The 69,225-nt window shown below is 46.5% G+C and overlaps 7 protein-coding genes and 6 non-coding genes across 14 annotated transcripts; 10 read left to right on the top strand and 3 right to left on the bottom strand.

Moving 5' to 3' along the window:
- The first annotated feature begins 4,074 nt into the window (after positions 1–4,074).
- On the top strand, positions 4,075–7,377 carry LOC124707214 (putative aminoacrylate hydrolase RutD). Of its 2 annotated transcripts, none has more exons than XM_047238876.1 (10): positions 4,075–4,376; positions 4,472–4,706; positions 5,063–5,145; positions 5,294–5,394; positions 5,500–5,595; positions 5,692–5,745; positions 5,911–6,059; positions 6,146–6,263; positions 6,998–7,085; positions 7,293–7,377. In XM_047238876.1, exons 1-10 carry the CDS (start codon positions 4,268–4,270, stop codon positions 7,373–7,375), a joined length of 1,116 nt encoding a protein of 371 aa, XP_047094832.1. In that variant the 5' UTR covers positions 4,075–4,267; the 3' UTR covers positions 7,376–7,377. The 2 variants fall into 2 exon arrangements, with proteins under 2 accessions (XP_047094832.1, XP_047094831.1); XM_047238875.1 differs by having other exon boundaries at positions 4,078–4,376; positions 7,167–7,377.
- Positions 7,378–10,957: 3,580 nt separating this feature from the next.
- Positions 10,958–13,794, top strand: LOC124707216. The gene is made up of 3 exons (XM_047238878.1): positions 10,958–11,103; positions 13,028–13,110; positions 13,590–13,794. Exons 1-3 carry the CDS (start codon positions 11,025–11,027, stop codon positions 13,620–13,622), a joined length of 195 nt encoding a protein of 64 aa, XP_047094834.1. The 5' UTR covers positions 10,958–11,024; the 3' UTR covers positions 13,623–13,794.
- Positions 13,795–14,874: 1,080 nt separating this feature from the next.
- LOC124707215 (60S ribosomal protein L28-1-like) lies at positions 14,875–16,940 on the top strand. Its single transcript, XM_047238877.1, has 3 exons — positions 14,875–15,026; positions 15,137–15,303; positions 16,608–16,940. Exons 1-3 carry the CDS (start codon positions 14,879–14,881, stop codon positions 16,734–16,736), a joined length of 444 nt encoding a protein of 147 aa, XP_047094833.1. The 5' UTR covers positions 14,875–14,878; the 3' UTR covers positions 16,737–16,940.
- On the top strand, positions 15,438–15,525 carry LOC124650699. The gene has a single exon (XR_006987125.1). It is a non-coding gene; the product is annotated as a small nucleolar RNA R24 (small nucleolar RNA).
- LOC124650698 lies at positions 15,582–15,669 on the top strand. Its single transcript, XR_006987124.1, has one exon. It is a non-coding gene; the product is annotated as a small nucleolar RNA R24 (small nucleolar RNA).
- LOC124650695 lies at positions 15,725–15,813 on the top strand. Its single transcript, XR_006987121.1, has one exon. It is a non-coding gene; the product is annotated as a small nucleolar RNA R24 (small nucleolar RNA).
- On the top strand, positions 15,980–16,068 carry LOC124650697. The gene has a single exon (XR_006987123.1). It is a non-coding gene; the product is annotated as a small nucleolar RNA R24 (small nucleolar RNA).
- Positions 16,144–16,233, top strand: LOC124650694. Its single transcript, XR_006987120.1, has one exon. It is a non-coding gene; the product is annotated as a small nucleolar RNA R24 (small nucleolar RNA).
- On the top strand, positions 16,297–16,386 carry LOC124650700. The gene has a single exon (XR_006987126.1). It is a non-coding gene; the product is annotated as a small nucleolar RNA R24 (small nucleolar RNA).
- Positions 16,941–17,726: 786 nt separating the features above from the next.
- Positions 17,727–18,696, bottom strand: LOC124648360 (jacalin-related lectin 19-like). The gene is made up of 2 exons (XM_047188142.1): positions 18,418–18,696; positions 17,727–18,343 (listed from the first exon to the last, which is right to left on the bottom strand). Exons 1-2 carry the CDS (start codon positions 18,694–18,696, stop codon positions 17,918–17,920), a joined length of 705 nt encoding a protein of 234 aa, XP_047044098.1. The 3' UTR covers positions 17,727–17,917.
- A 6,916-nt stretch (positions 18,697–25,612) lies between these two features.
- On the bottom strand, positions 25,613–30,748 carry LOC124707217. Its single transcript, XM_047238879.1, has 5 exons — positions 30,682–30,748; positions 29,243–29,533; positions 27,316–27,616; positions 26,307–26,384; positions 25,613–26,202 (listed from the first exon to the last, which is right to left on the bottom strand). Exons 2-5 carry the CDS (start codon positions 29,512–29,514, stop codon positions 26,152–26,154), a joined length of 702 nt encoding a protein of 233 aa, XP_047094835.1. The 5' UTR covers positions 29,515–29,533; positions 30,682–30,748; the 3' UTR covers positions 25,613–26,151.
- A 4,404-nt stretch (positions 30,749–35,152) lies between these two features.
- LOC124649717 (vesicle transport v-SNARE 13-like) lies at positions 35,153–38,554 on the top strand. The gene is made up of 5 exons (XM_047189301.1): positions 35,153–35,356; positions 35,477–35,535; positions 35,701–35,889; positions 37,283–37,453; positions 38,243–38,554. Exons 1-5 carry the CDS (start codon positions 35,263–35,265, stop codon positions 38,393–38,395), a joined length of 666 nt encoding a protein of 221 aa, XP_047045257.1. The 5' UTR covers positions 35,153–35,262; the 3' UTR covers positions 38,396–38,554.
- Positions 38,555–45,772: 7,218 nt separating this feature from the next.
- On the bottom strand, positions 45,773–46,975 carry LOC124706163 (transcription factor LATE FLOWERING-like). The gene has a single exon (XM_047237813.1). The coding sequence runs from the start codon at positions 46,973–46,975 to the stop codon at positions 45,872–45,874; it is 1,104 nt and encodes a 367-aa protein (XP_047093769.1). The 3' UTR covers positions 45,773–45,871.
- Positions 46,976–69,225: the final 22,250 nt, after the last annotated feature.

Here is a 69,225-nt window from a genome sequence, read left to right on the forward strand (position 1 = left end):
GTTTTGAATATTCTGTTGCGGACAAGCGATCTCTTTTAGTTAAGAAGAAGATAGTAGTGCTGCGGCTAAGTTGCTCATGAAAAGCAGTCGCACTCGTGGTGGTGACCGGTGAGCCAACCCTGTATAGGTACAACAAATAAATCGATAAATCAGGCGCAGCTGAGGTTGCAGTTTTCTTGTTCCCCGTTTGTCCTTGCAGTGCCGTAGTACTCTCCGTTGGATTCCTTGCTCGGCCGGTCGGTGATGCCCTGGGGCGAGGAGAAGCCGACGTGCGGCCATGCTCGCAGCCATGCACGGAGAAGAAACGGCGACGGTGGCATGGCTCGCACGCCAAACCCGGCCGGCGGCGACGCGCGCGTCTTAGAGCATCTCCAGTCGCGTCCCCCAAACCGTCCCCTAAAGGGATTTGGGGCGCGCCGGACAAAAAAACGTTCCCAGCCGCGCGCCCCAAAGCCCTTTTTTGTCCGGCGCGCCCCGATACGGTGTCCGGCGTCCCGAGCCCGTCCCCGTCCCACGGGGACGCACCGGGCACGCCGGACACAACGAAATGAGAGGCGAGGAGGCGCGGGGCCGACCCGTCGGCGGCTCGGACGCTCAACCGCCACATACGTAGCGACGGTGCGGTTGACGAGAAGCGGAACCGTCGCATTGGCAACCGCGTCGACGACGCGCCAACCCCGCCGGAATGGAGCGCCGACTCCTCGGAAGAGCAACCGCTGCTCTCTTCGACTTCGCGCCGCCGTTCATCCGCGCTCAATAAGACCCGTACGTACGCCGTCATTCATCCAAGCCTCCATCCGACACCTCCGGCCGACGATGAGCTACATCTCCCGGCTCCCGTCCGACACCTCCGGCGAGGGAAGCTCGTCGGCCGGCGCCATTGGTGGGACAAAGCCAGGACGCCGAGCGGCGGCGACGATTCCCCGCCGCCGATTGACGGCGAGGAGGAATGGCCGGGCCGGGAGGAGGAGGAAGAAGAGAGCGAGGCCGCGGCGGCGGCGGTGGCCCGTGCGAAGGCGAAGGCGGCCAAGGCGAAGGCGGCCAAGGCGAAGGCTTCCAAGGCGAAGGCCGCCAAGGCCAAGGCCGCCAAGGCCAAGGCCAAGGCCAAGGCCAAGGCGCAGCCGACGAGCACCGGCGACGACGACGCGTCGAGCGCCGACACCGCCTCTTCGGAAGAGGTGATGAGCGGGAAGCGCCACCGCGATGACGACGACGAGGCGGGGCCATCAGCGAAGAAGAAGTAGATAGTTTATATGTATTTAATTATATTTTTTCGAAGTTTTATATATAATTTGTTTATGTTCAACCGATTTGAATATTATTAAATAGTTTCTTTCTAGCCAAAAAAAATACTTTTAATGTTTGGGGACGGCGTTTGGGGACGCGGCCGGGAGCGACGTCCCCAACGCGCTGACGAACAAACAGCGTCCCCAAACGATCGATCCGGCGCGATTTGGGGGACGGTTTGGGGGACGCGACTGGAGATGCTCTTAACAAGACGAGACAGGCACCGGCCGGCGCGGCGGCACCGCCCGGTCCCATGTGATGCTCTGCATCGGAGCGGTGACAGGGATAGGGGACGGACGGTGAGTGGACGGCCACGTACCATCACCTCCCACTGTGCACGCGGCCCGTTCGTTACGATTTTAATTCCCTCGCACCATGGCGCACGCGGTTCACGTGACTGTTGAGTGTTGCCGTGCGCCGCGACAGCGATTACCGCGTCCATGACCGTCGGCTCGACTGGGTCCGTATGAAGGACTGAATCACATCTCTCCGGTCTCCGCTGCTGATTGGTACTCCTACTAGCAAATCGTACCGTCTCATTTCGGCGGCTGAATGCATACTAAATTTAACTCTCGGACAGAGAAACTGTTTCCTCGATTTACTTTCGGACACGAGGGAAGCCCTTTCCTCGTTGAACTCAACTTGAGCTTCGGCGCGGGCATGTACAACGGACGGACCAGATGCAAGTGAGATCCCACTTAAGTTAGACTACTTGTACTGTACTTCATTTTGTGCTTCCAAATTTTGAACTACAAAATGCAAAGAATGAACTTTAGGTGTGATCCCACCCTTAACAATGGTTACATCTTACAACTGCCACATACCTGAGGTGGGGACAACTAAAGTTGAAACAAAGAATTGCCCCCTCTTAGTTACGATATGAGCACTTAGTGGCACTCTGTCATCACAATTTTAGGATGAATAACTCGAGGTACATCATGTTGCGTTGTTATATCTAGATTAAATGACATTAAAAACAAGATGATCTTAATAATCCATTGTACACACATTGATAATCGGGTGCAACACTTTACACAAAACAAAGACATGACTGCTTGGGTTTGCAAATCTAGTTTCACTGCTTGGCAATTCGCTAAAACCTGGTCCAATTCAGATTTACTCCGGACTAGTGTTTACTCTGTCACAAGTAATTTGGTTACCGTGTGATATTCTGTGGTTACCGTCCCAATAACCCTATTTGCGGTGTCCTCCAAAAAAGTTTACTCGTCAGACTTAATACACCCATGTTTGTTCAAACTAACATAAGTAATTTATGGGCAAGCCACTGCTCCCCTTCTACTAGGACAAGGTACCTATTCCTCTATTAAGTTGGTTTTGCCACCATCGACCCTCAAAAATCTGAAAATCATTCCATTTGTACTTTATTCAGTCACCACAAATCCCAACCCCCGCCCCTGCCTCACCCATGGGGGTAATTTTTAACATGCTAGACAAAGCCTTACTCTGAAATGTTATACGATGAATGTGGCGAAAAGTGTCTTTGACTCCTGCCCAGTGCTCCTGCTGTTGAAAAAAATTAAAAATCATACATAGTTATTTCAAAAAAACTCTAAAAATAAATCTAGACATAGTAAATGACGTAACCTAGAAGCGTGTAAAATTTTGATATGAAATTCTTTATATCTTAGGCTACACAAAAAAGAAAAAATCTGTTGAAATTTGGAGATTTGAAATATGCATCCCTAGATTCACACGTTTGTCATTTTTGTGTAGCTTAGAATATTTTGTATTTGAAATTGAAATTTTGCACGTTTATGGGATAATTCATTGCCTACACCATGATCTTTTTTCGAAACTTTTTGAAACACATAAATGTCATTTTAAAAAAATGGCAGAAGCACTGATGCCAAGGAGCGAAAAATCTATGTCCATGAATGTGGGCCTTTCTTTTACATCGTACTAACCGGTGCTGTAGTGTCTCATCTCTTAATTCTCAATAAAGAGATGCGAACACCTGCCTCATCTTCGCTGTTACAACCCTCCCTACTACTTTTCTTCACCTATCTCCTACGAGCCATGTTGGCCCTTAAGCTATCATCAAGGTGAGGTGACAATACTCGGGTAACACACCCCCTACCCATAAAGAGTGCCGTTAGTACACCATTCTCCGAACGATGTCTTTGCCGACCGGTTAGCCTCTACCTTCTTTCGTCTCCTCCGTCCATCCAAGCGTGCTTTCTCTCCTCCCCGTCCAAATCAAAGTTGGGCAAACGTTCTCTCCCTAAGTCCATGTAGCAACCGACCGCCCCGATACATTTCATTATCTTTTTGTTGCGAAATACGTTTCATTATCTTACTTTTCTTTTGGACCACACAACATAACCTGACAAGATGCACCGCCATTTAATCATCACCACACTACTATATCCACCATTCCACCCAACCTACTCCACTTTACAAGACCAAATCCTGCACACCTCTCCAATCTCTATCTACGAGCTACACACCCAAAAAAAAATCGGCAAAATAAATTACGAGCAACAAAGAACTAATATCGCAGCACGATCACAAAACAAAAAGCGGCCAAAAATCATGGACCTCAATCTCGTCTCGTTCCCATCCGCCCGGCGCGCGAGCGCATCCGCTTTGACTCAGCAGACGTCGACCCGCCCGGCGGACGTGTCCCCGCCGGCTCGCGGCGGTCGTATCCATCCATCCACGTGTTCCCGGGCTTCCATCTTCCATCTTCCTCCTACCCTCCTTCCCGCCTGCCCGTACGACTCCGACTCCGGCTCTCGCTCTGCCTCGGCCGGCTATATATTGCCCGCCCTCCCTCCGAAGCTCCGCTCCACAGCCCGATTTTTTTTCTCCCCGTGTTCAATTCGTGCGCAGCCCCAATTCGGCAGCTCCTCCAATCCAGCTCAGAATCGGTAACGAGGAGCCTAATCCGGCGACGTAAAAGCCGATCGCGGCGGAGGCCAGGCGAGGCGAGGAGAGACCGACCACCGCCGGCGTAGCAATGCCTTACTGCGAGGTGGACCGGTACCAGAGCGGCGACAAGTGGGAGGGCGTGCGCCTCTTCTACCGCCGCTACGGCCGCGGCGCCACCAAGGTGCTCCTCGTCGTCGGTACGCACCAACTCCCTCCGGTCGCTCCTTCGTTCCCGCCCGGCGACGAGTTCTTCTCTGAGAAATGGTTCCCTTTTCTTTCTTTGGTCTATCAGGATTGGCGGGGACGCACGACTCGTGGGGCCTGCAGATAAAGGGGCTGACCGGGTCCGTCGAGCCCACCGACGAGGATTCCTCCGCCGCCGGCGCCGCCCCGCGGACGGACGAGGAGGCCGGCACCGGCGCCGCCGCCGCGGACGACGACGGGGAGGGCCCGGGCATCGAGGTCTGCGCCTTCGACAACCGCGGCGTCGGCCGCAGCTCCATCCTCCCGCACAAGTCCTCCTACTCGTAAGCTCCTCCCTCCCCCTCCAACCAAACCCCTCCCGTCGCCGGCCGGCCGCGTAGCACTGTAGATCCGAATCTCCGTCGGTTTCGACGATCGGAGGGGGCGAGTTAGGTAGACGACATTGGATGTACAGCTCGACCGCGGGGCCGTCGACGGAGATCTGGGAGAAAGATTGTAGCTTTCGGCGCGAGTGACGCACGTTTTACCCGATTTCCTCCTCCCGCCGCGATTGCTTTCATCAGAATTAAATTTAATTGTTTGACGCTTCCATGAAACGGTGCCGACGCGATGAATTGAAAAGTCAAACCGCCGGTGGTTCTGCGTACTGACCGAGTGAACGCCCTCCTCTGGCTTGCAGGACGGCGATCATGGCGAGGGACGCGCTGGCTGTGATGGACCATCTGGGGTGGAAGAAAGCGCATGTCTTTGGCCACTCCATGGGTGAGTTACTTTGATGCTATAAACACATCAAATTCTGAACCTTTAAGGGAGGAATAGTATGGGATTCGTTTTCATTGCCACACCCACAAGTGTGCGGCCTATACTCTTCCATATGCAAGCATTTGACCCTGTCGCTCTCTGCAATCAGGTGCGATGATTTCCTGCAAGCTCGCGGCGATTGCGCCTCACAGGATCTGCTCCCTGGGATTGCTCAATGTCACCGGGGGCGGGTTGGAGTGTTTACCGAAGGTACTACTGGGATGCTGAAACCTAATTTGTTCACAGTATTCTTGGAAAATGGTGAATCATGCTTCCAATCTTCTTCTGTAGTAGTAACTTTGTCTATTTCTTCAGGTCGACGGGCAGATGCTCTCTCTTGCATTCCGTTTCTTAAGGGCAAAAACTCCGGAGGAAAGAGCTCATGTAGATTTGGAAACCCACTATACAAAGGTGAGGAACTGTGGATGCACCTGCTGCCGTTTCCTGAGTAGTAAACACTACTTCTTTCCTTATACATTTGTCCTCACATGTGTTACTCAAATGCAGGAATACCTTGACGAGAAACTCGAGTCCTGCACAAGGAGAGCAATCCTCTACAAAGTGAGTGATATTCCTATCATCCTATGCTTTTGCATCCCCTAGAATCACTGCATGATCGGATGTTGTGATTGGCCGGAATAAAACTTTGTTTGTGAACATTTGGAGTATTGTCTTGGCACTTTTTGTTACGGGAATTTCATTTGCATTGTATGTTGTACTTTTCAGGAATATGTGAAGAACATATCAGCTTCAGGGATGCAATCTAGTTGTGGGTTTGAAGGTCAAGTTAATGCATGTTGGACTCACAAACTGACGACTAAAGAACTAGATACAATACGTGGTGCCGGTTTTCTGGTTTCAGTTATTCACGGAAGGTCAGTTGTTGATATCCAGAACCTTTCTCATGGTTTGCAGGCATAATGTGCATCCTTTTTAATGCCTTGCTCTACGAAAAATGCAGGTCCGACATTATTGCGCAACTGTGCCATGCGAAACGGCTCGCAGATAGGCTTCTTCCTGCTGCTAGAATGGTAGACCTTCAGGGTGCACATCTAGTGAGCCATGAAAGACCGGAGGAGGTAAGCATGAACTTTGCTAAAATAGTGCGTTTTAATTATTTTATTTAATGCTCACTTAAACTATAAGTACTTCTCTACATCAGTAATAATATACCCAAACGTACATAGTGAGGCATCCCCTCAGACACCAGCACATATTTGAGAAAAAATATTTAGACTTTGACCCTAGGTTGTTATGCAATCTTTGTTGTCTCTCAATTACAAACCCTATTACCCAGATGTGTATCATTTTCTATTTGTACAAAACATCAAAATGATGTCAAAGGTGCAGCCAAACCGCACACAAAAGAATGAAATGCAGGAAATCATCAAACACAAAAAAGACAAACAAGAATAAAAATTCAGCCTCAGGATTACAGTTGTACAGTCCTGCTGTTCAAACAACTAGTATATGAATCTAAATTGCTTGGTGAGTTGACAGCAATAGAACTTGTTAAAAACATGATGTTTGGACATAATTGGAGTACATACAAGTCCTAGAGTTGAACATGTTAGCTTACAGACATGGACTGTTTATAAGTACATAACATACTGACCAGTCTACTTCACCATGGAGATTTTTATCTTCTCAGGATTATTTCACCTCTAAGATTGCCACTTTGCTGTTCCAGTGAAAACAAGAAACAAAAATGAGAAAATGAATGTTGATTTGGTTTCTCCTTGTTGTTCTACATATCATCCTTAGTGTTACAGTAAAGAATAAGAAACTGATATAATATATTGATCTACTACAGGTCAACAACGCAATGATGGATCTGATAAAGGCCACCAAATCTGCGATGAAACCTCACGAGTGGTCGTCGCAACCAGAGAACACATCAGGTATGCGTAGACGGCTGCATGTCGCGAAATTTATTCGAAGGCTATGTTGGAAGGCACACTGCTTACTTTGACCTTTACCAGAAACCGGGGCACTTATTTCTGCGAGATCTGTAACCCTCACAATACGAAAAGATGAAGCTGGCAATGCTGCTGTAGCAGTGTATAACTTTCTTGCAAAGTTCCAACTGAGCTTTCTTTATCTGATAGGACTGATAGTGATGGGGTTTGAGCATATGAGGAACATTGTGAGAGTAATGAAGCCTGTGAGGGTTGCAGCCATTGAGTCATGAAGGTAAAATTAAAATTCTCAAGTACATTCTATATCTGCTACATTGATGGTGTTGTTTCGTAATAATACTAACTTCAGTGTGTTTGGTTACTGCAGAAACAAAGACATGTACATTACTCCGAAAACCGTCGAGGAGATCATATTTCAACTGTCTCCTCCATATACCGTGGAGATGATTTTAGAGTAGCATCTCCAAAAAGGCTGAAGTTATTTTTCCCCTCGAGAAAGCCTCTGCCCTTAGCAGAAGACCAGTACCGAGATGAGGAGCTACGTACAGTGTGCATTCACCTGGACATAAGTGTCACAGGGTGTAATTGAGATGTACTGCCTGTATTAGTAGCTCGGAGAGAGCAAATCGATGTACCTTGTATGAGTGTGATGTAAGCTGTAACCATGTATATCACGGCCACATGTTGCGCTGGCGACTGTCCCCAAAATTCTTGTGTACCATACTGTGATGATCCCTTGAAATAAATCGATTTGATATGTTGCTGTTGCATCAGCTTATACTTCTGTGTTGCGTCGGCTAAGCTTCTGGTTTCCTGTACAATTGCAGTTGCAAATGTGTAGTCCCACTTAATATATTTGTATGCTAATTTAAACGAAAAAATAATACCTAGCTATGTAAAGCCATTATAGATTTTTTTTTTTAAGATCAAGCCATTGCAGATCTGAAGCTCACTTTGGAGCATCTCCACCGGCACTGCCGTACGGAGGTCGTCACGGCCACATGTTGCGCTGGCGACTGTCCCCAAAATTCTTGTGTACCATACTGTGATGATCCCTTGAAATAAATCGATTTGATATGTTGCTGTTGCATCAGCTTATACTTCTGTGTTGCGTCGGCTAAGCTTCTGGTTTCCTGTACAATTGCAGTTGCAAATGTGTAGTCCCACTTAATATATTTGTATGCTAATTTAAACGAAAAAAAATACCTAGCTATGTAAAGCCATTATAGATTTTTTTTTTAAAGATCAAGCCATTGCAGATCTGAAGCTCACTTTGGAGCATCTCCACCGGCACTGCCGTACGGAGGTCGCCGGCAGAGCATCCTCTATTTGGGATAGGTCGCCGGCAGAGCATCCTCTATTTGGGATACTGCTCACACACCGGGCGCCCCCTGTAGTGTAGCTCCATTAGAAATTTAAATTTAAAATGACATTTAAAAACTGAAATTCATACGAAATATATCCAAAAGTAACTTGAATTTAAACATAAATAAAACTTAAACATAATCCTAATCTATTTGCCGTCGGTTGGGGCGTGCGATAGGCTGCTTCGTCGTTGTTCTTTGCCTTCACCGCCTGCGTCCGTGCCCGCCTCTCGTCCCTTGCTTCGCGCATCTGCAGTGGAGCATGGCGGCTGGCATCGCAGGAGCTTGCCGGCGACGCTGTCCCTGCGCTTCCAGCCTTTGCCGAGAAGTCTCGTTCTCGGCGCGCCTCGCTTGCTCACCGACGAACGCCTCGTAATGGCGATGAGCGTTGAGCTTGTAGAGCTTTTGTCGCTCCGCCTCCATGAGGAGGCGTCCCGCCTCCTCCGTGGCCGCTCGCTTGCGCGAGATCTCGAGGGCGTGCTCGAGGTTAGCGTCGTTGAAGAACTCCCGATGCTCCTCCTTCAGCTTTTGGAACCGCTGCGCGTTTAACGACACTAGGATCGCCGCCTGCTCCGGGTCGCCGGGGGCCTGTGGCTACTCGCCCCACTGCGCCGTCTCCTCCGCCGCCTCAGCTTCCGCGTCTACAACGTAGGCCTCGTGCGGCGTCCTCGGAGTTGTAGTCCGCGTTGGGCTGCGGCTCCGGCTCCGGCTGCGGTGGTGGTGAAGGCGCCGCAGGCAGCGCGTGGCCGTTGAGGCCAAGCATGGAGTACGTCATTTTAAGACGCGCAACATTTTTGAGGTGGAGAGAAGAGAATGGCACGACGGTGGTGGTAGAGATGAGAGGATAGCACCGCGGTGGTGGACGGCGTAGTACTAAATAGTGGTGGCAACTACCCGCATTTACGGCAGCGTAGGGCACTGGACACCGCGTGGCTAGTCGCTGCCCTCGTTGCCGCCTCGGTTTCACGCGAGAGACCATTAAACGCCGACGAACAACCTTCCTGAGCCGCGGCCTATGCGAACCGTCACGTCCTCTCGCTGACAAGCCGCCCTCACCCGCAAAAACCATCGTGCCGTGAGGCGCCGGTGCGTCCGATTCGCGCCCTACGCGAAGGGGCCAACCGGCGATTCTATTGGACTCAAAAACTACTCGGCCGTTTGAAACGCACCGATGCGAGCCCAAAACCACGCCGGCCTTCAAAACGATACCAGGGCCGCCGGTGGAGATGCTCTTACAGTGGCGGAAGTGGATTCCGTGGATAAAGCCCGTCACCGGTGCTCTTCCCGGCGAAGCAAATCCACTGTCATTGAAGTGCAGAATTCAGAGTGCAGCAGGGTCTGGCATCAATATTGCTCGTCTGCGCCTCTGCTCTTCATACTGTGGGGCTGTGCACCAGTGCACCGCCCTTGGCTTGCTCCGGCGAGCTTCGCCGTTGGCACTTGCTCTGCCTCAGCCAGAAACCAACCTCGGCCAATGTAGGTGGTTGTATCCAGAAGTGAGACAGAAAGGAAGCTGCTCTTCAGGTACTACCATTCTGCCAGGGCACGAAGTCTGCGTCATGGAGATCATTCACGTTTTAAGATCCGTCTTAACAACTGCCAAAAGGTCCCGAATCTGAACAATTACGCTCCAGACTTGGGAAGTAGGGTGAGATGTTGAGGCATGGCACCACGAATGATCAAACAGGTAAAGTAATATGGTTCGATCGATCACCTGCCATGCCACATAGGTACAGCATCCCGCCACCACGTATCCGCCGTGCCATGCCGACGGAGAGTGGATCGGAGGAAGAACATGGATGAAGGAAAGAATTCAGTGGACAAATCGAAGCCAGATCGAGAGTGGCTCATCAGGACGTGGGATGCACGTTGATCAGGACATCACTCGCCACTCGTACTGTCTAGCTGCTTCACTCACTCGCTGCTCTTTTCCAATCACAACCGTTTCTGCCAAGAACGCAACCTACCACGCTGGAGCTATACGCACTTGTTCGTCGAAACCGGACGTAGCATCGGACGGGAAAGAACTGATGCAAGAGTAGTACGAGGACAGACAGATGTGTTGGCTTACCTGGTCATTGCAGCGGTGATCTCCGGCGGCCGGCTGGCCATTGATTGACGAGCCGCCCGGGGACAGACGGCGGCTTTGGAAGAGATCGCCGACCGGATGAACAATGAACTCGGAGAGAGATGGAGGTAGGCGCACGCCAGGGGCGGAAGAGGAAAGAGTAAGGATGGGTGGCCGTGCGCAGGAAGAGAAGCAGGAAATGGGGCAAAGCGACGGTAGATTCGGTCTCCCCGCCAAAAATATTCCGAGTGTCCGGAGCATATTCGCCAGCGGCTATCCGAATATACAAACTACGTTTCCTTCCATACAAAGCGTAAATAGGACTGTAGTCCTCATACAAGTTGTTGGGCTTTGGGCCTCCCTTCAGACGGGCCTCCTAGTGTGTTTCGTCCTCACAGCCTCTTTACTGCTAGTCCACTGTCTGCTCGCGTCGTGTCCAGAGACGACGGCGACGAAGGAAGAAGGAAGGGGAATCGCAGAGCAGCAGCCATGGGCGTGATGGACAAGCTCAAGATCTTCGTCGTCAAGGAGCCCGTCGTCGCCGCCTCCTGCCTCATCGCCGGATTCGGTAACAACCCCACCTCCCACCCCAAACCCTAGCGCCCCCTGCCGACCCACCTACACGCATCGCTAGCCTCCGTTTCTCCCGGCGTGCCTTTGCTCCGCCTCGGTATTCCGCTTAGCTCGGTTCCCCGGCCTTCGGGAATCTGGGAATTCGCCCTCCAGGATGGTTGAATGGCCGGGGTTCCGGACGCTTCGATGTGATGTTCCCCGGCTACACTTTGCTGGATCTGGGGTCCTCGCTATTCCCCAGATGCGTGTCTCGCTGCAATTGACAAACCGGTAGCCCCGTTCCGTAACTCCCTCCATGATTCGTTGCAATTACATTTGCCCCCATCAAGACGAGGATTGTATCCAGCCAAAGAGTCAACTGCAAATGCGCTTATATACATGGACAACTAAGCGCTGCCTTTCGTATGTCTTATAGCCATTGCTGATTCTGTACGGATATGAGTTCTGCTGACCCATAAGTGGCGGGGGGTGATAAGGGTTGCTCCGGATCTCATGCCAAACTGTAGCCGTGCTGCTGATTCTTATTCCTTCCTCTGGAATTGCTTGCACCATTGAAATGGCGTGTATGGATTGATTACGCGGCATCGGGACTTGGTTTGACTTTGTTCGCATTCATCTCCCTGGAAACCGAATGAACCTATTTTTTTTTAAATAACCTGCATGCTGGACTTTCACATGCCTTTTACTGCTTAAGGAAACCAGATAGCGCCTATAATTCTTGTGACGCATTTCGACCAGTCTGCTACACAGGATTGGCTGAATGCCTTAATATCCAAGTTACCCTCTAGACCATGTTACTGTCAGTTTGTTCTATGATTTGACTTGCCACAGCTCCTTTGCAGCTTATTTAATTAATTATATGTATGTTCATACTTTTCATTACCGCTCTTGGGTTGTTTGTAGTGCCGTTCATTTGTGAAGGTTAGATGGTAGTGGGAGTTATATCGGTACTTTTTTTTGCCATGTCGTGACTTTGCTAGCCGTGTTTCTCAGTTGTTTTCACTAGAGCTTGTCCAGCAATCTGGGTGCTAAATTATTTGATGAATTATTCATTTCCTTCCAACGTATCTTCTCAACGTGTTTAATTAATTATATGTATCTTCCCAACATTGTTGATTAATTGTTTGAAAATTTATGCTTCTCATTGTCAGTAGTTGTTTCTGGTACTGCTGTGCACTCATGAAAGTTCGGAAATAGTCGGAGTTATCTCTGTATTTTTGCCATGCCATGCCTTCCCTACCTATGCTTGTCAGTTGCTTTTAGGAGAGTTTGTCCAGCAATCTGGGTGCTAAATTGAAACAGTAGCAGGCGTTTTACAAGAACTTAGTTGCATTTACAGGTTTACACTGTATTACTTGCATGTTTCTTCCAAGGGTCTGATTTAGTTCTCCTTCATTGAAGCGTTAAGGATTTTTGAACTGCCATGACTACTACGGGTGTGGAACAATTTGTCATTTTGCATTGTGGCAAGTGGATACATTTTTTTTTCGACAACCAGTGTCGTCAAAGCTTTGTTTACCGCATCACAGATACTGGGTAACAATTATTTTCTATTCTACCCTACAACAAAAAATGCAGTCATAAGTTGTGGAAACCAAAAGCACTTTGTGTGTTATGCCCCATTTTAGTGTTCAGTAATTTCTTTTTACTGAAATACTGTAGGGAAGCGTTTAGTCAAATTCTAGGCTTAGTTGGTTTAGTACAGCCCCAAGACGGACATCCCATTTTTAGTGGTGACCAGTTGTAGTGATCATCAACCAACAGTCTGTACGTTTCTCTTGACAGTGCAAGTTTATTGTATGGATCATATGATCTTCTAATTTGGATGTTTGATGTATTTATTGGCAGAAGACCTTGCTCTCTCCAGTCCCACCAGTCTGCCAAATATCGTCACCTGACCTTACCTTGTGCAATTTCAGGTTTGTTTCTTCCAGCAGTTGTTAGGCCAATCTTGGATTCTTGGGCAGTTGAGGAACAAGTCGCCCCAACCCCACTAAAGGATGTATGTGTTTCCCCCCAAAACCTTATTTGTTATCTGTGCTGCGACTTTATTAATATTTGTTTTTATGAGTACCCCTCTAGTTTTCCAACCGCACTATTAATAATTTTCCAATCTTATCATGTTCTTGTGTGCCAGCTGAGATATACACAAGTCAGTACCATCCTTGCAAATTAATTATAATTGATTACTCCTTGTTATTTTCCACAAAATCCTAGTTATACTAAGGGTTCTTTTGAAATAGAATTAAACTATTTATCTGTGAAATTCCTGCATCCCGGCTTGGTCTTAAATAAGGGGATTAGACTTAATCGCACATGTTATTTTTTGAAACTCGTCATCATCATGCTTCTGAATAATCATGCCGAGAATATATCAACCCATTGTTTCATCCATATTGCTGTTTTATGTACTGAGATTTTTCCATGTACATGGAGATGGTGTTCAAGTCTAATCCCCTTTTTCTTTCGGTACCTCTGCAGGTGATTGCAGGTGTCACCAACAAGACAAAGTAGTGACCTCACTGGTTCATGTTGCCGGCACATTTTTCTTTTCACTTGTTTTTGGTGCCCAGACGAGGAGGCTCTCTCCGCCCGCACGGTAGCTGGCTGAATGAAGTCTGAAATAATCATTGTACCTGAACTGGTTTTCACTGTAATGCAATGCGATGAATTTTAAGGAGTGATCGTTTGTTGACAAAAGTGGGTGAAATACTATTTTTGCCCTCTTGAATTTATTTCACAATCACCTCTTGTTCTTGATTTGGCGTTACCAGGCATGTCCTTATTCCCTCAGCAACGCGAAGTCGGATTTGATATCATCGGTGATCTTCCCTCTCCCACCCTGGCCATCCCGGCATGAATGCGTTGCGAATTGTGATGTTGTTTTTCGCTGCATTATCATCAAGCTCCTGCTAGTGCCAGTGAACACGGCGGAGCTGCTGTAATGCAGCGACACTCCAAATTGTCGCCGTCGGACGGAGGTTTTTTTTTCTCATTATGTTGAGCTACTACTAGAAGAGAGACGGGCGTGTTAGGCGGACCACTCGCGACGTGCGAAGGGTACGAATGGCTTCAAGTTAAGATGGGCTGACGGCCTACATATTCAGGCCCGGCCCAACCGATACCCGAAGCGATTACCAAACCTAGGGTTTACGAGCGCCGACTTGTATAAAGCGCCGAGCTCCGGGATGCTCCATCCTTCCGCAGCAGCCGCCATCACCACCACCCCAAAGAACCGGAGCAGTCCAAGGCGGCGCCGCGGCTTCCCCCTCTCCGGTAAGCACTGGATCCTACCGTCGTCTCATATGTCATGAGCTCTGTGAGGATCTCGCAACACGCATGCTTAGTTAGGATGCGTCAGCGTTTGCGCCCGTCAAGCATGTGATGGATCTATGTTCCACGGTCCTTTTCGATGCTGTTCTATTGATGTCGTCTGTTGTAATTATAGCTCCGTTCGGAATTATTTGTGCCGGCCGGTGATTTGTTCGTTGTTTCGTGTAGCCGATTTCTTCCTTAGCTAGGTTGCATCCCAAGCTAAAACTGCCCACTGCTATCAGTTAGATATACTCACAGTTGTAAAATTAAAAGCTTCACAACGCTTCTGTAGTGCTATGTACTACCATCTTGTTGTAGTCCAACTTACATTGGCAACAAACCACCCATTTCCACTGCAAATTGTGAAATGTTGCCTTGCTAATGTATGTTTCTTGTCTACTTACTACCCAGTTCCTAACTTTTTGTTTTTTGTCTTGGTGACGCAGGCTAAAGGAATGACTACCGTTCCGGGGTCTCTGGTCTGGGAGCTTGTCAAGAAGAACAACTGCTTCCTGATCAAGCAGTTCGGCAACAGCAACGCCAAGGTGCAGTTCAGCAAGGAGCCCAACAACCTCTACAATGTCCACTCCTACAAGTTCTCTGGTCCGTAGTTGCCTGTTCTGTTCAAACCCTATCATTACCTATAGACTCTGCCATCCTTACGTGTCTCTTTGCAGATCACTAACTAGCTGTGTATTGATGTGGTTTGCCAGGCTTGGCGAACAGCAAGACCGTGACGGTCCAGCCATTGGCCGGAGATGACAAGGCAGTTGTCCTGTCCACAACCAAGACCAAGAAGCAGAACGCCCCTGCCAAGCTCCAGCACAAGAATGTGATGCGCAAGGAGTTCCGCAAGATGGCCAAGGCTGTCAAGAACCAGGTATTGAAACATGAAAAATCCTTCAACTGGAATACCCTTGTTATGCTTGACTTCTAGGCTACAACTCATTTGTTTATCAATCTCATTAGTCAATCTGTTTTGTTTCTTTGTGGGTCCACTGCTGACCTGGGGTAACTGCTGTGATGAGCCGTAACAATAAGAATACCAACCGATCAATTGGTTATTCAATGAAATATTCTAAACGCTTGGCTTCTGAGCAGATCTTGCTAGTAGTTCTGTTTTGTTTTTGTGTTTAGGTTTTATTAGTTGCCACAAGTATTGCTATGATGAGCCGTAACAATAAGAATGCCAACCGATCAATTGGTTATTCAATGAAATACTCTTAACGCTTGGCTTCTGAGCAAATCTTGCTAGGTCACAATTTCGTTTTTCTATTTAGATTTTATTACTGGCCATAAGTATTGCTGTGATGAGCCGTAACAATAAGAAGGCCAACCGATCAATTGGTTCTTCAGTGAAATATTCCTTTACGCTTGGCTTCTGAGCTCAGTTTGTTTGAGAATTTGTTGTGTTTGTGTCTTTGTGCTTATTATGGTTGCTTACCAATGTATTATTGCTGCGATGAGCTGTAACACATGAGTAGCCCAACCAATTGATCAGTATGATTGATAGTATTTCATTTTGCATGTATGAATTATGTTTGTGATCATAGGTTGTTGCTGTGATGAGCCGTAAACATAAGAAGGCCAACCGATCAATTGGTTCTTCAGTGAAATTTTCCTGTACGCTTGGCTTCTGAGCTGAATATAACTGATCTGATCTAAACCTAACTGTGATTCTGCTGTGTTTCATATTTTTGTCTCCTTTGTTTATCAACATTTTGCTGTGATGAGCCGTAACTCATAAGAAGCCCAACCGATCAATTGGTTCTTCAGTGAAATATTATTTTACGCTTGGCTTCTGAGCTCAGTTTGTTTGAGAATTTGTTGTGTTTGTGTCTTTGTGCTTATTATGGTTGCTTACCAATGTATTATTGCTGCGATGAGCTGTAACACATGAGTAGCCCAACCAATTGATTTGTCCTTCTTCATAATATTCTTTTACGCTTGGTTTTTGAGCTGAACCTGCTATGTTTGCTATGTTTAATCACTGATATAAGATATTGTTATGGAAATGTTCTTTTTATGCTTGGCTTCTGTACTCAACGTTCAGACAACTTGTCCTCCTAGTCATTAGCATTCTTGTGTGCAGTATGGAAACAATAGGCACTTCCTTGTAACAACAATTTACTATGTTTATATCTAGTGATTGTTATGGTCATAACGGGTCCTTCCTCTACCCAGGTTTGCAACAACTATTACAGGCCAGATCTGACCAAGCCGGCTCTTGCAAGGCTGAGCTCTGTGTACCGCAGCCTCCAGGTGTCCAAGTCTGGCATCAAGAAGAAGAACAGGCAGCCAACTAAGCTGTAAAATGCATTAAGGTTGCTTCGACTGCTTGATCAGTTTTGAGTCTTATGTGGAGAAACCATGTTTACAAACCCGCCCTAGTTTGTGCTCTGACAGTGTTAGAATGCTTTGTGTCGACCTATAATTATTGTTTGTTTTGCACTGACGATGGCTCCTTTTGTCTTTAAACTTGTGCTCATGGTATTCTGCTGTTCGATTTGGACCCAATGTGCATCTTCTCATACCTTAACTAGAGCTCTGTTTTAACTCATGGTATTCCACCTCAAAATCTTTGTTGAATGGCTGTACTACTTGTGGTTATTTGTTCTGTCGGTGGTATAGCCCAGCTAGCGCCAGAAGCATGTCAAGCCTGTTATTATTTTGGAGTGAAGCTTCGTCGTATGAGCACTTTCTGGTTAAGCTTTGCTTTAGCGGAGTAATATTCACCCTTGTCTGTTAATTTGTAATGTTCAAGTAAATGTAGCAAGTTCAAATAATCTTTATTTGAATGAAATATTGCACGCTATTCTGTTAGTGTCCACATAGAGATCAGAAGAATAAGTTTCAATTACAGTCCCACAATAGATATCTCGAAAATGTTGAATGAGGTAGGAAAAAATCTTTGGACTCTTTGCAGGGTGTTGCTGGCTAACAATGGGTTGAAGGAGTGGCTAAGAGCATCTCTAACAATACTAAACGTGAGAAACTGCTGGTGCGGAAATGAGCCCGCAAACCAAATCCGTAAAACAAAATATAGCTGAACAAAGAAACAGAACCCGTAAACCGCAGAACATTCTGTCTCCAACAGTTGTAGAATGCTTTATACCTAAAAATGACGCTGTAAACTTAATATAGCCCCGCAAATCAAACCCGTAAAACAAAATTTAGATGAACAAAGAAAAAGAGCCTGTAAACCGCAGAACATTCTGTCTCCAACAGCTGTAGAATGCTCTATACCTAAAAAATGACGATGTAAACATATAATATAACGCTTCTTTGGAGATGCTGTTAGTATGATGAAAATTGATCTAACTCAATCACACGAATCTTGTCGACGGCTAATACATTCACGGGCCTCTGGAGAATCACCGCGTCGAGCACATGTTACGCGTATCGCTTTAGGTACACTAGCTTTGTATCAAGCTCATTCGAAAGTCGAAACCCAGCCATGAATTTGCGATTCTGGCTAGCGACCACCGACCAGACTAGTAAGTCTTGCGATTTGTCTGAACCACACTGCCGTTCTGGTGCTGCACCGTCCCCTGCTCCTCCAGCTCGTCCTGCTGGTGCTGCGCCGCCGGCGCCGGCCCAAGCCGCTGCATGAACGAGCGGTAGGCCATGATACCCATCTTCTGCACCTTGTCGTACACCCTCTCCGGCCGCAGAGCCGCCACGTACATCCCGACGGCGTCCAGCTGCCACCCGCTCCTCCCGCAGAACCCCACCACCACGCCGCCCTCCACGGCGAACTCGAACGGCATGCCCTCCCCGGCGGCGGCGCCGAACGGACCGTACGCCGCTCGCTCCGTCCTTAAGGCCAGCGACCGGATCACAGGCGAGCCGCCGGGCGCCACCGGGCCGTACCGGCCGCTCACGGCCGTCAGGTGTTCGTCCGGGAAGCTCAGCTTGATCTACGAACACAGTCTAGTCAAGAAAAGCCGCACCATGCCGTTCACGGCGCGATCGCATTGGCGTACGTACCAACCTGGGTGGTGAGGCTGCCGGTGGCGCCGCCGTGCCGCTCGCCGGGGACGGCGAGGCCGTTCCTGTCGTACTCCACGCTGATGGAGTCGACGCAGCGGCTGTCGTACGACAGGGTGATGCTGCGGATCCCCGTGTGCCCGCCGTCGTCCCACGGGTTCCCGCCGGCGCCGCCCCACGGCCCCACCTTCATGAGCTTCTTCGACGCTACCATCTTCCTCTGAGCCGGCGGCTGCTGCTGAAACCAACGGTGCAGCAATGTGTTTTCATCAATGTTGTGCATGATTTTGTTAAATAATGGTATAATTTTTTAAGACAAAGCAAAATCTTTTTGGAAATCTTTAAGCAGTTTATATATAAACATAAAAGTACAGACAAACATGAAAGGAGGATTAAGAATTGAGAGGTGATGAGAACCCTATTTGCTTGATTGAAAATGAAACTGAATACTAGTGAGATCACTTGTGTACCATGTTTGCCTCCAGATATGTGCAGGGCTACAACACCAGCTGGTATAAGATAAGCAGCTAATCTTTTAGAAAAACATGAACAAGCAAGTGTACTTAGAGTACTTATGGGTTAAAATAGCCGGTGAAACAAATGGCATGCCCCAACCAAAGAAAGTATCACTCAGCTAACTGGCAGCTGGCAAGATTGTACATGATGAGAAATATAGTGGACGCCAGAACTGGATGCTCTATGGGGATCAGTATATATACCGTAGCATAATCTACAAAGCTAAGATGTGTAAAGGAACATGCTGTTCTTCACCTACAAGTTACATCTCTGAAAGATTCTTGAACCATGATTTAAGGTTAGCATGTCCCAAAAGGACAAACCTACAAATATATTTTTTAGTTCATTGAGAAATTTCTTACAAAATATATATTGCAACATTTCTTCAATCTCCATGTCTTGTAAAGGTGAGGATAAACAGACATATGGCATGGATTCCAGCTTTATTAAAGGCAGGCAGGCACAGAGATGGTATGGATTCTGTGGTAAGTAATTGCCACCAAACTGGAGAATATGATGCACATTGCTCATTGGTAGAGTCCATACAGGTAAGCGAGAATAAGAGAATAGGCACACACAATGTTTATTTGTAATATGTTCGTTCCCAAATTCATTTTGGTTCTCTGGATATATCTGGCCAATCAGTTGATCGCCACAAGCTCTGATAATGCACAACTGTTCCCATCAGGATTCATCTGTCCAATAGCCAGTTCTCTATATCTTCTTCTTTTTTTGAAAGGGAGTTCTATATCTTTTTGTTTTGTAAAGGTAACCAGTTCTATATCGACAACTGCCTTGTTATGCACCAGATCCTTGTGTGAAGCTGAACGATTGAAGTGTCTGTGACAAGGCATCATCCAGTTCACAATTGATTCCTGATGTTAGTGCTAACTGGTAACAGCTCTAAATTTTCGTTCTCTTGCGGTATTCTACAATCCAATATTTGGCACATTATTCTCTGGGTGGTTCAACCGTGCAATCCATTACTCATTCCTGAAGTTGTAGAAGGCAACTAAAATTTCGCAAAAAAAAAAAAAAAGTAGTGCATGACACCATTGGCAGCAGATGCATGCACTGGCCTAATCATCCACACACCTAAAGCCTTTGCTGTTCTGTGCTGTGATGGGGGCCTGGCCGCCTGGGGTGGCCAATCGAAAGTAGATTGAGATAGAGACCCCACAGGAACATTATAGTCCTCTTTGACAGGTGTGTTTTATGGGTGGACCATGATATGATGCCCCTTTCTTGCATTGGCTTGACAGCGCAATTATACTTTCTGTTAGGGTAGCAGAACTAAAAACTAATTTGTTTGCCTTTTCTTCTGTCTACCACACACCAATTAGGAGCCTGCTAATTCTGGTTTTTCATGTGTATCATTCACAAAATAGCAGTTTGCTATCTTTAAGCCGTGGGTTCAAGCAACCAATTATTAGCTATGAGCTACCTGATGATGGAAATAGGCCTGCTGTCTCTGAAACGTGAGGCCCTCCTTTCAAGGTCTCACCTATATAAGAGGCGCCCGCGCCTCTCCCCTGAACCACACTCACACCACCTCTCTCGAATTCGTTCGTGCTTGTCTACCTCGCAAAAGCACTCGCGGTTCTTGACTTCTCTCTCGCCTTCGTCATGGACTCCAAGATCTTGTACGCCGCCGCCGTCGCGGCCCTCGTCGCCGTCTCTTCGTTCGCAGGCGTCGCATACGCTGCCGACGAGCCCGCCGCCGCGCCCGGCCCCGGCGCCGGCGCCGCCACCTCCGGTGCCGCCGCCCTGTCGTCGTCGATCTTTGTCGCCTCCGTCCTCTGCCCGGCCGTGGCGCTCCTCTTCGCCAACCTGCGCCACTGAGCCAGCGGTGGACACCGAAGGCTGCTGCATGCTCGTAGATGGATGAAATGAAATGCTGTTATAGTATCTGTTAACGTGCATGCGTGCTTGTGCGCGGCGCGACATCTCATCATCATTGTATCTGCTTTGCTCGTTTAATTTCTGATTTGCGCGCTGTACAACCAATGGAATTTTATTGATTCAGTTCGGAGTTCATATCAGTTTTCCGTAGCATAGTTCAGAGTCCGTTTTCATGCATGTTTTGCTATGACCATGCTGCTGCTTCCATTGCATTTACATCTTATTTCGAAAGTGCCTGATAAAGAAGGGTGCAGCATAGCGGATGAACAAGCAGGATGATTTAAAAGCGTCGAAGCAAAGCCAACAAAAAGCAGCTTCTTGCCATGCAGTATGCGTTGGCTGTAAAGCAGACGCACACATCCACACGCGCGCGCGTAAATAAGGGCATGCCCAATGCACTGCCCTAGAGCTACTGTCTCACAGCTTTAACTAGGTTCGGGTGGTCCAAAGTAGGTTCGGATGAGGAGGCAGCCTCCTCTTCAAAAGTGGGATCTTAAGCCTAAAAAGCATGCTTTTTGAAGAGAGAAAGAGATACATAGTGTCATATTTGTGGGGTCCCTTCTCTCTTTTTTCTGACTAAAGTTGTAGCTTCCATTGAAGAGATAAAATTGACCATGTTGCTTCTGACAACTTTTTTACATGAAGCAGCTAGTTGTGTATGCCACCATTGCTCATGCCCTAATGCAGCCTCACCAGACCTGCCTTTCTCAGTGCCGTTCAACTGGATTTCCCTTTCAGGCTCCATCCTGTTCTTTTTCTCCCCTTAAAATTCCACTCACATTTTTAGTTGGGAGAAGGAATTATTTTGTAGCAATGCAAAGTTGCAAACACGACAACTAAAGATTGGAAAAGGTTCCTCTCAATTTTTATGTTTATTTGGATAAGTGCCACCTGGCAATAGAATATTTAGTGCGACCATGCTCCCATGCTCCCAAGCAAAAGGACTTGCCTGATAAGCAAAATGGTCTCAAAAAATACCAATCATTTTTCACACAAATGTACAGTAGGGAGGGTCCTACCGTGTCATTTTGATTTATAAAAAGATGGGACATTTACAGATGGGTTTGTCAAAAATAGAACAAAGAAAATTTGCAAGGTATCAATCCACTGTAACATGCCCTCCTTTAGGCCTTTGCTCTATGCCTACCAAGAGCAATTATTTCCTTGAAGAAGCGAAGCCCATCTTGGATACTTGCCTGCTGTCCATCAAAGATGACCTTGACCAACAACCCACAATAAGGATCTCCTTAAAGCAAGAGAGATAAGCTCCAAAGCCCTCTTGACGGAACCATTTGTTTCCAGGGCTCTCAAGAGGATCTCCTTAAGAAATTTAGCGATCCTCGGCTATCGACACCGCCGCCGTTGCTTCCCCTGCCCTCCGCTGCTCGCTGCGGCGGCTGGAGGGTGGGGGAACCTCTTATTGGATGACCGGTTTTCGTAGGGTGTTCGAGTTCTTCGTCTTCAATGTAGGGGCATCGACGGTGACGAGAGTAAAGGTCCTTCAGCCCATCCCAAATTGGGGTTCTTTCATGGAGGAGTGTCGATGGGTTGGAGTTTGGAGTCGATTGTTGGCCATTAGGTCTGACGTGTTAAAGTTCTACCTACAGCGGTGGCGTTCGGTGGAGGGGATGATGTCACAACGTATTGGTGTCCTCAAGTTCCGTCTCCACCCGATGAAGCTTAACTAGGTACGACTTCGTTGGGGAACTTGCGAGTTTCTTCTCCTCCATCTCTGTCTGGTCGGAGCTGGGATTATCTCCTCCATCCCGCCTCCTTCTTGGTACTAGCTTCTCCGGGATAGCAATTAGTCAAGATCGTGGTCGCCGACATTTTCTGATCCACATCGACGACTTCCCGGCCACTTCTTCTACAAGTGCATGGTTTTTTCAAGATTTCTCCAATACGAGGTTGCTATGGTGAAGGTCTAGAGGCGGCATTGAGCTTTGCTCATGGCGCGCCATCGAGGGATGCAGAAGGAAGATGGTGCTAAATTTTTTAAGGACGTGTGTTCTATTTCTTCTTGTAAGGGATGGTTTCAGATAATATATGGCTTTATGCCTTTTCCGCAAAATAAGAAGAGAGACAAGCTCTATTTCTTCTGTCTATGAGCATCTCCTTGAAGGATTTACACAAATCACATAATTTTTAGTAGATTCAAATAACTAACTTCTATAAAGCAATAAGTTGTTTGAATTAAATTCATCTCAGGCACTGTTAAAAAGATCGGCCGAGATACCGATTTATCGGCCGATTTATCGTGAATCGGGTGGTAACCGATAAGATTTCTGCGTCTCATTTGATTTATCGCTGGAATCGATATTTTTCCGATTTTCAGTCCGATGGCCGATATTTCCCCTGATTTTTAGCCTGATAGAAGATATTACGGCCAAATTTCAGTGAAATTCCGTCCTATCGTCTCGTAGAACTATGCATTAACCATTTTTATTGATTCAAATGCAAGGAATCAAGGTAATATTTCTGTTATGCTCTAATATTATTTTTACATAGAATATTATACTAAATTTTGTGCCAAAACTTAGGATTTACAAAAAATAAGCCGATAAATGGCCAACCGATAAAATCGATTAATCGGTCGGTAAGTGATTAACCTTTAATTTGGGGTTAACGATAAGTTACGATTAACGATTTCTTGAACATTGATCTCAGGTGATGAGAAACAAGAAAAACATATTAAGTAGTAAATAATAACCAAAAGTACTATTCACGATAGAAATATGGATTTGACACAGTTTAGAGTCTATTTTTTTTTTTGTTTCCTAATGTGTTCATTGAATGTGTTCATTGAATTTTGTGTTGGGATTTTACGCGATTGTATCTATCTCTTGTGTCAATGCACCAATTTTTTGGGACTGTAAGTATCATTTGTGTTAGTACACCCATATCTTGTGATTTTGTTCTGATGACTCAACATAGATCACACAAACATGATGCCACCCTATGCCTACACTTACATAGTGCACAACAAATATTGCAGTCGCTAAGCTTCAAGATTGATAGAGCCAACATTAATTATAAGAATTCAGTCAAAACCAGAAAATGTACTTGAAAATCATTAAAAAAGGAAACATTGCAACACAATATGTCGATATAAGTCAACCAAAGATGTGGGAAATTTAGAAGTATTCTAAAAAAATGAAGGGAATTAAAAAACACAAATAACACTCTATTTACTAGTTTTCATGATTTGTCCTAAATATTAATAGTTTTTCAGGATTGTGCAATAATGTTTAAAATATTTGACTTTTTGTTTTCTCGAGTTCACTAACAATTTTTTTTTGTTTATCTATTTTACCCGTTTGTTTATTTTTCATATGTATTTCCCCCCAATTAATAATCTGCAACATGCCCACGTGTATGAAACAACATGTTTGTCTTCCATCCACTTACATGAGTGTTTTGTATCGTCTTTATTTCTCGAGATTTCCGCTCACTGTGGTAGGTGAAAAATAGCTCCCTCTCTCCTCCTTCTATCTAAATCTCAAAGCAGAACGAATGGTGACGGAAAAAATCACACCCATGTGTGTAAGTACAAAAAAAATGATGTTCTTATTTTAGCCAATATGCTATTACAATTAAAATTTTAAAACAAAGAAACTCTACGTAAACATAAAAGTAATTTAGAAATAATTAAATAAAAAATATGAAGATAAGTTACCCTATTGGACAAGACTTTGCAAATTTGAAAAACAATAGTAAAACCCAAATTAGAGAAAACTCAAAAAATAACGCCATATTTCCTATTTTTTGTGAATCCTAAAATACCTCCTACTTGAATATTCATTTTTGTTTCTCCAATAATTTGTGTTCAAATATCAGTTTTCATCTTCTCGAGTTTGAAAAAATATATTATTTTCACTATGTTTTCTTAAGGATCTAATGATGCATAGAATACAAAAAGTATTTTAATGACTTCTTTTTAGAAAAAATTAGTACAAATATAGGCATACGCACACGAAAACTCCAAATGGAGGCCGAGCTTCAAGCAGCACTTTATTTTTAAAATAATCTAAATAAAAAATCCTAGATGTAGTCAACCACAAGCATGTAAAATCTCGATTTGAAATACTTCCTATTATGAGCTACACACACAAATGACAAATGTGCGGATCATATTATAGTGAATATTAGACATTTCAAACTATAAAATTTATCTGATTTTTATCATTTTTGTGTAGCCCAGCATACAAAAAAATACATTGTAATTATGCACCTTTGTTGGATACATCATTGACAATTTCCACTACCTTTTCATTTTTCTTGAAGCTTGTAAATATGATTCTCATCTTAAAAGATAAAGTGCTACCTCGATTTCTTCCTCCATTTGTCCACAGCTAGTACCAAAGTCCCTAATCCTAAAGCTTTGAGATTAACATAGTTACCAAAATAAATAATCATATTTGTAAGAAAAACATTAGAAAACTAACTGAAATCATGCAAAATGCTGAAAATTAAGAAGAAAAATGAAAAATATGTGTAGATAACTCGCTCTAATTTTACAAGAACACTCATAAATTTCTTTAAAGGGATATGTTTTCATGAATGTTGCTACCTTTTCCTCCTTGTTATATTTATTTGGGACTGCCCTATAATTTGTGTTCAGATATCTTTTTTCCCTTGACTTTCAAATCAAAAGTTCTGTTTTTATGATTTCCCCTTTTTCACATTCGTTTAACCATGTGCTAAATTACTGGTATGTCATCCATCAATACGCTCTGAACCAGCTCTGAAAGTTGAGGGTCGAATTTGCCAGGTTTTAGAAATTAGATACCAAAAACAAATTTAACTAATAACAAAAATATATATGTTATCCAGTTGCACAAGTGTGACCACCCGCATCCACAAATTTGTATCCACTAGTGTCCCCAGATGCCCCAAATTGGAATTTCAGCAGAAGTTTACAGCAGCTGGTAGCCAGCAGGGGATAAACAAAATTATTGAAGTCCCTGTGAAATCCATGTTAAATTTAAGTATAACTGTCATTCGCCACCTGTACTTGACATCTGTTTGACACGGCGAGATGTTCTCAAAATGCTATAAACATCAGGGCCTTTGGAAACATGCACTGAAGAGAGAGCCAAATGACAGGCAACACTCTCTGTAAACACAGGCAGGCATAAAAAGAACATGCAGCCGCCCTGCGTTCTTCCGTGCAGTTTCCAACACTCCGGAGACCATTCTCGATGCGCGGTCAGCTCACTGATCATTTCATCTGGGAAGGTTAATTTCAATCTTCATCTACTGGATCTGTGGCCGTGTATTTCCTTTCTAATGTTCAGCTGCTCTGGTTCAATTGATCATTTTATTCTGACTCGCTGTCCATGTCGTGCATCGCTTTCAGTCCCCTGGGGCGCTGCGAAATTGAGTGATGAATGTCAGACGACTGCGTTTTTGCTAGTGCACAATGCAGGATTTACAGGACTGGGAACAGATAACATGTTATGGTAGCCTGCTCACCTTCTTGGAAACCTTCTTCTCTCGTACTTCGTATCTTTCCAGAGTCAAGTCGCATAGCCATGTTCCAGGGCATACAAACTGCCAAGGATGAACAAAACTTAGGTGAGAACTGCAGAGTCGTAACCCAATTTCAACATAAATATGTGAATGAAACTGTAGACATCAGTAGTTATTTATATCCCAACTAATAGGCACCAGCTGTTTTCTTAAGCTTAAACCCAAGTAACTTTCCTTCTAAAAATAACTTCAAATATCTAAATAGAACTCAACTCCAAGCATGGTTCAACCACACTGACCAAGTATTGCTCCACCATTTAGTAGAATTTAGAAATGGAGCTCAACAGAGATGGGCAGATGGCACAGCATCTTTGGGCATGGCCCCTACCAGGTTAGCTCACTGATAAAACAACTGCAACGTTGTCACGTGATAAGATAGAATGACAATTAGTTTGTCTGTTTCAAAGAAAGAAGGTAATTAATGTTCCACGGTAGGAGCAGTAAAACCACACACCAGACACTTTATTTGGTTTCAAACAGTGTTTTATTTGCTTCAGACAGAAGCATGCCATGGTAGTATCATGGACGCCCCTTGGCAATCAAGTTGAGTATCTGGTATAATAAATGAGCTATACACGGAATCTTGCTATTTATTTGCACGTCTCCTTTGGTCAAGGGGCAAGGCAAGCATCGTGCAAAGAGATGGCCATATGGTCCATGTGATCACATTCCCGGTGTCTATTAAAAATGCATTTACCCCGCGGTAAAATTTTCGATTTCTGATCTCACATTTAAGTTTGGGTTCCATGGTTATTGTCTGTTAGTAGTGTTACGCAATATTTAAGTTTGGAATCTCTGTGCAACAAAGTACTAATTTATTTACTGTCTGTACCAAGATAAGAATCCTATGACTAGCAAAGGAAAAAAAAGAGAACAATCATATGTGAAATGATGTGAACTGAGAGTATAGGAACAGGTTAGAAGTTCAGAAGCTAAGAAGAAAGGTTCATACATTGACAGTCCTCTGGATGGCTTTCACTCTCTTCTTGGGCCTTTGAGGCAGCTTGGATCCCTTGAACACCAAGAAGTCCTCTTCCTTCTCCTTGTTCGTCAGGGCAACTGCAAAATTGGGCCAAATTGACCCTTCGCTCCCTGACGACGAGCCCTTCTTGTCATCTACAGAGGTTGGCGGAACCCCGTTGTTGTCATTGTGGCCCTTTCCAGAGCGCTCCCTTCCTGGGGAGGCAACTGCGCGGATTGTGCTGTTCTGCTGCTGCGACGGTGGCCTCATTGCCCCAGGCTCCTCAGAATTCCTACAATTCAGTAGCACTAAAGGTTAAAAGTAATAAAGAAAATTGTAACATTACAAACTTACAATGACTATGAAAAGAGGAAAAAATAATCTGTTGTGTGCAAGACAGGTTACTAGTTAGATGTTCTTTTTGTAAATTTGGAATGGTTGTGACCACATCAATTTGAGTTCCAAATAATTCTTTTAATTGCACTATAAGTAGGCCTAAAAAGAAGGGGGGACAGTAAAAAGAAGGAACATATTGAACAAAATCATTCGCTCATTTCTCTTGATAGAAAAGTGTGTGGAACTTACAACAGGCACAATATGCAATTTATGAAATTTCAGTTATTCACATAGTACATTCACGGAGCACAATATGCAATACGCATGGTAATCCTGTGTAAAATACCATGCGTATTTTTATATGTCAGCAAGTAATGCAAAAAGGTGAAATCTAATGTATGGTGGTGTCTAATTTCACGATGAGAATTGGATACATAAACTTATATTGAACACTACACATATATCTAACAATCATGATTAAATGCTGAAATACAGGCATAGCAGGAACTTCAAAAATTTCATGATTCACACACATTTAGGGAAATGGACAGCAAACAAAGAATAACTTCGTCTTCAATCAAGAAATTACAAGAAAAAATATGAAAAGAGAAGAACAATGAATGAATAAGCTATCACCATCACCATCCACTATACGTGTGGTGGTGACTGATTTGAGATAAATATGGTGTTTCCTTCTGAAGCTAAAAATAGTCAACAAGAAAAATAGCAGATACTGACAAGCTATTGCCGTCAATAACTTGACGAAAACCTCATCCCTCGCAGCTTTCATGAGCAGTTTTAATAAATCAGTCTCCGATGAGGTCCGGTTGAGAAGACAGCTGATATTACAGACCTTGAATTGAGAAACTCCCAAGCAAGTTCAGTAACTTGGAGCTGGATTCACCAGACAAGTACTACCAATCTGCTGGTGCTCCTAATTTTAGCCTAGCCAAAGTCTAATTCTCCTACAGTTCCAGCCTCTCAAGTATCAAGGACCCAGGCTGAGCCACAAAAGAAGAGAGCACTTAGTCCCAGTGTAAATACACCAAATTAGTACTTGCCCAGGGATATGAACGAATGCCTAAAATAGCGAAAACCTCGAGAAATCCAGGTCTTCATACCCTCTTAGACAATCCAGCAGTACTGGACAAGGATCACTTCATTTTTGGAAGAACAGAAGGTTGGCCCAATGATGGCATTAGCCAACCAACATCAATCATGCTGCCCCATAACCAAAACCAATAACCAATCATCGTTTTTCCTACCCTGACTGCTTCCATTTTGAATCACCAAGTCCCCTACGAATAGTGGTTACTCAGACATGAAAACCCCCACATTTTCTGACTTCTGAGGTATGTGTACCATAGATCATACTACTGATTCCACAAGAGAATTTGAAAGAAAATCGGATCGAACACATCCAAACTTTCTGACGCTCCATCTCACGTGCCGACAGACGGATACCACGTGACGGCCAGCTGCTCTTTCAACACACGGTGATTCTGAATCTTATCACAAACCACAAGGCGCAGCAACAGAACAAACACACACACAGAGAAGAGGAGCGGCAGGAGGCACAGACCTGAGGCCGCGGTGGTGGCCGGTGGGGTGGTGCTGCCCGGCCGCCGTAGCTGCAGCGACCGCGGCGACCGCCGCCGCGCGACGCTGTCCTGCAGCGGCCTTCTCGGCAGCCACGGTGGCCTCAACGTCGCGGCGCTGCACCTTGACGCAACGCAGGCGCTTCCGGTTTCCCCACTGCAGCAGCAGGTCGCGCTCCGACGTCGTGCCACCGCCGCCGCTTCCGCCGCGCGCGGAGCCTCGCGTCTGGTAGTTCTTCCTCGATTCCCTCTCCATCGCCGGACTTGCCGCCGTGCTGCAGCAAAGAAACGGAGGAATTTATCAAGAAAGGAACGAAGATTTCGTTGCCGGGGCATCAGTTGAAAAACTCAGTCAAATTGAAATGAACAGGTGTTGGGGATTTTATCCAACTGGAAGACCAAAACATGGAAAGAAGATGTGATGAACACACTTGTGATTCAGCTAAATTCTCATCTGCAAGTACCCGATCAAATCGGCAAAATAATGTTGCAACTTTTGCGTGGGAAAAAAGGTGAACTACTTGCTTGCAGATCGAACCAACGTAAAATCAGGGGAAGGTAACAGATCAAATCCGAAAACAAGTGTGCCCTGAAAATTAAGCTCGATTTAACCCACTTATCCAAACAAATCAAATTACTGAAAGTAGAAAAAAAATCGAATGGGTGATTCTGGAGTGCGAAATTGTGGTCCTGCAAAATCCAGATAATAGAATGGATATGCGAAAGAAAGTCGAACGCACTAACTGAAAAAAGGGGGGAACTGAAGGAGATAATCGGAATCACCACCAGCACGCAACCTAAGAACAGCTCCCGAATTCAGCTCGCTCTTCCCGATCGAACTGCTGCGGGGAACACCCCCACGGAACAGATAAGATGCAGCCAGAATTTGCTAGCGGAAACGCTCGATCCTAATCAGTTTTACCTCCCAATCGCGCGCAACCCAAGTCAAGGAGGCCAGATTCTGCTCAATCGTGGCGCGACTCGATGCGGACCCGTGCCGTAATGCAGCTCCCGGAATTCGACCCAAATCACCCACTCCAGACTACCGATCACCCCATCCGGGATAAGATAAGAAACCAAGACCCGGCGAATTCGGTTTAAATCACCCACTCCAGAAGAACAGGAAACGCAGTGGAACCAGAAACATCACACAGCACAGCACAAGAAATCTAACCAAGTGGAATTTGGAAAAATCCCGGAAGAAGAGATGGACCTGGATCTTTCAGATCAAACATCCAAACCGGGGAAACCAAGAATCGGACCAAACAAATCACAAGCTAGAACTCGAAGAAAACAACGACACAAGAAATCCAGCAAGAAAAGGTTCACCGGAGCGAAAACCTTTCAAGTCCCGGTTTCCCCACCAGAATTGCCCAAATGAGCAAGGAGAAGGGCAGATGAATCAGACAGGCCAGACCAGTACCTCAGACAGATTGCCGCTTTCTTGGCGCTCCAAATCCAATCCACAACCAAATTCTCTCCCTTCTTCTCAGAGGCTGTCCAACCAGAAGAACAGATTCGTCTCGGAGGCTGGTGCGAGCAGTTGGGCCGAATCGGAAGGAATTTGGAACAGCTTACGTGTTGTTCTCTTCGTTTCTCCTCTTCTTCGTCCCCTCTACAAGGCAAGGCAGAGACAGAGGAGGAGGAAGAAGAAGGCTCCCTCCATTTTATATGCTGTCTACCCCACCCACTTCTCGATCCCTCGGGCACACCAAAACCGGATCCGGGCCGCGCTCCGCCGTTGATGTGAAGATGGACCGCCACGAATGGTCCAGCTCGTCGCCGTCCCGCTCCGCCTCACCGGTGACTGGTGTCCAGAGTGTTTGCTCCGCTCCACACGCGGTTGATGCCGCGAGAGAACGCCAGGCCCCTCAAGGGGAGGCCCATCAACATTTTTTCTTTCTATAAATTTTGAAAAGTACATTTATTTTATAAATAATTATTTTAATTATAAAAAAGTGGGTTGTTGAGAAAAAATTCATGTATATATATAAATAAATATTCATATACACCTAAATTAATATTCATCGGTTATTAAATTTTTTCTATGTATGATAAGAAATGTTCATGGAAGAAACCGTGTCAAAATGAATGTTTTTTGTGCCCTTTAAAAAGCTAAGAAACAGTGACAAAAGAAAAGTATGAAAATAAATCTTGAGAAAAAGAAAATAAAGGTAAAACTAAAGAAAAAAGAATAAAAAGAGAACTAGAAACAATGAAAAGAAATCAAAAAAAAACACATAATAAGAACAATAGAAAAAACCCTCAGTTGTCTAGCTAAACATAGGTCTAAGGAGACGGTATGTAGCTCCTGCTATAGGCGGCAAATAGGAAATCCCATGATGGGTGCCATGGGCTTGCTAGCTGACATGGCTTATTAGACAGTGATATGGGTCAATTGATACTAATTGTTATGGAGACAAATATATACATGATTTGCAACTAAAAGAGTATTACTATCAGTTAAACGCTTGATTAAAAGTATGTGCAAGACATCGCCAATCGATGGCATGTCCAAATTTTGTGTGTGAGCTAGATAGATCGACTATTAGCATGTGAATCACAACAATACCTTTAAATTCGTGTGAACCTACGGGTCAACTTGATACTTGCTATAGTATAGAGGATCTCATGAATCATAAAATATGCTCATACAATGAGCTAGGTCATCTCGGCTTGATTTTCAAAAACTAAAGATGAGGCAAGATTACTATATATGATAAATACTAGTGCTTCTAGAAGGGTTTGTATGTAGAGTTTGTTGTTGTGATTTGGTTGTGACCTTAAGTCCTCAACATATATAGTCATTTTTCTCTATAAGGGTTTGTGTGTAGAAGGGTTTATATATATCATGGATAGTGTTTTCATATGTGTGACTAGATGTGTCCTTCATGACATCCATGTATACCAATAAGATACTCAATAAACAATGCAATATAAAAAACTTGAATCGTATAGTATATAAATCTAACCAAATACTACGAGTAAATAACAAGATATCCCATAAAAAAAGTTAACCAAATATTGAATATTTTTATTATTTTATCTTTGTTGGTACAAATCACTTACATTAGTTGACAAAAGATTTCTTTGGCATAACCTAATTACGGAAATGTTGTGTTGAACTGCAGCGATGTGACCCTGATAAAAATATTAGCTTGTTTTGTCAGCTCTTCCCGATCTCCATTTAGTTATTTTTTTCAATTTTAGTAATGTCCCCATAATTGTTAGTTAAAAGATAACCATAACTATGAATATGGTGAACTCATGTTCTGAATCATTAATAAATAAAAATATTGCCCATTTTTAGGATTTCCTTTTACCTCTTTATTATTCAAACTTATATTGTTTTATGTATCTTGATATGTAGCTTTTCCTAGTTTGGCAGGCATGTTAGTTAGAAGTTATATCTAATGCATGTATGCATGTGTAGTACTATACTATTCAACGAAAACATGAAAATGCGTACATGCTTGTACATTAAATTTTGTATTTAATGTTTGTTTCTTTATTTACATAATAAGAGTGCATTTCATGCCCTCTATCCACCAATAATTTTATTATGCAACATAGTCTTATTATATTTAGATAATAATAGGGGGCGAAGATCATTTTTTGACATATACTACTCTGTACAATTATCTTATCCCTTGAGTTTTTATCATCTATGTTAAGCATATATAGCTAAATATCTTCTCCACTGTTTTGTGGCAAATATCTTGTGGCTTGTGTAAATATCTAGATGAGGTTCATACATGTCCCGTCGTGTGTAGTTGTTTTATAAGCATCTAAGGTGCTACTAAAAACATATTAAACAACCCTACTTTGCACCTCACTTCGGCCTTATATTTTTACTCCTAGTTCTTTTGTTGTCCCACTCTCCCCCTTTCTTTGTCATCCCACTTTCTTTTATCGATCAAATATATGTGGAGAAAACTTCGCTAGCTTTAGATGGCAACAAATAGACTTTGCCCTAGAATGCACTACCCTTCTTTGGACCCCGACAAGTAAAATTGTAGAGAAAGATGGAACTTGGAAATTTTCTACAAGTGTCAAAATCAAGCCAGAAGGAGCTTGTGGATGGATGCTGAGGTGGTGCCATCGAGGCGGCTCGAGGGAAACATTCTCATCTATGGGTCAGTGGAAGAGGGAAGAATGGTGGAGCAAACATATGAAGTTTTGGAGATGAACCATGTCTATAGACGATGATACGAGTCGGGGGAGCAGTGGGAAGAGAAAGAAGATGAAAAAGAGGTGATTATGAGGACTAAGGAGGATGAAGTTGAAGGAAGAAGCGTCCCACGGTGAACCTATCGTGTTGACTATTACATGCCAAATGTGTCCTTACATGCCATGTCATTGTTAGGACAGAGCTAGCTAGCCATAAAACTTTACTCCTTACGTCGAGGCCATCTCCTAGCTATTTTTGATGATGTGCTGCTCGTCCATCTCATGCCACTTGCAATCCTCGTATTTTTTCATTGTTCCGTTCCCTTCAGCGGCCAATGCTTAATAGGTCACCAAAAGAATACACTAAGCTTGACGGGCCCACTCAGCAGCCTCTGTGGATCACAATATCACATCACACGTCTACACATTCAACTTCCAGGAAAAGGAAATGTGAGTATGTGACTGATAATTTTTTGAAATTTTCTGAGTTGAAAAAGGTAATTTTCTGAAGCGGTTTTTTTTTTTTGAAAAAAGAGGTGGTATTCAATTAAAGGAACACAAGACGGGTACAATATGCATACAGGCCCCTAACATTACTCGCCCTAAAAATCTAGTATTTGAAGATAAGGCCTGTAACTTTACAGAAAACACCCAGAACAAAATTTGGAAAAGCAATCAGGTTCTGGAGTAGCGCCGTCGCCGCTCGTCGGCTTCCTCGAAGCGTCGCCGCCAAGGAAAGGAGAGAAGGAGCTCGAACTCTTCCGACCGGCGAGAACCCACCCCCACTAGCAACCTTCTCGCCGCAGGGAAGGAATCACTTGGCTGCAAGAAGGCGTCGAGCACCAGTAGGGACAGGGAGATGCCTCCGTCTCAGAGGCAGAGAAGCAGCCATCACGTCGGCTGCATATCACAGCGGCCAAGGTACCAACTGTGTGATTGCGCTTGTAGAGAAACCACCGAGATTGTTGAAGTAGCTACGGCACCGCCTCCAGTGCGCAGCAGCAGTGCCTCCCCTGCCCCCCCTCTCGCCTCCACGACCGACCAAGAGGAGCAGTAGGAGCTCTCTGTCGCTGCACCAGAAGCAGCGCAGATAAGGCCACCCATCAGCAGCTGACGAAGATCTGGCGCAGTTGTGCTCCTCCTCGCCTCCATGGCCGGCCAGGATCACGCCTTTGGTCGCAGGTAGGGACGCTTTTCCCCCCTCGCCACCGAGGCCGGCCAGGGAAAAACGCCTCCCGCTGCAGTCGATCTGCAGAAGGTGGTACGCCGCCACATCTTTATTGAGCTGAGCGGTCGCCGCCCTCTCCACTCCCACCTCTGACCACCGGAGAAGCAGAGAGAGGAAGAAGAACCCTAAAACGGACGAGATCCAGGCGGATTGATCTCCTCCACCGCTCACACTACTGGGCATCAAGCCCCCTACGCCGCCGGTCGAGATTGGCTTTGGTTCGGCCTGGGCTCTTTCAGGAGACGCTCAGCTACTGTAGCTGCGTGAGAGAGGGGAGGGGGGGGGGGGAATGAGCCCTACTGAAGCGGTTTTACCTTTTCCCTTGTGATGAAGTTGAAGTGGAATCGGGGGTTCCAGGTCAAAAAAAAAAAAAAGCTGAAGTGGAGTACGCGTCGGCGTTCCGTGCTCGGCTGAACCGGTTCCCAGCACGGCACCCGTCTCCCCCTCCCCTTCCCTCCCCAACGAACTCGCTTCCCCGACTCATCAACCACCGCAGCTCCAGCTCTTCCCTCGATCCCTCCTGAAGCTTCGCCAGCGCGGGCTCGATCCGATTCAGCTGCGTCCACCGCTGATCCGCGGGGGAGCTGAATCTAAGCAGCGACGACCATGAGCGAGGTGTTCGAGGGCTACGAGCGGCAGTACTGCGAGATCTCCGCCTCCCTCTCCCGCAAGTGCGCCGCCGCCTCCGCTCTCGATGGCGGTACGTACGCACGCACGCCTCTCTCTCTCCGCCTGAATCAGTTCTCCCTTAGGCCGCCTCAGGTCGTATCCCGGTCTGATTTAGCCCTCCTTTTTCCATTGTTCCCCTTTTATTTACCAGAGAAGAAGAAGCAGAAGCTGTCCGAGATCCAGGCCGACGTGCAGGAGTCCGAGTCGCTGGTAAAAAAACGATGCAACCCAATCCTCCATGCGCAGAACTAGTCTTACTACGCTTAATTTTAGCCGTGCTGCTGAACAAACTTCCCACCTACTTTAGACAGAGACTATGTTATTTAGATGTGTGACTTACGCATGGAATTTCTGTTTTGGCTGGCTGCGCCGTAGATCAGGAAGATGGACTTGGAGGCGCGGAGCCTGCAGCCGAGCGTCAAGGCGGGGCTGCTGGCCAAACTCAGGGAGTACAAGTCTGATCTCAGCAGCGTCAAGAGCGAGGTCAAGCGGGTTTCGGCGCCCAACGCCCACCAGGCCACCAGGGAGGAGCTCCTCGAGGCCGGCATGTCCGACACGCTCGCGGTGAGCTCCCTATCGCCTTGCGCCAACTCACATGAATTCTGTACCTGTAGCACACCAGCTATCTGATAGTACCTTTAGTAATCGCATGTTACAGATGTGGACCGCAATAGATTTTGCTGCTGCAGCGTGTTTGTGTGCTCATTCAAGTGTCGGTGTGTGTCTGTGTGACCTAGTATATAGCAGCTTAGGTTATGTGTTCAAAACCTGTTTGCTTGAGATTGCGATGGCCATCGTTTTATGGTCGCCTTTATCCCTTTTGTATCTGTATTCTTTCAAGTGGCAGTGTTAGGTCTACTGCTGTGAGTTGAGTCCTTAGATGTTGATATCATTACCCGCTTTCCACATTTGTTCCATGCACCTTGATTGTTGTTGACCCATTCGATGGTGTTAGTTCTGTGTCACTGTTGGTGTTAGTTCCTGTGTTTCTCACAGTGTTCGTTCTGTTGTGACGTTGAATTATGTTATACGGTTACCCCATTATGAGGGAAATCTGGGACGGGTTTTTTTCTTGAGAAGGAAATTCCCAAGCAGATAATTATTATTGTGTTCAGTATGCTTGACAACTATGAATACGATGGGTTACAGTGCAAAACAGATCTTTCCAACTTGTACAACAATGCACAGTATTGTGGCTTGTGAAGAAGTGTTCCACACTGTTTATTTGGTTTCAAATGTTTTGCATAGATATCCATGAAGTGATTACTACTACTATTATAAGCTCTAACGGTTTCAGTTGGTAAATATAATGAGAACAATGTTCTAGAACTTCAGTTAGGACTGTAATTTGAAATTTCCCCAGTTTTGAGTCTATTACTCTAGTTATGGTTAGATACAGGCATGTTGTCCACTTGTAATCGGTACGTAGCTATAATGATACAGAACCAGGGTGGGCTTGAACTCAGAACCATATTTGGACTTCATTGTCAATAGTTGTGTTGAGTTGTACTTTGTTGGACCTTGTGTCCACATCTGAACAGTCTTGGATGTAAAATGTGTTACCATGCAAAGTATGAGCAAGTTGGCAAAGCCACATTCATTTCATCTTATTATAATTTCAATATTTTGATGAATCCACTTCAATTATTGTGCGATACCTTTACTCTTGAATACTTACTATTTTTGCTGCATCAAAGCTTCATGGCATATCTTTTCATTAAAAAACTATATATATAACATTGCCATTGATTCATTAGCTCGCAATTTGATTCATTTCTATTTAAGTGCACCTGTTAAGAGGAAATTTACTACTGGAAATCTCCAGAATGGCCTTATTTTATTTGTCTTTTATTCAGTATATTTCCATTTATTCATCCTACTTGCAATTATTCTATCGTGGCACTGTTTCCTTTCTGATGAACTTTTGCAATGGTTCCTGGTTTGTTACATGGCTCAGGCGTCGTCCGATCAGAGAGGAAGACTGATGATGACATCCGAAAGATTGAACCAGTCTTCAGAAAGAATTAGAGAGAGCCAAAGAACAGTATTCGAGACAGAAGAAATTGGCGTGTCAATTCTCCAGGACCTTCATAATCAACGGCAGTCACTGCTGCATGCTCACACAACAGTATGTACTTTGTTCTTTCAGATTATCTATATTCAGGACTTTGCGCCATCGTTGGAGCTAACATGTTCTTTGCACCTTCTCTTGTCCTTATATTTATGGATTGATCATTTGTGGCCTTACATGTTGATCAGCAACACAAATTTTAGCGAGCAAACTACATAGACAAGAAATGACATCGGTTAGATTCTATTTTAATATTGATGCATTTACACCACATAGGTGTATTGGAAGTTAGCCCTTTATGAACTCCGAAGTATTTATACTCAAACAGTGAAAGGTGGCATCGCTGCCAAATTAGGTGTGTATTTGGTATGGCAGCTGAAAGAACATGGCTAACCAAACTTTTGTATAGGAGTTATACCGTTGTCTGGTGCTAGATGTGTCGCATCTAGATACATCACATGCGTCCTGTTTCTTTGACATGATTTGTCCTTCAATAATACCAAATCGTCAAAATAAAAAATTTGCCACAGTGGTAATGCGATTGTGGATGAGATTTTCCTCAGGTTCACATTTTTCAGTATAAGAAAGAAACCTGTCTCACATAGACTTGGTAATATCTGCCAAGAAAGATATATATTGTATGTCTCCTGTCTACAAAATGAAACAAATATTGACCTTTTATCCATGAGGCAAATTCCACCGAACTAGTGGAAGTTTAGATTTGCACATTAGGTATAGGCATGTATGGCAATTCTACGAACCCTGTCTAGAGGACTGTTCTCATATCATTTTCCACTACCTGCCCTGGTGCATGTGCTAATGAATTGCTCCTGCTCTTGCTCACAGTTGCATGGCGTGGATGACTACATCGGCAAAAGCAAGAAGATCCTGGCGTCCATGTCCAAGAGGATGGACAGGAACAAGTGGATCGTCGGTGGCATCATCGCAGCGCTTGTCTTTGCCATCCTCTTCATACTGTACTTCAAGTTCGCTCGTTAGAGCTGAGCTTCTCCAAATGTCACCTGGCTGGAGCTGATTATTTGTTGCCCAGAGACAACTAACTCTGCATCCGAGGTGTGTGTGGAATGTGATGTACAGTGACACTTGCGACCATGGAAAACATGAAATATTACAAAGATATGTGTGGGGTTTTTCTTATGTCCAACATGTTGGTATCATGCTCCCAATGCTTGGAAAGCTCATGAAAGATCTATCACCACATAATATTTTGAGTTTCAAATTGGACATGTAAGAACAGAACATGGTACAGTAAAAAAATAGAAGTACTCATCCGATAAAGCTATTATTGGAAACAAATTTAGCACGTAATTATTGAAGTCGAAACAAGATAAAGTGACAATATTAGTACCATAAACAAGTAATGGATGCAAATACTTGCCTTCAGAAAAGGCCCAAGCCTATCAAAGCAGGCCTCTTAATTTCCCCTTTTGTGTTCGATATAGCTTTGGCTGCTCCTGGGCCCCGGCCTCCTCCTGCTGCAAGTGCCGACACATCCGTTGCTGGAACAATTGGGCACGCCGACGCCGGAATATACGACAAAAGAAAACGTAATTTCAAAATGAAGAAGTCGTATTCAACCAGCAGCTGAAACGTGGACACTTTGACATACAGGAAACATGAAGAGAAACGTTATTCCTACTACTAGTATTTAATACGGAGTAACTAGTTAGCGATGCATGTTTGACAAGTACACAGTGCGCAGGGCAGTTGTCGTTACTACACAGGTTGAAACATTGATAAACTGAAGGAGCAAATGTAGCATTAGCATATGATCAACTGTCTCGGAGAGTTAGCAATACATCAAAACACATGATCACCTTGTCACTGGGCCGGGCTTAAACTCGTGCCACGGTTAAGCTCAGCAAAAGCTTGAAGAAACACTGCCCGTCTGAAACAGCTAGCATACTAGAAGCAGAGAGATTCCCTCAAAAAATAAAAACTAGAAGCAAAGAGGGAAAATCAAGCGGGTTATATTGGGTGATGAAAACTCTAGATTCTTCGACTGCATGGCTTCTAGTCAAAAAGGAAGAATCATATTGCTGCACTTACAAGGCAACTCTTTTACTCCAGGCTTACAAAGATAGACGCGGGGACAAACTGAGCACACTACTCCTCTCCCTAATCTTACTCAAATGTTGCACGTGAATCATGACTTGTCCTTTTTGGAAGCTCCAACAAACCTCCTGGGTCGCTTTTAATGTAGAATTTTTGAAGAAATGTTGGCCTATAAGTAAAGATGATTTTTTTATGATCCCTGTGCTTAATTTCACAATGGCACTCTCTATCTTCAAACCATCAATAGTTGTTTTATCACATTGGTGCCCCAAAAAAGTGATGCATCTACAGTCAATGATTTTAGGCCAATTTCTCTACTCAATTGCACTTTAAAGCCTTTAACCAAGTTGTTAGTAAACAGATTGCAAACGGTTATTCACAGTCTCATCCATGCAAATCAACACGGCTTTATCAAATCAATAACAATTCGGGACTCTTTGGCCTGGGCTTATGAATATTTGCATCACTGTCACAAGTCAAAAAGGAAGGTGGTTGCCCTTAAGCTTAATTTTGAAAAGGCTTTTGATAAAGTGGATGCATTCTTTCATAATGGCAATGTTGCAAGCTAAAGGATTTGGAAATCAGTGGTGCCTTTTGATTCAACAACTTCTTGATTCTACTACCTCTATTGTTCTCTTGAATGGGATTCCTGGATCCACTTTTAAATGCAAAAGAGGGTTCAACAAGGGTGATCCTCTTTCCCCTCTCCTTTTTGTTCTGGCGGCATATGTGTTACAGTTTTGGTAAATGTTTCAATGCAGAATGAGTTGTTGCAGAGGCCTTTAAACCGACAATGTTCATCCACTTTTCCTATAATCCAATATGCCGATGACACTCTCATAATCATCCAAGCTGATGTCCAATAACTTCATCATCTCACTGAAGTTTTGGTAAATGTTTCAATGCAGAATGAGTTGTTGCAGAGGCCTTTAAACCGACAATGTTCATCCACTTTTCCTATAATCCAATATGCAGATGACACTCTCATAATCATCCAAGCTGATGTCCAATAACTTCATCATCTCACTGAAGTGATGCAACCATTTGGAGTTGCATCTGGCTTAAAGGTGAATTACTCAACCCAGCTATTCATTACTTCTCTCCAGTGTTAATTGGCAGTCATTCGCCTAAAAATGAATCATTCCTGCCTTTAATTCAACGTGTACAAAAGAAGATTGCATGTACCATGTACCTCGACTATGGTAGCAAGCTTCAAATGCTGATAGTTCTTTCCTCTTTGCCCATGTTCTATCTTTGCTCTCTTAAACTTTATCAATGGGTGCTTGCTGAGATTGATAAGTATATGAGGCATTGTTTATGGAAAGATAAAGAGTTGCAGAAAAATAACCTCCATCGGCAACCTGGGACTTTGTTTGCAAGCCTAAAGACCATGGATACCTTGGGGAGCTTAATCTTTCAGTCCAAAATGTATGTCTTCTGATGAAACATTTGCACAATTTGCACAATCATGTTGACATTCCTTGGGTTCATTCGACTTGGGAATTATATTATTCCTCTGATCTGCCGCCGGCTAGACCTAGAGAGATCTCCTTTTGGTGGAGAGACTGTTTAAAAGTGATGTCCATCTTTAAGAAAATTGCAATGTGTGATTTTGTCCAAGGCAATTCAATCCTTCTTTTGAAAGATAAATGGGAAGATGGTACATTGCAAGAGACATGGCCTCATCTTTTCTCTTTTGCAAAGAATGACTCCATCTCTTTGAAAGAAGCGCTTGGTACTATTGATCTCACGGTATTATTTCATTTGTCTCTCTATGAAGAAGCCGTGGTCCAACTGAATCTTTTCCAAACTATGTTGCAAAGTTTAGTGCTTGGTAATGGATATGACTCTGGTAATGGATATGACTCGTGGTCTATTTCTGGCACTAGTAGATCTACTAAAGTTTCCCATGTTTACAAAACCATTATGGGAACTGCTGCATTGAAGTGGATGTGGGATGGATATTGTCAACATAAGCATAAGGTGTTTTTTTGGTTGCTTACACATAATAGGCTCAACACTAGCGCTATGCTTCAGAGGAATAATTTCATGTTGGATGATTACTGTTGTGTCATGTGTGGACTTCAGCAACTTGAATCCAGAGATCATTTGTTCTTTCAGTGCCCCTTTGCTACTCTCTGCTAGTATATGTGCCCTTCATGGTCTCCACCGACCTAGGATCCATTGGATTTTCTGGACTGCCATTGCTAAGCCTCAAGACTGCCATTGCTAAGCCTTCCTTTATGGAAATCATTATGTTGATTATATGGTAAATTTAGACGGGAAGAAATGACTTCATTTTTAAGGCTTTCCCCCCAAATATTTACAAATACCGCAAGAGAATCAAGGATAAAATTGCTCTTCTTGTTTATAAAGCAAAGAGAAAATCATATCATGGCCTAATATCCTGGGTAGAACATTTCAGAGAGACTTTGTTCTTGTTTCTCTTTTGGGCTTATGGTCTTAGTTGCTACTGTCAAGCAACTTTTTGTATTTGTACATAACTTTTTATTACAAATGAAAACAAAATATATACAGCGGGGAAACCCACTGTTCAGCCTAAAAAATTAGACAAAATGTATACATATGCAGTCCTACGTAGGTATAGGGGAACCGTCCAAAATAATTTGTAGATGAAAGATAAACCAAAACTTAAACTTTGAATCCGTCATCTAAAAAAAACAATTTGATTACCCGAAATTGGCACTTCGAACTTGTTAATCCCGATCTATTTGGTACCCCGGACCTATCTTGCATGCATAAATAAATAAATAATTCATTCCTCCCACTTGACAATATGTGCCTACCTATTATTTCCAGATTCCACCTCCAACTATCTCTCTCGAGTCCACCTCCCCCACCCCACCCCACCGCATCTCCCAGCTTGTTGACGAGCCCTTCCCCACTGACCCGTTGTGCTGCTACGTCCTCGGTAGCCTCTTCGGGCCCCAGTCCTCCGAAATTGGGCTCTAAACCTCCCTAGAGTTTCCAGCAGTCAATCCCTCCCTCACCTGAGTCCTTTTTAAAGTCACAAATCGATATGTAAAAGTGTGCTCGGCCGGCTTGCTCTCACACTGTGGCTCCCCTGCATTGTTCAGGCGCCGCCATCTATGTCAAAGCTGTCCACGGAGGATCACCGATGGTTTTCCTCCACAAGTGCGCACGACCGGTAGTCCAATGGTGCGTAGGAGGCTCTCCAGTGGTCTGCAGGATGTCACACCGGTTTCCTCCGACGCCCGGATCATGGTGGGGCCGCCAACAGGTTTCCTCCACTAGTGCGCACGGCCGATAGTCCAGTGGTGTGTAGGAGGCGCTCTAGTGGTGTGCCACACCGGTCTCCTCCGACGCCCAGGTCACGACGAGGCCGCCGATGGTTTTCCTCCACCAGTGTGTACGACCGGCAACCCAGTGGTGCGTAGGAGGCGCTGCAGTGGTGCGTAGGAGGCCACACTGGTTCCCTCCTATCCGTGAGTCACAGAGGTGTCGCATGTACATGTCCAAAAATAGCATCGGACCACGCGTACAAGGCCTACAAGCTGCTCCGCTGCTGCAGGCACACCATCGGCGTGAGGACAAATTCAATTAGGAGCGGAGCAGGGAAACATCAACGGTCGAGGGAATGAGGTAAAGAGAAGGATGTGACACGTTGGCCCGAGCTGTTCAATGTACGTGCCAAAAATTTATTAAAAATAAAATGAAGATCGATCGGTGGATGAGTTTGCCAACGTAAGGCTCGGTTTCTCGAATTCATACCCAGCCGTTCCGGCACGCATCACCAAACCACCCGACGAGCCAGTTGCATCGATCCCTGCCGTCACAACTCACATGACATTTGACGCATACCCGCGGCCTAAAATTCATGATCTCGTCATTTTTTTTCTCCCAGTTCCCCTCTTGACTTTCACGGTCAAATTGGCGTATACGCCTTAGTTTCTCCGGCGGCCTTCCCGGTGACGCGCGCAGCACACGCCGCCGCGCCGAGTCCGTTAACGCGGTGGTCGAAAGTCGCACCGCCACCGGCCGCCTCCGCGTAAAACCGGCGAACGTTCCAGGGAGGGAGGCGACGATGCATGATGCTTTTGATCGATCGAGGAGCAAATCATATGGGAAATTGAGGGTGCAGCTTTGGTCGTCACTCGTCAGACAGTGGTCTTCTCGAGGAGGCACGCTTTGGCACCGAACGAGGCATGCAGAAGGCAGCGATGCTCGATCACAGGGGAGGGCCAGAGGGAATGTCTTTTTGGCATCGGCCGGGCAGCCAGGCCCCCCAAGTGCATGTGGTGCTGGTACGGTGGTACCAATACAACGATTCCATCAATTCGCATGTGTAGGGTAGCTTAGAGCATCTTCAAAAATAGGCGCCGGCGGAGGCGTCGGTACCTCCGTTTGGGGGACGTCGGCACAACATCCTTCATTTGGGGAGCTGCTTCCACAGCGGCGCCCCTAAACAGGCGGCCCCGATAGATAATTTGAATTTGAAATCTCAAATACAACCATAGAAATTCGAATAAGTCTACGAATAAGAAGTTTGGCCCAACACACGGCCACCAAATACGAATAGGTTTTGGAATAAGAAGTTTGGGCCAACACACGGCTACCAGATCGTCGTTTCCGGCACAAAAAAGGGCTTTCCAAGCCAGATGATCGCATGATCACACGAAGGAGGTGAGGGGCGGCGCAACCTCGATGGCTTCCTCATCGGCTGCCGGCGGCAGCTCCGTCGCTACAACAGGATCCACGGTCACCGGGGGAGGCATGAACGACGACGGTGTCGGGGGAGACATGAACGCAGACGGTGCCGGGGGAGGCATGAACGTCGACGGTGCCGGGGGAGACATGAGACGGTGCCGGGGGAGACATGAACGCGGACGGTGCCGGGGTAGACATGGACGGTGCTGGGGGAGATGCCGATGCAGCTCGCGCCGCCATCACCTCTTGGCCGATGCGCTCGCGGTACATCTCGTGCCATGCCCGCGCCAAGGGGTCCATCTTCTCCATGTCGGCCATCAAGATTTTCGATTCTTGAGACATTTTGGCCAACGATAGCTGCGTCGAGGGCGGCGATGCGGCGCCTCCTGCGGTCGGCCGTGACGAAGGCGCGACGTTCTATCTCCATCTCCCAGTCCTCCTGCAACATGGTCGCCGGCTTCTCCTTCGGCGCGACGGTGCGCGTCCGCGCTGGAGGCCATTAACGCCGATGACCAACCTCCCCACGTCGTTTCCGATGCGAACCGTCGCGTCCCCTCGCTGACAAGGTGCCCCCTCCTGCGAAAACGTCGTTCCGTGAGACGCCGGCGCGCCCGATTCGCGCCCTTGGCGAAGGGGTCTGCACGTGATTGCCGGCGATTCTATTGAGCTCCAAAATTGGCCGGCGCCGTTTGGGACGCGCCGGTGCGAGCCCATTTTCACTCCCGATCCCCAAATAGCTATCGGGGCCGCTATCGAGGCCGCCGGTGGAGATGCTCTTACGAGGTGCAACAAAAAGAACTGCCAAAAAAGTATGTAGCCTCGGTTTACGGTTGGTCAGTTGTAGCTATTGCATAACTTATTTTGCAATCTGCCATGGAAAAATAGAGAATACATCCATCTGGGACAATCATGTGGAATAAAAAGAGCCCCGCGGCCTAGCTAGCCTCGCTACGAAAAATAGATAGAAATTGGTTCTAAACTTCTGATGAAACCACATCAATTCCAAACGCAGTTGAAAAGGGTGGATCATTTCATGTGGTCTGTGAAGAGTGCAGACTGCATTCTTGTCCAAATTTGCAATATGAAAAATGGTTCCATGGTCATACAGTGCAATAATGCACTGCAGGGATGAACTAGATGTAGTTCTAGCTTAGCAGCGGTAATCATCACACCTATCAATCTATCATGCATAGTTTAGTGTATGCTAATTTACATGCAACTCTGCATGCATGCATTGGGGAAAGTTTTGGAGTTTGTAAAAAAGGCACTTTCTGCTCATGCATGCATGTTTGTCTAATCAGTCCTCCATCGATCGATTAGCATTCATTCAAAAAGTTCGGCCATGTCAGAATTCAGATAGAGAAAAGTTCACATACCTTTTCATCAAATCTCTTAAAACTGTTCTCCTCGGTTATTTGGACAAAACAAGGTGATTAGTAACTCATCACTTACACTTGTAACTACACACGAGCTATTCACGCAAAAAAAACACACTCAATAGCTAGTTAAATTCATTCGTGATTTGTTCTTACATGGTACAGTACTTAATCTCCATTAGTTCTCAGTGTGAAAATTAAACACTTATTGTTCACAAAATACGGTAAAACTGAACACATTACCATCAATCAATCCGTCACAAAACGCCAGAGAGGTATATCGTTGTACATCTCATGTTACAATGACACGAACACACACTACGAGTACGTGCTGTCACAACTGCATGTTTCTGTTGGATTTCACGTACCCAGCGACGCCGTTACTTCCGAAGGCGAGCACGGTGCCAGCGCCGCCGCCGCCGCCACGAGATGGAAGACCAAAATTCCTTCCCACGTACCGTTGCAACGGTGACGAGTATCGGCCGTCGTCGGCGCCGCCGCCGCCAAGGGTTTCGAGCGCGGCGACCTGGGACTTGAGGAACCGGAGGTAGCTGGCCGCCTCTTCGAGCATGGACGCCGTGTCCATCTTGCTCCCTCCAGGCACCAGCTTCTGTAGAGCGCGCAGCCGCTCGCTCACCTTCTCCCGCCGCAGCCGCGCCGCCACCGTCTGCGGGTCGCTCGAGATCCGCACGTTCTTGCGCCGCCGCGGCTTCGACGACGACGGCTCGGGCGGCGTCGACGTGGGAGGCTCGCCGGGGCCGAGGGTCACGGGCCGCATCGCCGCCGCGCGGTAGATCATCTCCTTCACCTGTGCTATCGCCTCCGTGTCCGGCTCGTACCCGCGGCGGCCGCCGTCGCTCTGCCCGAACGTGAAGCTCGTGGGCGTCGCCGTTGCCCTTGCTGCTGGGTACTTGTCCGGTTGCTTATCCCTTTTCGTCAGAGGTAGAGTTGTCTGAGGCTGAGGCAGTACCGGGCGCGACATGGCACACGGCGAGGCAACCTCCGTGTCACCACTGCCGTATGTGTTGGACTCCCCGGAAGAGATGTTGCCGCCGCCACCACCGGTGGTGGTGCTGTACCCGGAGAAGGCGGCGTTTGAGCCGGCGGCATGCGCGGGCTCCTCGTGGACGTTCGGGAACGCAAACCCGTCGTGCACGCCGGCCATGGCCGGAAGCAAACCAACCGAGTCCAGAAAGGCGTTGGATGATGTGTCGCCGTGGCCGGCAAGAGTCAAGTCGCTCTGGCACCGCAGGATGCCCAGATCGTGCTGGCTCGGCGGCAGGCCGAGGCCGTAGGCGTCCGAGTTCACGGTGCAATCGCCGGCAGGGTCGTCGCAGTGGAGTTCCTCGAAGGCGTTCGCGCCTAAGAAGGCGGCGAGGAGGGCGTCGTCGCTCGGCGCGGCAGGAGCTGGCTGCGTGCTCCAGCCGAAGGCGTCCATGCTGCCGCCGGCCGGCCGGAAGACTTGATACAAACTTGCTAATCTTGTCCCGGATTTGAGTAGTACGAGCTAGCCCTTATGTTTATGTTGTTGGATGGTAGATGCTACTGCTGCTGCTGCACCGCAGGCAAATAATTCATGTAAGTGAGCTTCGTTGTATCATTAGGTCGAAATGCATCAAAAAGATGAACATCAAACTAATAAGCTTGCATATAAACATTGAATTCCAACTAATTAATGATGATTTGATTAAGGCGATCAGAAGAACAAAAATCAACACAAATTAAGCCCTAAACATGCCAATTATCTATCCAATCGGCAAGCCAGCACAAGAAGAACAAGAAATTGAAGGGAATCATAATTCATGGTGTGGTACACACACGACTACAGTACCTGAATTAACTGGGTGAACTGATCATTCCTTCCAGTTCCAGGCCACCGGGCTGCACCGATCTGTGAAAGATTCTTGAGATGGATTGCTGGGCGCAAGCAAGTGTGCAGCGTAGCTAGCTGCTAGGAATAGGATGGTCCTCCTCCTGCGGATGGCTGGCTGGGCATATGGGCGTCGTCTTTTATAGGCGTAGCTGGCCAGATTTGTTTCTCTTTTCATCGGGGGAAAAGAAAGAAGAGTCGTTCTCTCTCGTTCTTTTTCTGTATTCTGTATGTGGGGGCTAATTCAGTTGGCGGAAGGACAGCGAAGTCCATAGAATGCGTCTCATTTCCAGCGGACACAAATTATGTGTTGGATAATTAGGTATAATTTCATGATTAATTTCAAAATATTAAACATGATGATATCAACTACTAACAAGCTGCATGCATTAATCAACACGAATAGTAGGAACGGTAAAATATCCATCGCTAAACAGATCGAGATACGTCGCGCGTACCGATCTGGTGGAGTTGGAGGTGGCGGTGACGGTGTAGTAGATGAAGTCGCAACAATAACGTTGTTGATGGCAACGTTGTTGACGACGGGACGAAGTAGACGGCGTTGAAGACGATGGTAGGCACTGAACGTCTTGAACGGAAGATGGCCCATGATGAAGAGCCTGAGCAGTCGCGCAGAGGCTTCCCAAAAACCTAATACGCCCTCTCCCGTAGATGATCGCAAAGTCGAGCGGTTCCGGAGACCCGCTCTCTCATTCGCCGGTGCACGTCGGTGGGCGGGATGGAGTAGGCTACGATGACGGTGCAAGTAGAGAGAGGTGGAAAATCCTAACTCGTGTATTGGATATCTTTTTGCGGTAGCCGGACAAGAGATTATATAGGCTCAGGACATAGGCAACGTGGGCCACGCCTACGTCGCACACACGTTTCAAGTCGGTTACAGATAGCCCACGGTCCGGGAGTGGCCCGAACCGACCAACTGCGGTCCGTCTAGGACTCTGTTCGTTTTCCTACACTGCAAAACACTACGGGAGAGACGCCGTGGGCCGACGGCCAGCCCATGTGCCGACGGCCAAATGTCGGGGCCGTCGGCACAGAAGCGCTCGTCGACCGGCGACGGAGCTGACCGTCGGCACACGATCCACCGTCGGCACACTGCGCGCTACACCGACGGCCACCGTCGGCGCCAAATGTACCGTCGGCACACGAAGCTGGCGCCCGAAGGTCACCGTCGGCACTATGACGGCCGTCGGTACATGCGCTGACAGGCGGGCCCAGCCGTTAAACTGTCACGGTGCCGTCTGCACTGTGCCGACGGTAGCCGTCGGCGCAACGGTGGCCGTCGGCACATAGGCCGGCTGCTTGGGTCCCTCTAATGCTGTGCCGACGGTGACCCACGGTGCAACTAAGGCCGTCGGCACAGACTAATATGCACATTTTTGTTTTTTCATTTTTTTGCATCAAAGAGATAATTATTACCCATATAATTATTAATCCCAATCATTTTTTTGTTTATTTATTTCTCACTGCTATTTTGGCGAACCCCTTTGCGGGAAACCTATATATATGTATAAGGGCGGTATAGATCCCCCGCTGGGACCCCGGTCTAGGGTTTTCTTAGAAATCGAGGATCAGAGAGTGATTTGAGATGGTTTTATATCCAATGCTACCCCCCAGGTGTGTCCGGCTTCTCGGACATGGGGTTCTACCCTTAGGCAGATTCTGGATGTACTGGGGGAACTCGCTCGGAGGTGAACCGGAGAGAACCTTGAGATCATATGAGACGATCCTTGTTACCACATGTACCTATGACCTAACCAAACTCAAATGGAGGCATATGCCCACCGGGAGACCCCCGATGGGATGCGAGTCAAAGGGGTAGACCGCGCGGTCAACGGAACTAGGGTTTCGCCGGAAATCGAGCCTCGGAGGGGTGAATGGCCCCAAAACTTGTGTGTGTACACATGGCATGCACAAAAGTGATACATTTAAGAACTTAAGACCCACACACGATACAAAACACTTAAATAACTAGACCCACACACATACCAAAGCGCTTAAAGAACTAGACCCACACACGAACCGAAACACTTAAAGAACTACACCCACACACGGGAACCAAAACACTTAAAGAAACTACACCCACACACGGGAACCAAAACACTTAAAGAACTAGACCCACACACAAACCAAAGCATTTAAAGAACTACACCCACACACGAATAAAGCACTTAACACTGGGTCGACGCATGACCCGCTAGACACACGGACTCGACACACACACATATTAATCAGAGAAGTCGAAATCTTCATCATCGCTGGGGGTGTCCCTTGAAGCGGTGGTTGTGAGGTTCCACGACCACCGTTCATCATTCTACCCCATGTCGACGCCTCTCCTTTGGCGTACTCTGCTTCAACCTCGGCCTTCCTCTGCCGCTTTCCCGCCCTCCTCTCTCTCCTGTACGTCTGCTTGTCCTTCCAGAATGCGCGCATTGCCTCGACGTCTCCGGGATGGTCTCTGCGCCACTGTGCCATGAACTGCTCGTCCGCCTCGGTGGTATCAATCCGCCGCTGGCCAGCCCTGTATCGCCGCGCTTCACCCTGTGAGCGAAGTAGCGGCTCAGTAGAGAGACTCTGAGCTTCCGTCAGAGACCTGACCTCCGGGAAGTTCATTTCGTGGCGCGGCCGGCCAAACCTCCAAGCCGCAACGTCGTATGCGCGGGCAGCAGCCTCCTTCGTGTAGAAGGTGCCGAGCCACACACGCGTACCACCGGCGGTGATTTCAGCCACGAAATGTCCCGCAGGCCGCAGGCGAACGCCGATGAAGCCCGTGTTGCTACAGCGACGAGGAGCCATCTCAGCGGCAGCTCAGCTCAGAGGATTTTGTGGTTCTATTGGATGAGAGAAGTGATGAAAGGAGAAATGTTGCTGGTGCTGTTAGTGGAGAAGACATGGCTATATATAGGCCGACGAGGGGCTGAAACAGCGGGAAAACATGGCGGGAGAGAATGGGCGGGAAAGGGTGGGCGGGAAAACTTGGCGGGAAATCATGGCGGGAAAAAAAGGCTGGAGAGAAGGAGCGGGAAAGGGTGGGCGGGAAAAAAGGGCGGGAGAGAAGCAGCGGGAAAGGGTGGGCGGGAAAAAAAAGGGCAGGAGAGAAGTAGCACGAAAGGGATGCAGTCTCAGGGAATGGCCCCAAAACTTGTGTGTGTCCACATGGCATGCACAAAAGTGATTTGAGATGGTTCTATATCCAATGCTACCCCCTCCGGGTGTGTCCGGCTTCTCGGGCAGGGGGTTCCTACACTTAGGCAGATTCTGCATGTATAGGGGGGAACTCCCTCGGAGGTGAACCGGAGAGAACCTTGGGATCATATGGGATGATCCTTGTTTCCACATGTACCTATGACCTAACCAAGCTCAAACGTAGGCATACGCCCATCGGGGGACCCCCGATGGGATGCAGTCAAAGGGGTAGACGGCGCGGTCAACAGAACTAGGGTTTCGTCAGAAATCGAGCATCGGATCTAGGGAATGGCCCCAAAACTTGTGTGTGTCCACATGGCATGCACAAAAGTGATTTGGGATGGTTCTATATCCAATGCTACCCCCTCCGGGTGTGTCCGGCTTCTCGGACAGGGGGTTCCTACACTTAGGCAGATTCTACATGTATAGGGGGGAACTCCCTCGGAGGTGAACCGGCGAGAACCTTGGGATCATATGGGATGATCCTTGTTTCCACATGTACCTATGACCTAACCAAGCTCAAACGTAGGCATACGCCCACCGGGGGACCCCCGATGGGATGCAGTCAAAGGGGTAGACGGCGCGGTCAACAGAACTAGGGTTTCGTCAGAAATCGAGCATCGGATCTAGGGAATGGCCCCAAAACTTGTGTGTGTCCACATGGCATGCACAAAAGTGATTTGAGATGGTTCTATATCCAATGCTACCCCCTACGGGTGTGTCCGGCTTCTCGGACAGGGGGTTCCTACACTTAGGCAGATTCTGCATGTATAGGGGGGAACTCCCTCGGAGGTGAACCGGAGAGAACCTTGGGATCATATGGGATGATCCTTGTTTCCACATGTACCTATGACCTAACCAAGCTCAAACATAGGCATACGCCCACCGGGGACCCCCGATGGGATGCAGTCAAAGGGGTAGACGGCGCGGTCAACAGAACTAGGGTTTCGTCAGAAATCGAGCATCAGATCTAGGGAATGGCCCCAAAACTTGTGTGTGTCCACATGGCATGCACAAAAGTGAGTTGAGATGGTTCTATATCCAATGCTATCCCTCTGGGTGTGTCCGGCTTCTCGGACAGGGGGTTCCTACACTTAGGCAGATTCTGCATGTATAGGGGGGAACTCCCTCGGAGGTGAACCGGAGAGAACCTTGGGATCATATGGGATGATCATTGTTTCCACATGTACCTATGACCTAACCAAGCTCAAACGTAGGCATACGCCCACCGGGGGACCCCCGATGGGATGCAGTCAAAGTGGTAGACGGTGCGGTCAACAGAACTAGGGTTTCGTTAGAAATCGAGCATCAGATCTAGGGAATGGCCCCAAAACTTGTGTGTGTCCACATGGCATGCACAAAAGTGATTTGAGATGGTTCTATATCCAATGCTACCCCTCCGGGTGTGTTCGGCTTCTCGGACAGGGGGTTCCTACACTTAGGCAGATTCTGCATGTATAGGGGGGAACTCCCTCGGAGGTGAACCGGAGAGAACCTTGGGATCATATGGGATGATCCTTGTTTCCACATGTACCTATGACCTAACCAAGCTCAAACGTAGGCATACACCCACCGGGGGACCCCCGATGGGATGCAGTCAAAGGGGTAGACGGCGCGGCCAACAGAACTAGGGTTTCGTCAGAAATCGAGCATCGGATCTAGGGAATGGCCCCAAAACTTGTGTGTGTCCACATGGCATGCACAAAAGTGATTTGAGATGGTTCTATATCCAATGCTACCACCTCCAGGTGTGTCCGGCTTCTCGGACAGGGGGTTCCTACACTTAGGCAGATTCTGCATGTATAGGGGGGAACTCCCTCGGAGGTGAACCGCAGAGAACCTTGGGATCATATGGGATGATCCTTGTTTCCACATGTACCTATGACCTAACCAAGCTCAAACGTAGGCATACGCCCACCGGGGGACCCCCGATGGGATGCAGTCAAAGGGGTAGACGGCGCGGTCAACAGAACTAGGGTTTCGTCAGAAATCGAACATCGGATCTAGGGAATGGGCCCAAAACTTGTGTGTGTCCACATGGCATGCACAAAAGTAATTTGAGATGGTTATATATCCAATGCTACCCCCTCCGGGTGTGTCCGGCTTCTCGGACAGGGGGTTCCTACACTTAGGCAGATTCTGCATGTATAGGGGGGAACTCCCTCGGAGGTGAACCGGAGAGAACCTTGGGATCATATGGGATGATCCTTGTTTCCACATGTACCTATGACCTAACCAAGCTCAAACGTAGGCATACGCCCACCGGGGGACCCCCGATAGGATGCAGTCAAAGGGGTAGACGACGCGGTCAACAGAACTAGGGTTTCGTCAGAAATCGAGCATCAGATCTAGGGTTTAGGGTTAGGGTTAGGATTAGTGTTAGTATTTGAGATGATATATTCTGTTCTTGTTATTTGGAATAAATAGTGACAATGTTTATTTTAAAAAACTAAAAAAATAAAAAAAAAACTTGTGACGACGGTCACCGTCAGTCACCGTCGGCACAACCTAAACCCAATTATTTGAGATGATATAGTATTAGTATTTGAGATGATATATTCTGTTTTTATTATTTGGAATAAATAGTGACAATGTTTATTTAAAAAAACAAAAAAAATAAAAAAAGTGTGCCGACGGTGATCGTCGGCACAACCTGGCCGTCGGCACACTGATGCCACTTAACACATGGGGTCGACGCGGCGGGGCTGAGCCGCATCTCATCTCCCCCCGCACCCTGCCCCCGCGCCCACGCCCTGCCCCCGCGCCGCCGCCGTCCTCCCGGCCGCCGCCGCCCTGCCCCCGCGCCCCCGCGTCGCCACCACCCGCGCCAGTCCCGCCGCCGCCCTGCGCCCCTCGCGCCAGAGCCCACCGCCGCGCCAGATCCCGCCGCCGCCCTGCCCCCCGCGCGCACCTCCCGCCTCCGCCCTGCCCCGACCCGCTGCCAGCCGCCGCGCCGAGCTCCGGCGCCGCCCTGCCCTCCCTCACCCGCAGCAGCCCCGGCTCCCCTCACCCGCTGCCCCCTCGCCCTCGGCCGACCTCCTCCTCCCACCATGGTAAGCCCAGCCCTCCTTGCTCCTTTTTTTTTTAATCGAATTTTGTAAATCGATAGTTGTAGCAATTAGGTTTATGGATTTGTAAATCGGAATATTAATGAAATTGAAAACAAAATTGAATTAGAAATGCATCCATAGTGAGCACCCCGCATTTTATTAGAAATGTTAATGAAATTGAAAACAAAATTGAATTAGAAATGCATCCATAGTGAGCACCCCACATTTTATTAGAAATGTTAATGAAATTGAAATGAAAATTGAATTATAAATGCATCCATAGTGAGCACCCCGCATTTTATTAGAAATGTTAATGAAATTGAAATGAAAATTGAATTAGAAATGTTAATGGAATTAGTTTTATTCATCTATCATTGACAAATTTTTATTATTTTAACTAGGTCCCGTGGTGAGCATCCCGCGTGATGATCACGGATCTTGCGGCGCATCTCTACGGCCGTCGACATCGCCGGTTGTTCGACTACTTCCTCTACAGCCGAGGGTGAGCTGAATTGCCGACTCCTCCTCCGCATTTTTTATGTCACTAGATTTAATTTCTCCGTCAAGTCGCGTAACCTAGGTGTCAATTCCCGTCCGCAAGCGCTACGCGGATAAATATGCGTTAGTGGTCATCATATTTTGAACCGTAACGCTTGTGGCATTTATGGGACAGTCGCCGGACCCATAGTTGGGTACGTTTTCCATGTTCTGCTCGGGTGCGAGACAGGATTTCGTCAGCGCCTCCCTGTTGTTCTCCGGATGCACATCCTCTCGGCTTTTTGCCGAGACGTGTATCGGGAGAGCAGCGGGGAGGTGCTGCCAAAATTCTGTCTCGCACCCGAGCAGAACTTGGAGAACGTACCCAACTACGGGTCCGGCGGCTGCTAGGAGCCCACCTAGTAGAGATGTAGGTTGATGCGCGCGTTTTCGCCGGTAGAAAAATAAAAAATATAATGCATTCAATTTCATGCTACTATTTGTTGTTTGTCACGCAATAAAGTAGGATGGCTGATAATGAGTGGATGTACAGTGGCCGTGTTAGTTCGACTCAAGTGACAGATGAATGGAAATGAAAGACCGATTTGTTAGTGAAGGAGTTAGCTCGTGGTTCGAAGGGGGTCGTTCGTCCCCGTTGCCCTTGCAGTGTCTGCAAGAGGCGTCATCCTAAGGATATTCTAGAGATGACTAAACACCTTTGGTGGAATGGGTATATGCGTGACTACGACCCGCCGGTCGACTTTTCTCGGCACGAACGTGATAGAGGTGAGGTGATGCGGCAGCGGATCGATGGCAATGAGAACGATGGCATCTTAAACTTGCTAGATGATCTTCGGGATGCTTGGACATGCCGGATTTACCATGGGACGAACGGTCCGAACCGGAGGAACCGCACGAACGGGAGGAACCGCCCGAACGGGAGGAACCGCCCGAACCGGAGGGACCGCCACAACCGGAGGAACTTCCGGAGGAGGAACCTGAGCCAACCGCGAGGGCCTTCAGCGATATGATGGCCTCGGCTAGGAGGCCTCTATACCCGGGTGCAAAAATGTCTCAACTTGATGGCATCACGCGAGTTGCTAGCCGACAAGTGCATGTTTGAGAGTACTCGAGCATCCTTTGAAAAGACTGCGAACACGGTAGGTAACATGTTGCACGAAGGTCATTGCTTGCCCAAGACCATGTACGAAACGAAGAAAATCTTGAAAGCACCGAAAATGGATTATGTAACATATGATGTCCGTCCAAAACTTTGCCTTTTGTTTTGGAAAGACTATGCGGATGACAAGTACTGTGCCAAGTGTGGTCACTCTAGGTATCATGAGGTAGATGTAGGCAATGGTCGGAAGAGGCAGACAAAAGTAGCCATAAAGATTCTTCGTTATCTCACATTCATCAAAAGAATCCAGCGGCTTTACATGTTCGAGGAGACTGCCAAACAGATGACATGGCATAAGACCGGGATAAGATTGGAGGACGAGTTCAAACGGGTACCCATGGTACATCCATCTGATGGTCAATCATGGAAGCACTTCGATGAAAAGCACCCAAATGAGGCAAGTGAGGCTCGGAATGTTAGAATTGCGATAGCAACCGATGGATTCAACCCATATGGTATGTCGACTGCCGCGTACAGCTGCTGGCCCGTGTTTGTTATTCCGCTCAATCTCCCTCCTGGAGTCGTAATGCAAAGGAAGAACATATTCTTGTCGATGATCCTTCCAGGGCCTGAATATCCAGGGAAGAAATTGAGTGTCTTAATGCAACCACTTGTGGATGATTTGCACCACTCGTGAAATCACGGTACATTGACATACGACCGAGCATCAAAGAGAAACTTCATCATGAAAGTTTGGTTCCACTATTCGATGCATGACCTACCCGGGTACGCCCTATTCTGTGGGCATAGTACAGCTGGTAAGTTTCCATGCCCAGTGTGCAGGCACGAACTAGAATTCAGGCACCTAAAAGCTGGACACAAATATGTTGCCTTTGACAAACACCGCAAGTTTCTCAGACCAGGGCATCGGTTCAGATCTGACAAGAAGAACTTCACGAAAGGCGTAGTTGTGCTTGAACATAAAGAAATACCAGAGTTCGATGGTGCAACTGTTGATGCTGAGCTACGTGCTCTCCAGCCTAGTAAGGAACCCGGCCACCAATTTGAGGGATATGGTATAACGCACAACTGGACTCACAAAGCAGGCATAATATAGCTCGAGTATTACAAGGACCTTGAACTTCCCCATAATATCGATATGATGCACACCGAAAAGAATTGTGGGGAGGCATTCCTTAACACCTGCTGCAACATACCAGGCAAGTCAAGGGATAATGTTTCAGCTAGAGTCGATATTGAGGAGATATGTGACGGGGTGGCTCTACACATGCAGCCTCCGATGGCAATCGAAAAGGTTGGTTAAAGCCGCATGCCAAGTACTTGTCTTGATAGCGCCGACAAGAAGGAGGCATTTACGTGGCTCAAATATGACGTGATGTTCCCTGATGGTTATTGTTCGAATATGAGTAAGGGAGTCAATCTTGCTACAGGAAAAATAAATGGGCTCAAGAGTCACGACTATCATATATGGATTGAGCGGCTGATGCCGGTGATGCTTCGAGGGTATCTCCCCGATCATATCTGGCGAGTGCTTGCGGAGGTGAGCCATTTTTTCCGCACGGTCTGTGCTAAGCAGATATGTACCGAGGTGATTGAGAAGCTGCAGGAGCAAGTGCCGGACATGCTATGCAAGTTAGAGACGATATTCCCCCAGGCTTCTTCACTCCGATGTTACATCTCATCGTGCATCTCGCCAACGAGGCACTCTTGGGGGGACCGGTGCGATATCGTTGGCGGTTTTGTATTGAGAGGGAGTTCAAGTATATTCGGTACAAATGTGGAAACAAAAATAAGACTGAAGCATGCATAGCTGAGGCAACTCTCCTCCATGAGATGGCAGACGCCACGACAATGTACTATGCCAATGATGTGCCCACTAAGCATAACCCGGTCGCTCGGTACAATTCTGACGAGCCCAAGCGTGACCCAAATCTCTTGCTCTTCCAATATCCCGGTGGCAAGGCCGGTGCCTCAAAAGTGGAGAACATTTCGCCAGAAGAGAAGGATTGCATAATGCTTTACGTGCTTATGAACATGGAGGAAGTTGTCGATTTCATGAGGTAAAATGATGAACCAATTACTTTGCAACCAGTAACTTGGTTTTGGTCTAATACGTATTTTCTCCTTTCAGCCAATTCCATGATGAAATGTGGTCAGGAAGAAATGGTCCCACTCCCACGCAGTGGTACACTCTTCTGAAAGAGGGTGCCCGCCCTTAAATAAAAGCTTCGTGAACTGGTTCCATGAAAAAGTAATTTCTCAAATGTTCCTCTTACTTTGCAATCCGTGACTTGTCTTATTACACGTAACTAATGCACAAAATAATCTGAACTGAACTTGTAGGGAGCTGATCCCAACGTTGAGATGACAGACGAGTTGAGATGTGTTTCCCAGGGTTTTAACCGTAGAGTCCATACGCATGAGAAGTATGATGTAAATGGGTATCGCTTCCATACGGAGTTTCACCAGAAGAATCGGCCTAATGCAAAAACAATAAATACTGGGGTCTACACCCGCGGAGCCGATGATCTTGATTACTATGGAAGGTTACAAAAGGTATACGAGTTGACGTTCAACAACGCAAACATAGAACTCAAGCTCTTTGTGTTCAAATGCCACTGGTTTGACCCACACGGTGGAATGAGAAGCACCCCCTCCATTGGTTTAGTTGAAGTTAGGCCTTCAACCACCTACAGCGGATCCGACGTCTATATTGTGGCTCACCAAACCAAGCAAGTTTATTATTTGTCCTACCCATGTCAGAATGAGGAACTCATGGGCTGGGAAGTCGTGTTCCAGGTATCGCCACATGGTAAGCTGCCCATCCCCTCCGAGGACGATTACAACAACATTGACCCGGTAACATATGAGGGAATTTTCTATCAAGAGGAAGAGCAGTTCGGGGACCTTCAAATAGATATAGGTCTTCATGATCTCCACAACGATGTACAAATGCGTGGTGAGACCGTGGTGGACCTGAAGGACATAGCTATGCTCACCAAGCGCCATGCGAACAAAGACAACATTGTCGAGACTCAACCGGAACCCAATGCCGACCATGAATACTCATATGATACTAATTTTGATAGTGAGGCTGAGAACCCAATGCCTAGAGATGAGAGTGGTGATGAATGGTGAGGGTCTTTTATGCTTAGTACCTACATTATCATTATGCTTAATACATACATTTGTCATTATGCTTAGTACCTACATTATCATTATGCTTAATACATACATTTGTCATTATGCTTAGTACCTACATTATCATTATGCTTAATACCTACATTTGTCATTATGCTTAGTACCTACATTGTCATTATGCTTAGTGTTTACTCATTTTCAACATGCTTATTAATTATTTTCTCTTTTCTTATGCAAGTAATTGCCCAATATGGGCGGACGGAAGGCATCATCGAGCTCCTTGCTTGATCAGATGCATCAGCGGAAGCCAGGGCCGGGTGCTTCCAGACGGAGTGGAAGACCCATTGTTCCCACCCGGCGTTACGAAGACGCAGACGGAGGACGGGGAGGACGAGGGGGTGGACGAGGGGGTGGACGAGCTGGAGGACGAGGGGGAGGATGAGCTGGAGGACGAGGGGGAGGATGGGCTGGAGGACGAGGGGGGATGCACAGCTCCTTCTAGCTGACATTCCTTCGCTGCACGGCTCAGTGGCTTCACAGTCTATGGACGAGGAGGAGGACACTAGGGAGGAGGAGGAGACAGAGGAGGAGTCTAGGGACGAGGAGGCTTCGACGGAGATGGCTCCGAAGAAGTTGCGGATTCGTGGGGAAGCGTAGGTTCCCAATGAGAGTAAGGAACCTGCTACGGAGGATGACAAGTGGCTCCTTGTCCCAGGAAAGATAGAGTAAGTAGTAAGGTGATTTCATTTTCGTTTTTTGACACTTAGCATTTTCTAATGTTTGATAATTGTGCAGAAATTTCACATATACGAGGAAGAATGTCCGCGTGCCAGGGAGTCTGATTGGAGCTGCTATTAGGAAGTACTGGCCGGGGATCTACACTCCGGTCCTTGGGGGCGAGTCCAAGCTAGCCTACAGTTGGGAAGACTTTGAGATAGCGCCTTACCCTAGCTTTACTTCCGCCGCCGACGCCGTGATCAAGAAGTTTTGGGTACGTAATGCATACTCTTTGGGTTTCGTTCATATGTAGTTGATAACCCCACCATGATAACTCATGCCTCTCACACTTTCTGTTATGCTTGATTGCAGCGCAATTATAGGGTGGCGACTGAGCATAAGGAGAGGGCGGACGTGATCCTCCGTAACATGTGTCGGAAGTTGACATGGCAGCAGTGGTACAACCAGAGGATCACGTGCATCGGCCACTTCTATGCTGAGCAGGGCGTAAGGTACACAAAGCCTGAGATTGTGCGGGGACTCGCCCCGGCTATGACGATAGAGGACTTCATGTCGGTAAGTAATTGTCAATGCGATTCTATGTACTTGCGGCTAACTTGCAATTATATTGTTTGTTCTTCAAATGAGTTTTGATTTTGCGAGGTTGTACCACATTGGGCTGATAATAATAAGAGGGCCGCCTTCATGGAGTTGGTAAAGAATTGGGTCGGCGAAAACCCCGATTTCAAGGCCGTGAGCGACCGGAACAAGGTCAACCGTGGGCATCAGGGAACACACAGTGCGGGGAGCAGCAGCACCGATCGCTATCGGGACCGTGCGGTACATATAAAAATGGAACAAGCTGCATTTTTTGATTTTCGATGATATGCATAACATTTGTTTTGTGATGCAGGGGAAGAAGCTCGGGAGGGAAGTTGGTCAGATGGAAGCGTGGACGCACATGAAGGTGGTGACGCCCGGTCCGAACGAGCCTCGGCCCGCGCCTGAGATGTACTACGGCAAGGCCAAAGAGAGCAAGGAAAAATACTGCGAGGAGTACGCCAAGCTCCATCCAGAGGTGGAGGACCCTATGACCGAGCCGGTCAACGAGGTGGCGATGATGCTGGCGGGGTCCGGCCACCCGCATGGACGTCCTGCCTGCCTTGCTGGGGGTTTCAAGCCTCAGAGGAACTTCACGCAGATCAAGGCTACCCTCCCCTCCGGCAGCTACGCTACCTCCTCGCGGACTACATGCCGTTCTCGGGCAGAGGTAGATGTAAGTCATCCACATTTTCATCCTCTGTTTTGACTCTTGTTCCCGAATGGCTATGTTGATGAGACGCATTATTTCGAAATTGTAGACTCAGCTCGAGGAGGCCTATGCAGTAGCTTACGAGGAGTATCTCGAGAAGATTAAGGAGCATGACCTTGTGAAAGATGCCTATGTCCAGTGGACGAGCAACTAGATGGCGGTAAGTTTCAATCTCTATGGTTGCAAAACATCATAAGTCCCCATGTTTGAATCTGAGCTATCTCTCCCGTTTCTTGCAGAGTTTCACTCGGTTCATGATGACTGGAGTGCGAGAGGAACCACTCCCAGAGCCACCGCATCCGGGGCCGACGCCAGTGTTCCCGTCCAAGGAGGAGTTCTATTGCATGTACAAGCGTCAACGTCAGTTGACCCCGGTAAGTTGCTAACTTGGCTAAGTTGCTAACTTGGTGTGACATGACTAAGTTGCTAACTCCCTCCAACATGTAGGGATTGGGAGAATCCGGGAACGACGCTCCTGATGGTACGCCGATGCACCCCGGTCGCTGTTCTCCTGGTGCTTCTGCCGAACCTCGGCATGGTTCTGCTTTCGGTGGCTCTCGTCGTGGTTCTACCTCCCCGAGCACCATCGAAGTAGTGCGGCCTCGGTTCACCCACTCGGAGCTAGATCAGTACTCGGGTCCGGGTGGTGCACCACCATAGTTTCTACATTGTACTAGCACATGATGACACGCTTCATCTTTGTAGTGGATCCCGTGTATGTACCATGGTCTTGTATGCTATATTTGTGCTATTTGTGAGATTTCATGCTATATTTGTGAGTTTTGGTGCTATACGGTGATATCTTTGTGCTCTATGGTGCTATATATGTTACTGGACATTCAATGTTATAATATGTGCATTTTGTGCGATTTTCTGAGCTAATTGAGCCAAAATGGCAAAAATCTGAAAAAAAACCTGGGCCGCCTGTGCCGACGGTGTCACCGTCGGCACAGGCCCATAGATGCGCCAAGTGGCAGGGTCTGTGCCGACGGTGACACCGTCGGCACAGCCGGCCCAGTTCGCGCGTTTTTTCCCAGTTCGAACAGCGACGTATTTGGCGCCAAATCTGGAAAAAAAAGAAAAGGTGCCGACGGTGACACCGTCGGCACAGCGTGGCAGTTAACGGCCGGTGCGTCACGGCGAGATGGGCTGCGCCGACGGTGGTAACGGCCGACGGCCACCGTCCAACCGTCGGTACACGCGTGTGCCGACGGTGCCATCCTGTGCCGACGGTGAGTGCGCCGCCCCCGACGCGAACTATGCCGACGCGCAGACGCCGACGGTCACCGTCGGCAGAGACGGTGCCGACGGTGGATTAACCTGTGCCGACGGTGCGGGGCCGTCGGCCCACGGCGTCTCTCCCGTAGTGAAAAGAAAGGAAAATATCGGCTCGAGGCTTAATCCAATCACCACAATCGCGACGGGCCGCGGCACGTCGTGACGTGTCGTGTCGAGCGAGGAGGAAGAGGAGCGCGCGTGTGCCACTCCTCTTCTCACTCACTTACTAGTGGTGAAACAACTCACGTATAAGGTGGTCTAAATTTCTCCCAACTTTCCATGTGGGACTAAACTTTCCACCTCTTGCCACTCCCTAGTGAGATGCCATCAACTTGGACTCAAACATGGGTTGCCGCTATGTGTGCTTTAAGTTTTATAGGAAAATCCGAAATCTAATTTAGGCCACTTCATATGGGTCCAATATTTCAACAATCCCCCGCAAGGTCTCAAATACCCATTTAGAGATTAACCAATACTCGCTGCTTGTTTATATATCAGTGTTTCAGCAGAGACTATTAAGTTGAACTTCCGCCTAGAACTTTAAGCTACATACACTCACACTTGAACAATGGACTAAGCCTTGAATTGCAAGTTTTGCGTGAAAAGGTTTCACTCAAAGCCATAACTAGTTAATGGCTGCCAGTAGCCTACCCGCGGGTGAAGCATATGCATCATACTTCGTGGTCTCTTCATGAGTTTACTAGAGATCACTCAAATCTCATAGATTGCGACGTTTAACAATCGGACTTATATATGTGTGTTATTTCAAGAATGTTATGTAGGACATGATCTTTGCTAAAATAGCAACAATAAACACATTAAGGCTTGTTGCCAACCTCCCTTACATCAATTGAGAGTTGTGCATATTCACATAGAGATGGTTAAATAATACTCTCCTCAATTAAACCACTAGTTTGTTCTTCCCAGGTCCTAATTCACGTGATCTCCGATCACAAAGGTTGGGTTACCACTATGGTGTAACATCAACGGGTCTCAAACCCATCTCCATCGATGCAGTTTCTATCACATTACGTGATAGTCCCTTTGTAAAGGGATCTGCCAGGTATTTGTCTATTTGAATATATGTAACAGTTATTACTCCAGAGTTTCACAATTTTCTGACAGACTTCAAACGTCTCTTTAAGTGTCTTGATTACTTCGCATTATCCTTAGATTTTTCACTTTGACAATTACAGTTTGATTATCGCAATTCAAAAGGATTGCCGGAATAGGTTTTTCAACCACAAGCAAGTCCATCAAGAGTTCACGCAGTCATTCTGATTCAATAGTGGCTGTGTCTAAAGCAGTAAGTTCTTCTTCCATAGTTGACCTCATAAATATGGTTTGTTTGCAAGATCTCCATGACACCGCGCCACCTCCAAAGGTAAATACATACCCACTAGTGGCGTAGAGATCAGCTACATCAGAGATCCAATTCGAATCACTATATCCTTCAAGCACAGTTGGGTGTCCTGAATAGTGAATCACATAACTCATTGTACCACATAGGTAGCGCATGAACCTATCAAATGCATGCAAATGATCAGTACCCGGGTTTGACCTGAACCTACTCAACTTGCTAACAACAAAAGAGATGTCAAATCTAGTCGCACTCGCTAAGTACATGAGTGAGCCAACGATCTGAGAACATCTCAATTGATCTATGGCAATCATGCCGTTCTTTCGTAGTGTCACACTGGGATCATAAGGTGTTGGAGAAGACTTGCTATCAATATAGCCGAATCGGCTCAAGATTTTATCAACATAATGAGATTGCGTTAGAGTAATTTCACTCTCGTTCTTAATCAGCTTGATGTCCAGGATCACATCAGCTTCTCCTAGATCTTTCATATCAAAGCTATTTGACAAGAAAGACTTGACTTCGTTGATTACTTCCATGTTTGTACCAAAGATCGGAATATCAACCACATACAAACATAGTATAACTCCTTCGCCCTCACCATGGCGATAGTACACACACTTGTCATCCCCATTAACAACAAAGCCTACAGAAGTTACAGTCGTGTCAAACTTCTCATGCCATTTCTTAGGTGCTTGTTTCAGACCATATAAAGATTTCAGCAACTTGCACACCTTTCTTTCTTCACCTTTTACTGCAAACTCATTAGGCTGATTCATATAGATTTCCTCTTTCAACTCTCCATTAAGAAAATCTATCTTTACATCCATTTGATGAACGATAAGACCATATGAGGCAGCCATGGATAGTAGTACTCGAATGGTGGTAAGTCTAGCGACATGTAAATAGGTGTCGAAGTAATCTTCGCCTTCTCTCTGTGTAGCCTTTCTCTACAAGCTGTGCCTTGTACTTCTCAATAGTACCATCAGGCCTTAGATTCTTCTTGAACACCCATTTGCAGCCCACAGGATTGCATCCATGGGGTCGTTCCGATAGCTCCCAAGTTTCATTAGAAAGAATCGAGTCCATCTCATTATGGACAAATTCTTTCCAGTCGTCGGGAGATGCATATGCATCTGCAATTGACGTAGGAGTATTTATCCACAAGGGACACAATAAAATCATCACCAAAGAATTTTGCAATCCTCGGTCTCTTGCTCCATATAGGAGCTTCATTGTCATCCTTCTCAGTAACTTTATCATGTGATTGATCAAAATACTCATTAGATATACAAGATTCAGGAATTATCTCAGTAGAAATTCTAGCAATGTTATGCATATCTTTCATGGGAAACATATTCTCAAAAAATATTGCATCACGAGATTCCATAATAGTATGAACATGCATATCAGGTACCTCAGATTGAACTACTAAAAATCTATATCCTACACTTCGCGGATCATAACCTAGAAAGATACAATCCAATGTACTTGGTCTGAGTTTGCGCTTCTAAGTAATTAGAATATTTACTTTCGCCAAACATCCCCTTGTGCGCAAATACGAAAGTGATGGTTTTATCCCAATCCACTTGCCGTAAGGGGTTTTATCTTTATTCTTGTTAGGAACTCTACTCAGGACATGACATGAAGTCAACAAAGCTTCCCCCGCCATGCCGTGCGGTTTTTCCTCTGGGCAACCCCGTTGGATTGGGGCGAATAGGGAGGCGTCCTCTCATGAATAATGCCATGTTCCTCACAGAATTCATGAAAGATTTTAATAAAATATTCACCACCACGATCCAACCTAAGACCCTTGATATTCCTCTCTAGTTGATTTTCATCTTTGGCCTTATAAATTTTGAAGTAGTCTAAAGCTTCATCTTTAGTTCGCAACAAATAAACATAGCAAAATCTAGTCGCATCATCAATCAATGTCATGAAATATCTCTTTCCACCTTTTGTCAACACACCATTCATCTCACATAGATCAGAATATATGAGTTCTAGAGGTGTCAAGTTTCTCTCCTCGACCGCCTTGTGAGGCTTCCAAGGTTGCTTTGATTGCACACAACTATGACACTTTGAACCTTTGGCAATGGTAAATTTGGAATTAAACTTAAACTGGATAGCCGAGACATTAAACCTAAATTAATGTGACATAAACGAGAATGTCAAACACTGGTATCATCACTAACATTTCCACAAATATGGTTCACAGACTTACTACCGAAATCAGAAAATAAAAAGCGGAACAAGCCTTCACACTCATAGCATTTACCAATAAATTGTACAAACCTAGAAAAAACTACTCTATTAGACTCTAAAACAACCTTAAGCCCATCTCTGCATAGAAGGGAGCCGCTAACGAGATTCTTGTTCTTAGTAGGGACATGCTGCATGTTCCTCTTTTTTTGTGAAGAATGCTGCATGTTCCTCAGCTGCACGATCTTCCCCAAAGTGAACTTCGGATCTTCTGTGCGAACACCACGAACAGAAGCATGTGACCCATTCCCGATCAAGACGGAAGAATCCCGGGCGACCTCGTAAGACGTGAACATGGATATATCAGTACACACATGAACATTAGCACCCGAATCAATCCACTAGCATGGAGATTGAAATACCGAAAGAACAGTAAAACGATTACCGTACCCATCAACATTGTTAGAGGTCACCGTGTTGACATGCCTCACCTTTTTCTTGCGGTCTACCCGCTCTGGACAGTCCTTAGAAAAGTGGCCAGACTCTCCACAGGTAAAGCATCTCAGATCTTCTTTGTTTATCATCATCTTCTTCTTCAAGGTTGTAGTCTTCATAGGCTTATTGAAGGAGGGCTTGAAATTCCATTTGTTCTTGTTGTAGGTTTCTTCTACACCATGTTGGCGCTAGAATAACCCTCTCCTTTCTCAGTAGTATCCTTAGCCCGAGATTTCTCCTCAACATCAAGAGACGCTATCAGATTTTCAACTGATATCTCATGTCTCTTGTGTTTGAGAGTTGTGGCAAAGTTCCTTCATGAAGGGGGCCACTTAGCGATAATGTATCGAGCCACAAACTTGTCAGGTAAGGCACACTTAAGGAGTTCAAGCTCTTTCCTAATGAACTGTATCTCATGAGCTTGTTCGACTACAAAACGGTTGCTCACTATCCTGATGTCATGGAAGTTCTACATGATGTACAGTTCACTGCCTGTATCGGTTGTACCAAATTTAGCAGTCAGTGCATCCCATGGCTCTTTACAGTATGTTACGTGAATATACACATCACATAGACGATCAACAATAATACTTAGTACACATCCAACGAATAGAGTATTGTATTCCTTGAACTTTTTCTGATCTTGGTCTGATATAGTTCCTTCAGGAAGGCTATTACTAACTTCGAACACTTTCAGATGAGTAAGCCTGAGCGTGGCCTTAATCTGCCATCTCTTAAAGTGCACAATGGTAAACTTATGCGGCCTCAGTGCATCAGGAAAACCAGCCATTGTTAACTCAGGAAATTGCCAACAATTAGGATTTTGGATTGTTGGATAATTAGGCACAATTTCCATTATTACTTCCAGAATATTAAACATGATGACAACAAATAGTAACATGTGAAACTTGAACATACTAGATGAATTAATTAACATGAATACTAGCAACGCAAACGGTAAAATATCCATGGCTAAATAGATCGATATATCTCGCACGTGCCGATCTGGTGGAGGTGGCGGTGTAGCAGATGAAGTCGCAGCAGTAACGTTGTTGATCACAATGTTTTTGACGACGGGTCAAAGTAGACAACGTTGAAGACGGCGGTAGGCAGCACCGCCCGACTTGGACGGAAGACGACCCATGATGAAAAACTTGAGCAGTTGCGCAGAGCGCTTCCAAAAAAACCTAATTCGCCCTCTACCGTATAGAATCACAAAGGCAAGCGGTTCCAGCAGCCGGCGGGCGGGATGGAGTAGGCTACGATGGCGGCTCAAGTAAAGAGAGGTGGAAAAACCTAACTTGTGTATTGGATATGTTTGGCTCAGGAAACCCTAGGCAACATGGGCCACGCCCACGTCGCACACATGTTTCGAGTCGTTTACAGATACCCCACAGTCCGGGAGCGACCTGAGCCAACTAACTGCGATGCGTCCATCTAGGACTCTGTTTGTTTACCTGAACTGCAAAAAAGAAAGGAAAGTCTCGGCTCGAGGCTCAATTCACTCACCACGATCGCGGCGCGTTGAGATGAGCGAGCGAGGAGGAAGAGGAGCGCACGTGTGATACGTCTCCGAAGTATCGATAATTTCTTGTGTTCCATGCCACATTATTGATGATATCTACATGTTTTATGCACACTTTATGTCATATTCGTGCATTTTCTGGAACTAACCTATTAACAAGATGCCGAAGAGCCGATTCTTTGTTTTACTGCTGTTTTTGGTTCAGAAATCCTAGTAACGAAATATTCTCGGAATTGGACGAAATCAACGCCCAGGGTCCTATTTTGCCACGAAGCTTCCAGAAGACCGAAGAGGAGACAAAGTGGGGCCACGAGGTGGCCAAACCACAGGGCGGCGCGGCCCAAGCCCTGGCCGCGCCGACCTATAGTGTGGGGCCCTCGTGTGGCCCCCTGACTTGCCCTTCCGCCTACAAATAGCCTCCGTCGCGAAACCCCCGATGCGAGAGCCACGATACGGAAAACCTTCCCGGAGACGCCGCCGCCGCCAATCCCATCTCGGGGGATTCGGGAGATCGCCTCCGGCACCCTGCCGGAGAGGGGAATCATCTCCCGGAGGACTCTACGCCGCCATGGTCGCCTCCGGAGTGATGTGTGAGTAGTCTACCCCTGGACTATGGGTCCATAGCAGTAGCTAGATGGTTGTCTTCTCCCCATTGCGCTTAATTGTCGGGTCTTGTGAGCTGCCTAACATGATCAAGATCATCTATCTGTAATTCTATATGTTGCGTTTGTTGGGATCCGAATAGAGAATACTATGTTATGTTGATTATCAATTCATGTCTATGTGTTGTTTATGATCTTGCATGCTCTCCGTTACTAGTAGATGCTCTGGCCAAGTAGATGCTTGTAACTCCAAGAGGGAGTATTTATGCTCGATAGTGGGTTCATGTCTCCGTGAATGCGGGGAGTGACGAAACCTCTAAGATTATGGATGTCTTGTTGCCACTAGGGATAAAACATTGGTGCTATGTTCGAGGATGTAGTTACTGATTACATTACGCGCAATACTTAATGCAATTGTACTGTTGTTAGCAACTTAATGCTTGGAGGGGTTCGGATGATAACCTGAAGGTGGACTTTTTAGGCATAGATGCATGCTTTGGATAGCGGTCTATGTATTTTGTCGTAATGCCCAATTAAATCTCACTATACTCATCATAATATGTATGTGCATTGTTATGCCCTCTCTATTTGTCAATTGCCCAAGCTGTAATTTGTTCACCCAACATGCTTGTTTATCTTATGGGAGAGACACCTCTAGTGAGCTGTGGACCCCGGTCCAATTCTCTATCTTGAAATACAATCTCTTGCAATACTTGTTCTACTTGTTTTACGCAAACAATCATCTTCCACACAATACGGTTAATCCTTTGTTACGGCAAGCCGGTCGGATTGACAACCTCATCTGTTTCGTTGGGGCAAAGTACTTTGGTTGTGTTGTGCGGGTTCCACGTTGGCGCCGGAATCTACGGTGTTGCGCCGCACTACATCCCGCCGCCATCAACCTTCAACGTGCTTCTTGACTCCTACTTGGTTCGATTAAACCTTGGTTTCTTACTGAGGGAAACTTGCCGCTGTGCGCATCACACCTTACTCTTGGGGTTCCCAACGGACGTGTCAACTACACGCATCAAGCAAATTTCTGGCGCCGTTGCCGGGGAGATCAAGACACGCTGCAAGGGGAGTCTCCACTTCCCAATCTCTTTACTTTGTTTTTGTCTTGCTTAGTTTTATTTACTACTTTGTTTGCTGCACTAAATCAAAATAAATAAAAAATTAGTTGCTAGCTTTACTTTATTTACTGTCTTGCACTCTATATCAAAAACACAAAAAAATTAGTTACTTGCATTTACTTTACTTGATTCATCATGTTTCCTTTTAATTTTACCACGAAAGACATACCGGTAGGACGTGGGT

The sequence above is a fragment of the Lolium rigidum genome, chromosome 4 (genome assembly GCF_022539505.1).
Source record: "Lolium rigidum isolate FL_2022 chromosome 4, APGP_CSIRO_Lrig_0.1, whole genome shotgun sequence".
Lineage (NCBI taxonomy): Eukaryota > Viridiplantae > Streptophyta > Magnoliopsida > Poales > Poaceae > Lolium > Lolium rigidum.

Excerpts from the sequence above, each read along its gene's own strand:
- LOC124707217 (XM_047238879.1), bottom strand. The coding sequence starts at position 29,514 with ATGGAGAGGGAATCGAGGAAGAACTACCAGACGCGAGGCTCCGCGCGC. Across the intron at positions 27,617-29,242 it reads GGCCACCACCGCGGCCTCAG|GAATTCTGAGGAGCCTGGGG; the intron begins GTCTGTGCCTCC and ends ACTGAATTGTAG. Across the intron at positions 26,203-26,306 it reads AGAAGAAGGTTTCCAAGAAG|CGCCCCAGGGGACTGAAAGC; the intron begins GTGAGCAGGCTA and ends TCAATTTCGCAG.
- LOC124649717 (XM_047189301.1), top strand. The coding sequence starts at position 35,263 with ATGAGCGAGGTGTTCGAGGGCTACGAGCGGCAGTACTGCGAGATCTCC. Across the intron at positions 35,536-35,700 it reads TGCAGGAGTCCGAGTCGCTG|ATCAGGAAGATGGACTTGGA; the intron begins GTAAAAAAACGA and ends GCTGCGCCGTAG. Across the intron at positions 35,890-37,282 it reads GCATGTCCGACACGCTCGCG|GCGTCGTCCGATCAGAGAGG; the intron begins GTGAGCTCCCTA and ends TACATGGCTCAG.
- LOC124706163 (XM_047237813.1), bottom strand. The coding sequence starts at position 46,975 with ATGGACGCCTTCGGCTGGAGCACGCAGCCAGCTCCTGCCGCGCCGAGC.
- LOC124707214 (XM_047238875.1), top strand. The coding sequence starts at position 4,268 with ATGCCTTACTGCGAGGTGGACCGGTACCAGAGCGGCGACAAGTGGGAG. Across the intron at positions 5,596-5,691 it reads TGGAAACCCACTATACAAAG|GAATACCTTGACGAGAAACT; the intron begins GTGAGGAACTGT and ends ACTCAAATGCAG. Across the intron at positions 5,746-5,910 it reads GGAGAGCAATCCTCTACAAA|GAATATGTGAAGAACATATC; the intron begins GTGAGTGATATT and ends TGTACTTTTCAG.
- LOC124648360 (XM_047188142.1), bottom strand. The coding sequence starts at position 18,696 with ATGCACAACATTGATGAAAACACATTGCTGCACCGTTGGTTTCAGCAG. Across the intron at positions 18,344-18,417 it reads CCGGCAGCCTCACCACCCAG|ATCAAGCTGAGCTTCCCGGA; the intron begins GTTGGTACGTAC and ends CTGTGTTCGTAG.
- LOC124707215 (XM_047238877.1), top strand. The coding sequence starts at position 14,879 with ATGACTACCGTTCCGGGGTCTCTGGTCTGGGAGCTTGTCAAGAAGAAC. Across the intron at positions 15,027-15,136 it reads CCACTCCTACAAGTTCTCTG|GCTTGGCGAACAGCAAGACC; the intron begins GTCCGTAGTTGC and ends GTGGTTTGCCAG. Across the intron at positions 15,304-16,607 it reads CCAAGGCTGTCAAGAACCAG|GTTTGCAACAACTATTACAG; the intron begins GTATTGAAACAT and ends TCCTCTACCCAG.
- LOC124707216 (XM_047238878.1), top strand. The coding sequence starts at position 11,025 with ATGGGCGTGATGGACAAGCTCAAGATCTTCGTCGTCAAGGAGCCCGTC. Across the intron at positions 11,104-13,027 it reads CTGCCTCATCGCCGGATTCG|GTTTGTTTCTTCCAGCAGTT; the intron begins GTAACAACCCCA and ends GTGCAATTTCAG. Across the intron at positions 13,111-13,589 it reads CCCCAACCCCACTAAAGGAT|GTGATTGCAGGTGTCACCAA; the intron begins GTATGTGTTTCC and ends GTACCTCTGCAG.